Raw genomic sequence first — 72089 nt, forward strand, 5'->3', positions numbered from 1 at the left:
TTTTATCTCTTCCTCATGGAATATTTTGCTGCGAATGTTCTGTAATGCTGGCTTTCTTTTTGTAAATTCTTTTAGCTTTTGTTTATCATGGAATGATCTTATTTCATCGTCAAATTTGAAGGTAAGTTTTGCTGGGCATAAGATTCTTGGTTGGCATCCATTTTCTTTCAGAGCTTGAAAAATGTTGTTCCAGGCCCTTCTAGCTTTTAGGGTCTGGATTGAAAAATCTGCTGATATCCGTATTGGCTTCCCCCTGAATGTAATTTGGTTCTTTTCTCTCACAGCCTTTAAAATTCTGTCTTTATTTTGTATGTTAGGTATTTTCATTATAATGTGCCTTGGTGTGGGTCTGTTGTAATTTTGTGTATTTGGAGTCCTATAAGCCTCTTGGACTTGATTTTCCATTTCATTCTTCAGATTTGGGAAATTTTCTGATATTATTTCTTCAAATAGATTGTTCATTCCTTTGGTTTGTTTCTCTAAGCCTTCCTCAATCCCAATAATTCTCAAATTTGGCCTTTTCATGATATCCCATAGTTCTTGGAGATTCTGTTCATGATTTCTCACCATCTTCTCTGTTTGTTCAACTTTGTTTTCGAGGTTAAATATTTTGTCTTCAATATCTGAAGTTCTGTCTTCCAGCTGTTCTATCCTATTGGTTATGCTTTCTATGGAGTTCTTAATTTGGTTTATTGTTTCCTTCATTTCAAGGATTTCTGTTTGGTTTTTTTTCAATATCTCTAACTCTTTATTGAAATGATCTTTTGCTTCTTGAATTTGCTCTGTTAACTGTCGATTGGTGCGATCGTTCAATGCCTGCATTTGCTCTTTCATCTCATCGTTTGCTTCCCTAATCATTTTAATTATGTACATTCTGAACTCCCTTTCTGTCATTTCTTCTGCCATGCTGTCGTTGGATTTTATTGATGTAACATCTAGATTTGTTTGGGGCATTTTCTTCCCTTGATTTCTCATATTGTTCAGGAATCAGTGGATCATTAAGATATTGCAGATTTCCTCTATCAACTTATAATGTCCCTGAAGATTGCTAGTATATCCCCTCTTATCCTTCAGTAGCCTGAAGTCTTGGAGGAGGTTGATAATGCAGAGCTCCACGAAGAAGCTGCCTCTCTAGGGTGGTGACCCTCAGGTGGCGTATATTCCCTGCTAGTGGTCAGAGGTGTCTCCACTTGTTGACCAATGGTCATCCAACGGGGAAGTAGGCTGCGGGCTGAGGCAAGGCCTGTTTGGGCCTGTGTCTCTGACTTTACCGTCCCTATGGGAAAACCTCCCCCGGCCGGGAAGAGTCACTCGGTGGGGACGTCTCGCTAGTCAGTTGCCCTCCTAGAGGTTCCCCTCAATCTACAACTACCCCCTGGGCTGGGCTGTCTTCTTCTGCAATGATCCCAGGGGCCCGGACCTACGTCCTGGGCCTGGGAGCCTCACCCTTCGCAGGCGAGTCTCCTTAGGCTGCCTCTCCCAGAGAATCTGCCCGCCGCCCTGGAAACTTCGCTCCGCCCCTAGGCGTGTCTCTGTGCGGCTCTTCCAGCAAGAAGCCACCTAGCTCCTGGGACCCTGCTCTGCACCAATCGCCTGGCTATGCAGCCCCTCCCCTGAGCCACCACCTGGAGCCCCGTACAATAGCTCCGAGACACAGAGACCCGCCACACACCTCCTCCTCCGGACAGCCGCCCAGTTTCTGACGCAGTCACTAGGAATCCAAACAACTCACTTTGGGTCTCCTCCTCCCACCAACCACCCGTAGCCCTAGGCAGTCACTCCAAGTCCAAGTGACCCGCCCTGTTCCTCCTCCTCCTCCTTGGGGTAGCCCCCCGGGTGTTCAGGAGCGGTGGCTCCGAGACCAGGTGACTCACCACGCTCCTTCTCCAGGCAGGCCACCGGTGTTCCGGAGCGGTTGCTTTTAGTCCAATCAACTCACCACTCGCCTCCTCCTCTGGCAACCGCCTGTGGTTCTGATGCAGTCACTCCTAGACCAAGCGTCCCACAGTTCTCCTCCTCCAGGCAGGCCACCAGTGTTCTGGAGCAGCTGCTCCGAGTTCAAACAGCTCGTCACGCAGCTCCTCCTTCGGCAACCGCCCGCAGCTCTGATGCAGTCACTCCCAGGTCAAACAACAAGCCACGCTCCTCCTCCTCCTCCGGGCAACCTCCCGGCACTCAGGAGCGCTCGCTCTGAGTTCAAACAGTTCACCACGCAACTCCTCCTCTGGCAACCGCCTGTGGTTCTGATGCAGTCACTCCCAGACCAAGCATCCCGCCGTGCTCCTCCTCTTCCTCCGGGCAGTCCCCCGGCGCTCAGGAGCGCCCACTCTGAGTTCAAACAGCTCACCACGCAGCTCCTCCTCTGGCAACCGCCCGTGGCTCTGATGCAGTCACTCCTAGACCCAAGTGACCCGCCGGGCCTCTCCTCCTCCTCCAGGCAACCCCCCGGTGTTCGGAAGCGGTCACTCTGGGTCCAAACAGCTCGCCACGCAGCTCCTCCCCAGGCAGCCGCCCGGAGCCCCAGCGGCTGCTCGAGTCCAAGAGCTGTGCTCAGCCGCCTCCTCTACGATGATCCCAGTTGTCCGTGTTTACCGCTCCAGTGGGGGGAGGGGCGTCTCGCCGAGCAACTCCACTTCACAAATTCCCTGCGTTCCGGGGCTACTGCCCCATCCGGGACGCCTCCCCAACAGGAGAGACTCACCCGGCAGCTTTGAGTTGGTCCCAAGTCTCTCACTATCTCCTCTTTTGAATCTTGAGTCCTGGAGCAGCGTGAAATGCAGCCGCCCTCTAGTTCGCCATCTTGGCCCGCCGCAAAAGTACAATTTACATAAATAAAATCTGAAAGAAAATATCCCAAGAAATAGAAGCAGATGTTGCTTAAATTAATCATGCTGTAGAGTGAGCAAGTAAAATCAAGTGTCCAGGAACAACTACTACTCAAAAACAGGGCTGGCTAATGGAATGTGTGCTTGTGTATTTTTGTATTTTATGCAATTTATAAAATTTTAATTTCTAATAAGGTAAATGCTGATAGATATAGCCCACATTGTAGAAATCTCTTATAGTCCTTAATAATTTCTGAGACTGTAAAGGGATAGTGAGACCATAATGTTTAAATATCACTAATAAAGAACAAATATCAGTGAGATACTTCTTAGTAGAAGAAGTGACCAGGTTTGCCTCAGACTTAATTAGCAAAATCCAATGCCAAACTGCAATAAAGCAAGGTCCTGAGACAAGGAAAGTATGAACTAATAAAGTTACAGTCTGTCAAGTTACTGCTCAAATATAAAGACAACTCACAAGTAGCCCTCTGACAATGAAATCCAACCAGTCAGCCATGATTCAATAATAAAGAATTAAGCATTTAGGGGATTAGGTTGCAGAATATAATATTATAGTTTAAAATGCTAACAAAATAATAATAGAAGCATAAAAACTATGAAGTGGGAAGAGAAATAAAGGAATGGAAGCAAGTTTATCATTTTATTTTCCATAGCTGAAAGTTAATAGGTACCATTTGGATGTATGGTTTAGAAATGACTCTAAACCCTTAATGGTTTTTTATTCTGTCAATCAAAAAGAATCTTTTATGATTAATAGTTCTTATGGTAGTAAAAAACTACTTACCTGAGATAACTTTAATTTTGTTTCAATTTTTTCTTTGTAAAATTAGATATTTTTATTTTGAAATAGCATTTATAGATTAGAGTTTATGGAAAACTTCCTGTAATGATAGAATGAGGAGACTGGATGATTCCACTCCATAGAAAATTTTAAAAACACAAAACTGGGCAAAGTTGCTTTCTTTAAAAAAAAAATTTTTTTTCAAAACACTGGAAATTGACCAAAGGGAAACAATGATTGTGAAATGTTTACTGTTTAAATCCTGATATAGTATCAGGTAAGTACAGTGACAAATCTGTATCCTTCTTGTTTTAAGGCTGCCCCAGTGGTTCCTGAGCTTCCTTGGTGAAAAGTAACTTCATTGGCTTGGGAGTGTCAGTGCACACCAGTAGCTTTGCTGCCAAAGATATCAGTCTTGATTTGGAAAGAAATAGGGGAAAACCCAGAGACTTGCCATTGAAAAGTTGTAAACCCTGTTTGAAATGCATGGGGAAAGCCTGAAGCTTTGCTAGTATAAGGCTCTGGTTCTGGTTCAAGACTGAACATGAATCAAACAGAAATACAACAGGATTCCCAGGAAAGAGTCTTTCTACATACCTCACTAAATAACAAAGTCCATGGGAGAACAGACAGTACCCAGCAAGCTAAAATGAAGGAAGACTTAAAGACAGGCTAAAGCCTCAAATGTATACTTCAGCCCATAGATAGCTCAGTTGGCTGTGTGGAAGCCTTACAAGCTTCAAGTGTCTGAGCACAACCACTGCCCAAATTATTGACTGTACCGTGTTTTTAGACACAGGGAGAACCTAAAATCAAGCAAAAAGTGGTTAATCAATTAGTTCATGATTTAAAAAGGGACTCCATAGACATATAAGGAGCTATACACTATATTTAAGACAAATTCTGCAGTTTTAAGTTCAGGCAAGCTACTAAAACAACCCTCAAGAATTAAAACAGAATCCACAGTTGCTAAATACAGTACCTAAATGTTCAATTGTTTATCAAAAATTGACACACAAATCTGAGAAAACTTGAGTAATAAATAAGTTTTATACCCATTAAATGAAATAGGGACCTATGGGTTCAAACTTACATAGATAATGAAAAGTTTGATAAGGAATAGACCTTTACATTTTTTCAGTGTCTTTCTACAAGATATGTTTATTTCAAAGAGAAAAAAAGGAATAACTTTATAATGAAGAAGCCTGGAAGATATTCTCACCTTAATCAAGTGACCAGTGTAAACAGTTAAATGAAATGGTGTGTCACAGAAGAGGATACAGGGAGAAAAACACAACACTTCTGGAAATAATACAACTGAAGACACACAACATGGATCCAATCATAAGGAACTATCAAACTGAAATTCAGCAACTTCTTATAAAACATGTAATTCATCAAAAGTACCAACATCATAAAAATGAATGAAAGACCAACGATCCACTGGCAAGTGAGGAACAAATAGAAGCGAGAGACAGAAGCAATATTTGATCCTTTTGCTATAAAGAACATTACTGGAACATTTAGGAAACTGTAAATGAAATCTAAGAATCATATGGTACTACTGTACCGATATTTTCTAATTTAGATGGTTGTATTATGGTTAAGCAGGAGAATGTTGTTTGGGAAAAATACACCCAAAAGTCTTAGAAGTGATACAAATAAGGCCAGCTACTCCCTCTGCAGAATAGTTCAAGCAAACAAAATTCTTTGTAATATGAAGATGACTTCTCTAAACTTGAAGCTGTTTTGAAATTTTAAATAAGCAAAATCAGTAAGTTATACTCACTCTATGTCCCGACCCGCGGGACATCAACGCAGGATGGCAAACCTAAGAGAGAAGGAATGAAGGGACAAGAGACACAGGGAGTGACAGCAAGACAGGAATTCTGATCAAGCTGCAAATTTTTATTGTTCTCAAGGGTATTTATGCTGAGGGAATGAGGGGTATGATGAGACACAGGCTGGTTGACTGTGTTTTTCTTTTGGGCTCCTGATAAGGTAGGTGCAAGTTCACGCCGGCGGGAAGGTGAAATCCCGGAAGAGAAGCGGGGGTGGGCCATAGGCAAAACTATCAGCCGGGAGTGGGGAGGGGGCGTGCTCGGGAATCCGTCAGCCTTCAGCTGCAGGGTGCCTGAGTCGGCTGCAGGGTGTTTGTGCAGGGGAGGCAACCGCAAAATGCTCCCTGGGCTACTGCTTATCATAAAGGTCAGAACGTCCTCAGAATGAGAACTTCTTCTTGGTCCCTGACAACTCTACTTCTTCAACTCTTAACTATATACTCCTGTAATTGGAAGATTAATGGCCCATCAGGATATATACATCCCAATGCCCAGAACCTATATTTACTTTACAGAAAAAGGGACTTCAAGATGTGATTAGACTAAGAATATAGGGATAGGGCACAATCCTGGATTATCCAAGGGGGCTCAATGTTATCCAAGGGTCCTTACAAGTGAAAGTCAGAGGTAAGAGAGTCAGAGATTGGAGGACAGAAGCACAGGTCAGGGTGGTGACTGCCACAGGCAGGGAGCCAAGGATGTGTGCAGTATCCAGACGCCAGAAAAGGCAAGAAAACAAATTCACACCCCGACACACACATTTCCCACCTAAATATCCAGAAAGAGACATATCAAGCCAACGTCTTGGTTTTAGCCAAATGAGCTCATGTTTTACTTCTAAACTCTAGAACTGTAATATAATTTAATTAAGTAAATTTGTGGCAATTTGTCACAGCAACAATAGCAAACTCATACAATTCCTTCAGACACAAACACCAGGTACTTTTTAAAAAACGTTTTTGTTCTAATTAGTTGTACATGACAGTAGAATGCATTAATACATTTTGATAGATCATACAGAATACATACATACAGTGTAATTTCTCATTTTTCTGATTGTATATATTGTAGGATCATTGGTCATGCAGTCATAAATGTATATGAAGTAATAATATCTGTTTCACTCTACTATCCTTCCTACCCCTTACCCCTTCCCCTCTCTTCACTCCTCTCTACCTAATATAAAGTAACTCTATTCTTTCCTATCCCCCACCCCCTTATTGTGAATTAGCATCCGCATATCAGAGAAAACATTCGGCCTTTGGTTTTTTGGGTTTGGCTTATTTCATTTAGAATGATGTTCTCTAACTCCATCTGGGTACTTCTTCTAAAGCAAGTTTATGTCCTCAACCTGAGTAAGATTCCTTTACTTTTTGAAAAGGACTGCAGAATAGAAGCTTCAATCTTATGTAGCACATAAGGGATTTTTTTTTTTCCCCTAGCACAGGGAAAAGAATATTTTGTGGTGAAGTGCTGATTTGGGACTTTGAGAATGTGCTTGGGTAAGTAAAGTACATTGCAAATGAGACGCACACTGTGGAAATGACAAGTCTCTTGCAAGTTTCACTGGCAAGAAGAGAACAACTATTTCCCTTCATTAAAAAGAGAGACAGAGAGAGAGAGAGAGAGACAGAGAGAGAGACAGAGAGAGAGACAGAGAGAGAGACAGAGAGAGAGAGAGATATCAGAGAGATCAGTTCAGTAAGGACTGGGACAATTAGGGACAATTGGAAGGGACAATTAGGGGATGGGGATAGATCTGGTATCAAGGTCTGGAGGTATGGAGCAAACAGAACATTTCCTGGGTACTGTATGAATGAAATGCCAGAAGACACAAGCTAAAATCATCCATTGAAATCAGCTTTTTGCTGGGTCAGTAAATAACCCCAAAATTTCAGTTACTTAAACAACAAACATTTCTTACTTCCTGGTATATATTATGGCTCTGGTGGACCTTTGGGGGCTGTGAATGAATTATGGGTCTGTTCGAGCCATCCCAAGAAAGAGGTGTTGCTCTTCTGAGAACTCTCAGTGAAATCTCACCTAGAGACGGCTGGGTTCATGCTGCCACTATGCCTATTGGCACAGGCAGCCCTAGGTTCAAACTCTGCAGCCCAGAAGTAAAGGAGTAGGTGTAACCTGCTAAGCCCCAACCAAGTTGTCTTTGACATCTTCCTATTTTCCTCAGGAAGTCCTTCACTCTGAATTCCATTGGTGTTCCTACCCATTTAAATAAAGTGAGCAGCAGGCTCCATTTTGTTGTTAGGTCCAGCCTCCATTAGAGCTGGATCATGCCATCATGCCCCTGCTTTTCATTTATTTCCATGTCTTGTCTTTATTTCTTAAATTTCTCATACCTTTAATATTTCTAATCTGACTCACTGCCCTAGTTTGGGGAAACTGAGTAAACAACACACGGGTCACGTTAGCTAGCTGGGTTCCTGGTACCAACTGAGCTTGAACTCAGATCTGTACCATATATGTCTTCACTGAGACTCAGACTTTAGAAGTAAATGCTATCTAAGCATGCTCTTCTCAGAGAAAATGGGAAGAGTGGAAGGTGGTGGGGGCTTCTGTTAGAAAAAGGCAACCTGTCACTTCCACCCATATTGCTTTGGTTCATGGCAAGTTACATGGGTCAACCAAGTCAGCAGGAAGGAGAAAAGGATCAGGGAGAGGAGAGTGAATACTTGCTGAACAATATTCCAATTTATTATAATTCCATAACAGTAAGGAGGGGACTCCCAGTAGAACCAGTTAGCATAGAAAGTGGCAAAGAGGAGACTAGTACAACACAAAGATGGTAATCTTCATCAAAATTAGGAAGGACTTATTTTGTGTGGAAATGCAGTTAAAACAAGCTAACTCTGTAGCCCAGGTAAAAGTATGGTCTCAGGGTTTCTGGAAGACAGCAGTGTAGCAACACCACCCAGAGATGGGCTGGTGTCAGCCTATGTTTCAGTGAGATATTTAAAGGAGAAAAATTTGGGACAGTTGTGTAGTGGAACTGGATAGGGTCACCACCATGTTCACAGAGTGCCTTTGAAAATGAGAAAAAAAAAAAAATGTGCCCTTATTCTTTTGACAGACCTGTGTCAAGGCACGTGGTTTAATGAACCCTATCTATTCTGCTCCCTCTAGGAAAGTGCTCTAAATCTGCATAAATCTGTTATAATTCTAGTTGACTAAAAGAAGAGGGGAAGTCAAAGTTTGAGGACTTCATGCAGAAGTATATGCAGAAGTATATTCTCCAAGCTGTTCACATGAGTGGGAAAAGCTATCTATTTACATGGTTGTTTAAAGGAAGTATGAATATTCACTTGAAGTTGGATATGTATTAGGTTTTTTTCTGTTATCAAACTTCTGAAGGAAAAGTCAATATGCTCTATTTTAGATATTACCATTCACTCTAAAAAAGTAATTTATAATTTGACAATATTCAATTTAAATACTTGAAATAATTTACCAAAAAAATGGTATTTCAATAATGGAGAAACAAAGGTAACAATTTAAACTCAAGTTATCTGCACTATACCTGCACTACAACATATCGAGTACATATTTTCCCCAAATGGATAGTCAACGCAAATCCAATAATATACAAGATTCTTTCTCTATCTCATCTGATTTTTTAATTAGATGTCCTATGTCAAAACTGCATCCAGTCTTCATGACCTTATGTATTCAAATCCCTTCTACCCCACCAATGTTAACCTGAAGGTGAACCCCATAAATAATCTGTCCCTCTGATTCTTCGGTGTTTTAGTGATGTCTCTATTATAAATTTTTATTATGTTCGAACAAGTTTTGATTGGAAGACCCAAAGAAACCCTCCTTTCCGTCAGGCTCAGTTAAAAAAATTGCTTTTTATTTGAAATCATCCCCAACCCTTCCTAACCTTCTCTAGGTAGTTTATCAGTTCTTTCTTTTCTACTATTGGCAGAGGTATAATTCACTTACATATTTGAAAAACTGGAGTAGACTAACCATTTGCAAACTCATTGAGGACAGAAAATATTGATCTTTTTCATCCTGGCTTCCCAGCATATGATAAGAAATCCAAAACAGGGTTCCCAGTCTCTGTACTATGGCACTTTGGGCCAGACAATTACTCATCATGGGGGGTTGTCCTGTATGTTATAAGATATTTTGCAATATTTCTCCTCAGTCTTGACAAACAAAAATCTCTCCAAACATTGCCAAATGTATCCTGGTGGAGGGAGAGGCAAACTGCTCCCAAGAAGACACACAGACAGAAACCATAGCGTAAATTAAATATTTATTGCCTTGATGTCAGGAACTGTCAGGTGGTTTCCTCCACTTTACTTCTTCCAATATCACCTAGGATTAGAAGAAATTCAAGAAATACATTTATATAAATGAATAGTTCGAATACGTTGCAAATATTATTAAAATTTTCAATCTGAGCCATTAAATATGGAGTTTATAAGGATGGCATATTCATCCATTCCTGAGAGAGATGAGGTGGTATATTGGTTAATGGCACAGATTCTAGTATCAGACCAACTAGGTTTAAATCCAAGTATATGGGTTTATATCCAGCTCTCAACTTACTAGCTTAGTAAACTTTAACAAATCATTAACTGTGCCCATCAATGTCCCTGTCTTAAAATGAAGATAAAAATATTATCTACCTTGTCAAGACTGTGTGAAGTTAGGCTTTGTAAAGCTCTTGGAACAGTGTCTGACATTTCAATTGTTATTATGCACTTAACAGACTGAATACCTACTATACAGCAGAGATTTTAAACAGAATGAGTCAAAAACTATTACCCTAGGTAAATGTATGATTACACAAATGGTATGCCTCTACTTCATGTACAGAGAAACAAGATGTATCCCATTTGTTTACAATAAAAATAAATTTTTTAAAAAAGTGGCAAGAAACAAAAAGTTCAAACTATCAGAGTGTGAATTCTAAAAAGTAAAGAGGAGAGGAATTGAAAGCAATGCAATTAAGTTACAGAAGGATAAAGCAGCAGAGGTCCCATATGGAGAGAGGAATCTCTCTCAGGTAACAGCTAAAGGCAGTGTCTTCCAGGGAACAGTCCTGAAGCCAGGCCATGTTTAGTGAATTTAAGGTATAGCAATGAGCACAGTGAAAACTGCACACAATGTGTTGTGTTTTTAAGAGAAAAATGCAAAATCGTAAATTCTCTTCAAGGGGGAAAGAAAACTAAGCAAATGGCTACAAAAACACACCAAAAAGTTTAATACATGTTTGTTTGAGTGGTAAGACTATGGGTGATGCATTTTTTTCTTTCATACCAAATTTTCTAAATATGTATTACTATAGTATTTCTAAAAATTGTAAATAAAAATGAATTTCCATTACACAGCATTGCATGTAATTTTTCATCTGTAGCTGACATGTTAGCATTTTTATTTTACTTCAATATTTTAATACATGCTTAACACAGCTTACTCTTACAATTGTTCAAATCAACATTTTGATTACAGATTCTTCTCTACCTATATCCTGAATATGAATTGAATCTTTTCAACTGATGGTTCACAATATAGATGTTAGTCTCTAGAAATGTCTTCATGCCCAGGAAGGTTAAAGAAATTGTTTTCCATTTAACAAACTTCTCTTCAAACGAGTTGCTATGACAGTTCTTTTAACTACTCTTACAAAACAGATCTTTCTAATTTAAGGAAGAAATAAAGAATTTATGAAAATGAAATTACACATCCAGAAAGCAAATGATACTGATAATGTCTTCATTTATGTCCAAATATTTTCACTCCTAACTATATTTCTTAACTCCTACACCTCCACTATAACACAATTATAATTTAGCACTAATACTTCTATATTTTTGTCATTTTGATTAAGTTGCCCCCTTTCAATCTGACAAAAATACAAATTCACCACCTTTTGCAAGGGTTATGGGGAATGTTCTTAACCCAATATTTCTATTATGCTTTAAAATATGTAAAGTTTAACCATTTACTGAAAACTGGAAATATATATTGCTAAGGAAAAATTATTGGGGTTAGTTTTAACTGTTCACCCTCAGAAGACACTAAAACATAGGCATGTTCTTTCTGTAGTTTCCATTGCTTTTGTTCACTTAGGAAATGAAGTGTGTATCACAGAAACTCTTCTTATACATGTGTGAATTTTTTTTAAATATGTATAGGAAAAGAAAAATTAAAAGTGTATGCCAAGAGGAATTCAGAAAAATTTTGAATTTACTTCGGTTTACTCATCTGGAGTCAATAGGGCTAACTGTTGTGAGCATCATCACTATAGATCGGAGGAAACAGTGAGTGTGAATAATTGTGACATTTGTATGATATACTGCCACCATGCTCCTTCCATGACTTTATTTTCATGCTGTGGGTAAAGAGGAAGGTAGGACTATGTTTGCTGGGAATACAGAAAATAGTTGGAAGAATTGTTCTTTAATTGAACAAAAAATGTCAGCATATGCCATATTAAAAAAAAAAAAAAACACTATGTTTTACAAACCTAAATAGCTATGGGTATTTTTTGAAAATGAACACCAAAAATTATTTTAATAGATGCAGGTAAACTGAATTCTTCACAGTGTTACTTGCTTATTAGTTGGTTGGTTGGTGGTCTTGGGATTGAACCCAGGAATGCTTTCCCACTGAGCTACATCCACAGCTCTTCTTATTTTTTGAGACAAGGACTCACTAACAGGAGTCTCACTAAGTTGCTGAGGCTGGCATCAAATTTGCAATCTTTATGCCTTAAGCTCCCAAGTTTAGATGACAGGTGTATTCTACCATACCTAGCATGAATAATGTTACTTAACTGTAAATTTTACATAATGATTTGGTAAATGTTATGTTAAATATTATCAAGTATATTTATCTGAATTGTCCTATGCAAAATTTGAGGGGTTTTTTTATAACTCATCAAAAGACTATGGATTTAAAAATCTTAATCACCTACATCTTTATATTTCACTTTTAGTCAATACAGTGTTAGAATACTTTTAATCACAAATATTCTTAAGAGCAATTTCAAAATAGAGGAAAGTTTAAATTTTAAATTTAAATATTAAGAAAGCTATTTCCCTTCCTAAAAATAAAAGGTAACAAGAAAAATTACTTGTTCAGTTACTGGCTTACCTTCCTTCAGCTCTCCTGAACCACAAGTAGTACCCAAAGTTGCATCTTCGGAGTAATTGTTCAACTTTCTTCTACTTTTCATAATTAGCAATTAATTGATGATATCTGGTCACAAAAACATGCATGAATTCCAGCATTCATAAATTTCAATTCAATTCATTATCAAGTCAAAATGTTCCCTAGTATATCACATACTCCCTCAAGCTTCCTTTCAAACCTACTCTATTGACAGACATCGTTTTTTTTCTCTGGCATTTCTTCTGATCCTGCTTATCATGAATATGATTTTTAAAAGCCACTAACAAAGTAGAACAAAAATTATTTCATTTTGTACTTGATGTATTCATTTGCTAGGGCTGCCACAACAAAACACCAATCTGTGTGGATGGTTCAAACAGGAATTTATTTTTTCACAGTTCTGTAGCCTAGACATTCAGAATTAAGGTGCTGGTGGTGCTGTTTCCCCTGAGGGTCATAAGGGAATGACCTGTTCCGGGCCTTTCCTAACTTTGTAGATGCCTGTCATCTTGCTGCCTCCTCACATAAGTTGTCCCTCTGTGCACAAGCACCCCTGGAATTTTTCTGTATGTCCTTGATCCCCTCTTCTTAAGGCACAAATCAGATTGGATTAGGACCCACTATACTAGCCTTATTTTAAGGACAGTTCTTCAAAAGCCCTGTGTCCAAAAAAAGTCACATCCTGAGATACTAGGGTCAGGCATTCAAAGTATGAATTTTGAGGATATGAAATTCAGCAGATTGTTAACAAAATGAGGACTTGGGTTTAACAAATTAACAAAGTGAAGACAACTAACTTGGTCAGGGAATAAACATATCCAGTAAAGAATACTTTTCCTCCTCTCCCCAGAAGTTTCCATTCTAGTCATTCAATAATAGGTTTATGGTTTCAGAATTTCAGAGACAGGAAAGAGGAGCTATAGGAGTTCAAGTTAACTTTAAAATAAATATTATTCCTGCATCTGAGACAGTTTCATTCAGTTTTTAAAACTACATAAGAAATACTGTCTAGGCTTCCACTCTTACTAAGCCATAGAACCTATGTACCAGGGAAGAGAGCTAACAAATGACATTAAAAAGCAGAAACCATGTGTTTTAAGTATGCTAGATAGGCAACAGCTACTCAAGCAATAAAAATCACAACCATGGAAAACTTACTTAAAAGGGGAAAAACAGAAAAAAGGACAGGAGGAATTAGATTATAACTTGGAAGAGTCATTTGCAATTTTTATTAAATGCTGAGGGTTCCCACATCTTAAAAGTAATTGCTTAGTCATTAGAAGTTACCTCTCTTCATTTTCACTTCTCTGAATTTAAAAAATAATATAATTATCAGAACTCGAACACTGAAAAATGAAAACCATTTTGAGAGAATAAAAATTCCCTAGTACACATGCTTCTATTTATTCTTAAATTGATGAAGGAACAACTTACAAAAAGACATCTGAAGGAAATGAAAAATTTGCAACTTCCATATAAATACCCAATAATGGCTTCATAAGACTTGTAGATGTAAATAAAGTATTTCAAGTATGCAAGTACTATTTTTGACCAATAAATACATTACTAAACAGATATATGTCTCCCAGTTTCACATATTCGAACATTTTTAAGTGTTGGGGAAATTTCCATATTTAAAAGGATCTGTTGGAAATCTCTTTTACAAAGTGAAAAACCCTTTTATAATATGGATATTCACCAATAATTTATATTTTTATGTCATTTAAATGTGTGTGTGTGTGTGTGTGTGTGTGTGTGTGTATAAAAACAAGGTAAAACAAGATAATCATGTCCAGAACTACAAAGAAAAAAACTATATTCAATTTTGGTTCATATAGTTAATAAAATATGAATTTCTTGGTGTCTCAAGTTTAATTAATTAAGACTTTAAACCTTTGAATATGCATATTATTTCTGCCCCCTTTCCACATACACTTTTTATATGGAACTAATGATTAAAAGATATTTCTAAAATGTAAATAAGGTAAGTGAAAGAATAGAGGAATAAACTAGAAAAAATAAACTAGGAAAAAAGCCCATCCATAATTTAACATTGTCTTTCAAATAAAACTATTAAGAAAATATTTTGTACATTTTTTAACTTCATTAAATTCTGTACATTATATCTTATTTTCTCATTGACTTAAGAATCAGAAATTTTTCTGATTCTTAAATCATGTTAATATATGAAAATGTTTTGTCCTCTGGATATAATGAGAAAATACTTAAGAATTCTGAAAATTTATTAAATTGAAGTTAATAAAGTATCAATAATATTCAAAACATATTTAAAATCTTTACATTTCTAAGGTATAAAAACAATGAAAATACATTGTGTGAACTAATCATCTTTTGTCCAACTCATTTACCCATATGTTTTATCAATAACTTATGTTACTGGTGTGAGAATCCTTGTCCTAGAATACTTCCAATTCCCATGCCACTGGGAGTTCAATTTGGTGACTCAACTCACCTGACTGTCTTATATGAACTGGGCCCTACAAATGTAGAAAATCAAATATCTCTGGATTCAGGGGTCAGAGTTTACATGTGGTTACCCTTGCTGCTGAGCCTATTCCAGCTTTGTTCTTTGGGGTTCATTCTTTGTTCCTTAAGATCAAATACCACATAATTGTTAAAAGACATAAAGTACCACTTACATAGTAAAACCATTAAAAGAAGCATACTCCTCAGCTGTGAATCCATAAATATCTTGGCAAGATAGGTCAACATCTTGCTGAAGAAGAAGACTTACTATAGTTGTTGGTTCATCACAGAGAGCAATCATAAGAGCTGTTCTAGAGTAAGAGATGTACAAATTTAGTCTTCTTAGATTACCATTCCCATCCAGAATCTCCATTAGGAAAATTTAAGACAACAGTGTAAAAAGTAGGGCAGGTCTGTCAATAAAGGCTTGTCAATCACAGATAATAATATGGAATCTAAAGATAAGAATTCCTTGGAAATATACAACTCAAAGGTTTTTAGGCTCTGCTCCCTGGAAGGCTAATGTTTTCAAGATGTCTCAAAATTCCACAGAAGGGAGTATCTATGACCCTGGCTCTACTACCCCCTTTAAACTACAACATTTGGTCTTCTATGTAAGAGTCCAATATTACTAATAACAGTAACAACAACAATCTATCAGTCTGATCCAACTGGTGAATTTTACAGATAAAAAAATTGATTCTGAGAATCTAAGTAATTTGCAGAAAATGAAAATCATGTCATAATATGGGTATGTCCATGTGTGTATGATTCTTTTAAGTGGCTACAGTTATATGCAATATTATTTAGCTTTATTAATTATACCTTTGATTCTTATCTGCAGCATTCACATCTGCCCCTTTCTTCAGAAGAAATTTCACCATTTTTTCATTATTTTCAACAATGGCAAGTAGAAGTGGAGTATACCCATCCTGTAAAAGTTATTTCGAAATGATTATTTAGAACATTGTATGACTCACATGACTTTTAGATTTTGTCCAATTTAAAAAATAAGAGTGCTTATAAGAAACTTCTGAATATTCACTTCAAATTTTAAAAATATTTTGATACAGAACAAAATATGATTTCGAAGATCAAGAAAGTAAATTAGAGGGACTGGGGTTGTGGTTCCTTGGAGGAGCACTTGCCTCAAACATGTGAGGCTCTGGGTTTGATCCTCAGCACCACATAAAAATAAATAAAAATAAAAGATATTATAAATTATTTTTTTAAAAAAAGAAAGCACATTAGCATTGGACCAGTTAAAAACTGAATTTCTATTTTAGGCTTACTTTAAATTGTGGGCAAGAACAGCCTAGAGTAATTAAGTGATGACCACCTATCATTTAATTCACATTCTATAATGTCATAATTGGATTTCCTTAGGGCTTCACTTCAACCTCTAAGACTGATATTTATTCGGTGCTATCAGTTAGACAAAATATCAGTGAACTCAATTGCTAAGAGGCTTTTTAAAAAAAATATCCATCAGTTAATCAAAATAGCTCAACAGGTGAATTAGATTGCTTTTAGTATAGTGACTCTTATTATTCATGAGTATATGAATAAAATAGAAAAAATGGAGTAGCAGATTTTTATCAATACTCATTTATATGGTAATCAAATGGTTCTCATTTGACATGGACCTTCGAACAATTATGGTTAAATATGATATTACTTTTTGGTCAGGGTTTCAGTCTGCAATTAAATGGAGAAAGACTTTTTAAAAAAGAAAAATGTTATCAGTTTTTGATACTCCCCTTCTCCCCAATTTTCAGTTTGAAAAATTCATTCTCTATATACTGCATTCTCTATATACAGGCATTACTGTTATATGAATTATCTGAAATGAAAGTTCTCTTTAGTTGCTTTCTGAAATACAAGATTTTTTCTTTAATAGAAAACTACCTTATTTTTAGCTTCAAGATTCGCTTTGTGTTCAAGTAGTTTTCTGACTAATGAGACACTCTGACCACACACGGCATAATGCAGAGCAGTATTATAATGAAAATCCACCAGATTTGGGTCTGCACCATGGTTTAGAAGAATAGTAGCACAGTTCTCCTTTTGAAACTGTACTGCCTGTCAATGCAACAAGAATAGATGAATTAAGGATATGATATATTAAATTAATGTTTAATACTATGTTTTACAGCATGAAAATGGATAATAGTTAATTGGAAGAACTCAAGTATATCACAACTGAAAAGGAAAAAATTAGTACATACCTTAATCAGTGTATATTTGTTTTCACCATCCTGGACATTTATTTTGCATTTTTTCTTCGGTAGGAGAGATCTGACATTTGTATATTCACTAGCACAGGCCAGATGCAAAGGTGTTCTACATCAATATAATGAAACATGAAGTTAAATATACATCTCATGGGTAAAGTTAATTATTATACTCCCCCAAAAGCTAAATTTATGTTGGAGTATTTGCTTCATGTGCGTATTTACATTTATACAAAATTTACATTAATTATAATTGCTTTTTACTGAATTTAAAATACAGTGCAAATGCCTTGAACAGCAAACATCTAATGTTTCACTTGCAGTTAAACTTAATCCTAATGCATTTAGAATATTATATAGCCTGTGTCCCAAACAAGAGAACTTATATGTCATTTTTTTTTGCTTTACTTTAGTTTCTCAGAATCACTTCATAGGTGTTCAAACTGACCTGTTATTGACACAAAGGAACAGCAAAAATGAGACTCTCAAGGATTTAAAAATAAGATAATTTTCAAAAAGCTAAACTAACAAAACCCGGTATACCTGACTTACCATCTATGTGAGTAAACTAAAAATGTGTAAAAAATAACTTTCAACAATTTTGGAATGCTATATTCTAGTCCGGTATACTTCAATATAGTTACAAAGAAAAGATAACAATATCACTAAAATATAAAAAGTCAAATTCTAATCTATTATTCTCTAGATGAAAAAAAAACTATATAGGAAAAATATAAGTCAGTTTGAATAATAGAATGGAACCAGAATTATTCACACTCAATTAACATCTTTCATGGAAAAGACAATCTGAATTTAAGGAACACAAACTTCCCAGTCATAAGAAGGGAATACTTTGTTGTAAAACAAAAATGGTTTGTCAGACATCATGTCTAGATTAAATATTTCTTAAAAATACCTACCTTATTTTGCTGTGATTTCATTCTTACTAAGCAAATATCTGGGGACTAATTTGGTTTCTCAACAATCCAATATAAGAAAGCGCCAATTGATATTGTTGTTGTTGTTGTTAAGATTTATAATTTGGCTGAAGGATGAACTTCCATAAGAAATTGCAAACTTTTGGAGTCCTTGACCGAATATACAGGGCTAAATAACTTTGATCATACCTAAGACATGTCCTTGAAATAGCATAAAAACGTTTTCATCTTTCTTCTTCATTGGCTATTACATATATCTTAAGAATTGAGTCCCAAGGAATTTTGGGATTTCTATTAATCATTAAGCCTACTTCTATATAAACTCAGCTTTTTCATTTATCAAACACAACAACAGTAACATCAACAACAACAAAATACTGCTACACTGCCATCTCTAAAGAGAATGCAAAGGATATTTGGCTAATCCCCAATATGTCTTTTAAAAGTGGATGCTGCACCCCTGGAGGATAATTTCACTTTTCCAGTTGAAGTCTAAAACCCACTTTGACAATTAAACCCTGGATTTGCTCCAACAGACTTAGGAAATCAGCTACAAATTCAATCAAATAAAATAACCATGAAGGATTCAGCTTTCTAAGAAAGTATTGAGCAATGTATTCTGTGGTGTTTTAACACAAAATCTGGAAACAAGAATTAATCTATTTTGAGCAAATATAAAACACTATAATGTTTGTAATATCATTAAAATCTCCAGGACAGTCTTGTAAAGAGTTTTTACTTAGAATATATGGCATGTTTTTAAAGGAGTCATCCTGGTTTAAAGAACAAAATGTTTTAATAATATACAGATTTCACATTTGCATTCAATTTCATTTAAATTTTTAGATTTAACTATCCTTAAATTTCAGAGTGCACAATGGGGTATACAGGAAATAATGTCCTTGTTGTGGCTTCTTTTCCAACGGTTTACATATATAATGCATATGTATATACTTTGAGGCCTAGCTGAATGTTTTCCACCTAATATCAAAACAAAAAATATTCATTTTTTAAAACAGCTGAATGCAGAAGACATATTCATAGATATGAGAAATACTTTTAAAATCAATATTATTGCATTTGCTAAAAATCCTCAACTTCTATCAATATATAAGAGACCCAGGATAAGACTTTAGTTTATATTGTTACTTAACTCATAGAATTTATCTAACCAGGAATCTAAATCCCTGTGAAGACCAGTGCTGGTTTCTAAGATTTCCAGCTAGCTGGTGTAATCTTGTTTAATTCAGTCTCTCACTCTCTTATATACTGGTAGAAGAGTTGTCAGCATAGACTGCAATAGGTGCAGAATTTTCAAATCCCAAATATATTAAACACTTCCTATTCATTTTCAAACCTACTGTGCCCATTGTTCTGGAAATAAAAACATAAACTTCTGTCTACAGTACTAAGAGGGAAGTCATAGTAATAAAGGCCTATGTTAAAAAAGAAGAGATGGGTGTGGTGGCACATACCTGTAATCCAGCAACTAGGGCATCTGAGGCAAGAGAATCACAAATTCAAGGTCAGCCTCAGCAACTTAGCAAGACCCTAAGCAACTTATAGTGAGACTGTCTCAAAATAAAAAATAAAAAGAGCTGAAGATCTGAGGATGTAATTCAGTTGTAAAGTGTCCCTGGGTTCAATCCACAGTGAAGAAGAAAGAAGAAAGTAGGAGGAAGAAGAGGAGGAGGAGGAGGAGAAAGATCTCAAATAATAACCTAACTTTACACTTAAAAAAAAAAAAAAGTTAAAAAATGAAGAACAAAATAAGCCCAAAGTTACCAAAAGGAAAAAATAACAGTTTATAGCAGAAATAAATAAGCAGGAAACTTATTGAAAAAAAAAAAATCAGTGAAGCCAATGGTCTTTCATTAACAAAGTCAACAAACTCCTAGACCTAAAAAAAAAAAAGATAATAAAATCAGAAATGTAAGAAGAACTATTACGACTACAACTGATATGACAAATACTACAACTGATATAACAAATACAAATGACCATGAGATACTACTATGAACAATCATACCACAAAGGGATAACCTAAAAAAAAAAAAAAAGAATAAATTTCTAACAACATTCAGCCTATCAAGACCAATCATTAAGTAGTTAAAATTCTGTGAAAAGAGAGCCTACAGAGTGGGAGAAAACCTTTTCCACACACACTTCAGACAGAGCACTCATCTCCAAAGTGTATAAAGAACTTAAAAAACTTTACATCTAAAATGCAAAGAACCTAGTCAATAAATGAGCTAAGGAAATGGCAGACATTTTACAGAAGAAGATATACAGGTGATCAACAAATATATGAAAAAGTGCTCATCATCCCTAGTAATTAGAGAAATGCAAATTAAAACCGCCCTAAGATTTCATCTAACTCCAATTAGAATGGCTATTATCAAGAACTCAAGCAATAAGTGTTGACATGGATGTGGGGAAAAAGGGACACTCATACATTGCTGGTGGAGTTGCAGCCACCATGCAAAGCAGTATGGAGATCCCTCAGAAAGATTGGAATGGACTCACCATTTGACCTAGCTATCCCACTCCTCAGTTTATACCCAAAGGACTTAAAATCAACATACTATAGTGATGCAGCCACATCGATGTTCATAGCAGCTCAATTCACAATAGCTAGATTGTGGAACCAACCTAGATGCCCTTCAATTGACGAATGGATAAACTGTAGTATATATACACAATGGAATATTACTCAGTCATAAGGAAGAATAAAATTAAGACATTTGCTGGTAAATGGATGAAGTTGGAAAATACCATGCTAAGTGACATAGGCTAAACCCAAAAAACCAAAGGCTGAATGTTTTCTCTGATAAGTGCATGACAATATTTAACAAGGGGGGGTGATGGGAGGAAGAGAAGAATGAAGGAACTTTGGAAGGTGTAGAGTAAAATGGGGTGGAAGGGGGTGAAGAACAGAAAGAGAGTAGAATGAAACAGACAGTATTACCCTATGTATATGTATGATTACGTGAATGGTGTGAATCTACAATGTGTACAACCATAGAAATGAAAAGTTGTACCCCATTTGTGTATGATGAATCAAAATGCAGTCTGTAAAAATAAAAAATATTTTAGTAAAAAAAATTCTAAACAGACCTATAACTAGTATGGATATTGAATCAGTAATCATAAAACTTCCCAACAAAGAAAAGCCTAAAATCACAGCCCTCATTGGTGAACCATATCAAATATTTAAAAAAGAATTAACATCAATCTTATACTGAAGAGGAAGAAATACTTTCAAATTCATTTTTCAAGGCCAGCGTTATCCTAATTTTACAGCTAGACAAAGAAACTACAAAACTACAACACAGCATCCTTGATGAATATAGATGCTAAAATCCTCAACAAAATACCAGCAAAACAAATCCAGCAATGCATTAAAAGGATTTACACCCAAGATGCAAGGATACTTCAACATACAAAAAAGAAAAAGGAAAAAAAGAAAGATCAATTAATGTGATCAATCACATTAGCAGAATAAAAAAATAAAAATCATGAATTTCTCATTAAAGGCAGAAAGAACTTTTGAGAAAATCCAACATCCTTTTATGATAGCAACAACAAACAAGGAAAAGAGGGAAGTACCTAAATACAATAAAGGTTGTATATATAAAAGCCCAACTTAACAGTATTCAAAGTACTGAAAGAAAAGAAAAAACTGCTCATCAAGAATACTATAATGGCAAAACTCTTCTTCAAAACAAAACAACAGACCCTGAAAGTTTTCCCCAAGATCAGAACTAGGCAAATATGCTACTTTCACATAAGACTGGAAGTCTTAGTCAAAGGAAAGTGTCAAGAAAAGACAGAAAAAGCATCCCATTGAGACGGGGGCAAAGGACAGGTAGCAAGTTATCAAAGAAAAGGAAATGGGTAGATAGCATGTTCTCATCAATCTGTTGCTAACAGCCCTCCCCCTGCCCTGGGAGAAGGATCATACTTTCCAACACAAGCGTCACTCCCTGGACAGATCTCTCACTGCCTGTAGGCATAAGAATGGAAAACTAAAGTCTATAAAGGGGCAGGACACCCCCACTTCCTCAGGCACCTGCTCTGGACCCCCTCCTTTCCGAAGAAATCTCTCTCTCTCTCTCTCTCTCTCTCTCTCTCTCTCTCTCTCTCTCTCTCTCTCTCTCTCTCTCTGTTTCATTTCTTAAATAAAATTTACTTTCTGCTGTTGCCTCAGCATTTCTTGGGTATTTAATCTTCAACACCAGTGCAGCAAAGACCCGATCCTGATTTTCAAGACTCGTATCACCGTCAGAAAGGAAGAAAAACAGGATCTCTTTGCAATTGACATAATTTTATATAGAGAAATGCAGAGTTATCAAAAGGCAAAGAATTTCAGTAAAGTAGGATGAATTTGCTCTAGAGATCTGCTGTACAACACTGCATTATGATCAAAATAATATATTGCACACTTAAAAATCTGTTAGGAGGATAGATCAAATATTAAGTGTTCTTACCAAATAAATTCTGCTGCCCATCACAAAATTTGTAGATGGGTAATGATTACATTTTTATTGATCAAGTAGTTGAACTTCCTGTTTTGAAGCTCCCATTGCAGTCTGAGGTACAAGACAGATGCTATAAATTACTGTTTTTAGAGCTAAGCTTGGATATACATCTAAGTCTCTCTACTTGTCAAACCAAGCTCAATGGCAGCTCCGAGTCTGGAAATTCTGGAAGTTTCTTGAAAAATTGTAACTAAAATAAGGTCAATGGTGTAACTGAGAGTATTTAGTTAAATGTATTGTGTCAAGGACACTTTAAGCTATTATAACCTCTGTGGCAAGTTCCAAGGAAATGAATATGGATAACTTTGTCAATCTTATTCACCATTTTTATCCCAGAATTTAACACACTGCCTTGTTATTTTTACATAGTGGTTACATATATTTACCCTATATATTTGTCGAGTAAATTAACCCAAAACTAAGCAAATTAATGCTAAGGAATGTGCAACACAGAAAAAGCAAAAATCATCCTCTGTCCAATAAGTTTGAAAACAAGTTTCTTTTTAATGTACGCCAATTGTTGATGTTTCTATGTCTTGAAAATCTTAAAAAATACTGTTGTAGGTAGTTGCCTTTTCATTTTTCATAGTCTTTCATTAGTAAATGGAAGCGAATTTTATTCGATGAGTGAATGTTATATGGCGAGGGACAACCTATACCAGAGAGCAAAAACAACAAAACGGGACAAGGACAGAGTGAGTGCACCGAGGACGTTAATGCGGAGGAAGTTGTGGAGGAAATCAGGGAGGGCAGAAAGACTTTCAAACATGCAGGTAAGCACTCGCAAAAAATTAAATAAGAATCACGGCCTCTGCCCAAGATCACTTCTCCGCCCAGGTAAACTTGGAGTGACAACCAGAGTGAAACAACCCAGGCACGTATCATTTCTGGATGGAGGGCCCGGTACCCCCAGCACCCCCCGCCCCCACTACTGCCCTTCCCCAGGCTCTTCAGCTTTGCCCACCGGTCCACTTTGTCCCGCATGTTCACATCATGTTTCTTGAGCTGAAGGTACACCTTTAATTTCTCCAAATCCCCTTCTGAAGCAGCTTTGTGCAGTTTCTTTAAGTGCCTAGCTCGGGGAGTAAAGTCCTGGCCTTCGGGCAGGCATGAGGGGCGGCTAAAAGATTCATCCTTCCTCCTCCAGAAGCTGAAAAGCTTCCTCATGGACATGATGTCCTTCGTCAGATCAGGATGTCCCTAAGGCTCTTAACAGACCGCCCCTCTGCCGCTCCACCTGCTCCGGGAGCTCCAGCCAGACCCGAAGTGCAAGTGTGTGCAGACCTGGAGCTTCAGGCTGCAGCCTTGCGTTACCTGGTAACGCCCAGCGTGATTATGACCTGGTCCCAGAACCGGGTTTTCACCTCTGACCTTGGCCTTACTACCTGCTCTACCGTCTTCCTATTAGGTCATGAGCCCTTGGAGAAAACCCTGCTGTCTCACAAATAGCCCCTCTTCAAGGCTAGAGCAGATGGCTTGAACTCACAAGACTTACCTTCTTCCTCTTGCCCCCAACCCCCTCCCAGCCTCACAGACTGATTTGTCTTTACCAATAACTATAATCCCCGGATAATCTCAATTTCAAACACACTTTGTGAGCACATTCCAACTCACTTTCTCTAGTTTCAAAACTCCAAATCTTTTGAAAATTGAACTCACTGCATGTAAAATCCATTAATCCTACCCTCTTTCCCTGACCTTCTCCCTGTATCCTCATTTCCCGGCTCAACTAGGTTAAATTCAATGATCAATCATTGAAAGCACTCCTGCGCTTCATAAATTTGTCCCCATTTTTTCTGCCTTGGACTCTGAATGTGACTAAGGGAAGGAACACAGGCATGCTATCATCTTTCTTTTTCATAAAAATCATTTCAAGAGGTCTTTTCTTCCTGGCAGTTCTTAGATATTTCCCTGGTCCACCCACACTCCCAAACTCCCCTTCTGGACCACTGCATACCTTCTCTCTATTTAAACCTCCTCAGTTAATCACCTTGCTGCCTGAGACAGAGAAAGAAGAAGAGAAATTCTACAGGCTTCTAAGACATCTACCCATGGGTCACGCCAACACCTGAAACCTTCACCTCAATTTCTCTCCTTTATACAATTCCTTGGTAAAATTAGCTATAATCTTAAATCTCTGTCTACAATATGAAAATATAAAAGTATATGTCAAATATATATATGAATATTTATGTAAATATATATGATTTTGTGTATGAGTGGATTTGAATTTAATAATAGTATTAGGAGTAAGATTAGGATTAAGGCTAGGGTTAAGGTTAGGGTTAATAGAGGGCATATATATCAATATATAAATAAAAATATGAGAAGATATGTGATATTATATAGGAAATTCTATATCTATTTATATATAAATAGATATGATTTTATATACATACAAGTTTAGGGTTATGGGTATGGTTACAATTTTAGCATAGGGTATGAGTATTAATAAATATGTATATATGAATATATATATGAATATATAAATATATATTTCAAATATACATGCTCATTGATATAAGTATATATGGTTTTATGTATCAGTAGGTTTATGTATATTGTTAGGGGTACTGTTTGTATTTGGGTTAGGACTAGGTTTAGTGGTAAGGTTAGAGTTAGAGTTAGGGTTAGAAAATGATCATATGTATCCATATATCTAATATAAATGTGAATATACATAAATATATCTATGAACATATATAAATATATAGGTTTTCACAAATGGATATGTTTAGTGTTAGATGTATGCTTACATTTTGGTTTAAAAACAGGGCATGAATACATGCATGAATATATATAATAGATATGTGAATATGTAAAAGTACATGTCAAAATATATATAAATTTTTATATGAATATATATGATTTTATGTATAAGTAGGTTGTGTTTACTGGTAGTGTTAGGGGTAGGACTAGGTTTCAGGGTACAGTTAGGGGTAGGGCTAGAAATAGCACATATATCTCAATATACATGAATAAAAATATGGAGATATATGTGAAAATATAGAGGAAAACCTGTATAAATATGTACAGTTTCATAAGTTGATAAGTTTAGGATTAGGTGTATGCTTACATTTTGTTTAAAGAAGAGGGCATGAATTCATACATGAATATATATTAATATATATGAAGATATATGTGAATATGTTATAATGCATGTCAAAATATATGTGAATATTTATGGAAATATACCTGATTTTATATGTAAATAAGTGGTATTTAGTGGTAGTGTTAAGGGTAGGAATAGGTTTAGGAATAGGATTAGGGAAAGAACATGTATATCAATATATATGAATAAAAATAAGAAAATATGTGTGAAATTATATCAGAAAACATATAAATATATATGGTTTTACAAATGGATAGGTTTAGGGTTAGTTGTATTTTTGTATTTTGCTTTAAAAATACAGCATAAATTCATACATGAATATATATTAACATGTGAATATGTAAGTGAACATATAACAGTACATGTCAAAACATAGGTGAATATATAAACATGATTTTATGTATAAGTAGATTTGCATATAGTGTTAAGTGTAGGAATCAGATTAGGGGTAGGTTTGGGGTTTGGGTTAGGGAAAGTATATATATATATATACATAAAACAATATATATGATTAAAAAATGAATATACAAGTGAAATTGTATAGGAAAACTCTTATAAATATATATGCTTTACAGATGTACAAGATTAGAGTTAGAGTATGGTTACAGATTTGTATTAACATAGGGTATGGATGTATTAATAAACATATCTGTGTATTTATGAATATATATGTATGTGAATATATAAGTATGTTTCAAATACATATGAATATTGAACTTGTATATATGTAAAACCAGATGTATTTGTATAGGTTCTTCTATATAATTCCACATATATGTTCATATTTTTATTTATATATATTCATATATATTCTTCCCTAACCTTAAATGTCACATTTCCCCTAAACCTTGTCCTACACCTAACACTACCTCTAAATGTAAACCTACTTATGCATAAAATCACAAATATTTATTCATGTGTATTTTGACATGCTCTTTTGTATATTTGCATATATGTTAACTTATTTAACATATATTCACATATGAATTCATGCATTCTTTTTAAACCAAATTATTAGCATACACCTAATCCTGTAAAAATCCATTCGTGAAACCATATATATGTACATAGGTTTTCCTATATAATTGCACATGCATCTTCATATTTTATTCACATATATTGATATATATGTGTTTTCCCTAACCCTAACTCTAAACCTAGTCCTACCCCTAATATGACCCCAAACACAAAACTATTTATATACAAAATCATATTCATATATTCACATATATTTTGACATGTACCTTTATTTATTCACATATATATTCATAAATATACATATACTTTATGTATAAATTCATGCCATATATTTAAACAAAAATGTAAACATTCACTTAACACTAAACCTATCCATTTTTGCTACCATATGTATTTATTTAGGTTTTCCTCATATATATATACATATTTATATTCATATAAATTGATATGTATATTTTTGTCTTAACCCTGACCCTAATGCTACCTATCACTTTGTCCTACCCTTAACAATAGCACTAATCCTAAATTAGAACTAAAATGATATATACTTATATCAAAATTTATATATATTTAAAATATATAATTATAAATTGTCATATATAAATTCACTTATATATTCATACAGACACTTACATACTCATGAATATATGCATACTCTATTTTTTAAAAATATCCATACCTCTAAATCTAAATTTGTACATATGTAAAAAACATACATAGTTTTGTTTTCCTTTGCAATTTTACATATGTATTCATATTTTTATTCATATATATTGATATATGTTTTTTCAGTAAGCCTAATCCTAAACCTACCTCCAAACCTAGTCCTAACTCTAACACTACCACTAAATGCAATCTACTTATACATAAAGTTACATGTATATATTTATATGAATATCAATATATATTTTGACATGTTCTTATATATATTTGCATGCATATTTATTTGTTAACATATATTAATGTTTGTATTCATGCTCCATTTATAAACCACAATGCAACTAAGTCTATTTGAGAAACCATATACATTTATATAGTTTTTCTTTTTTTTTTTTTTTTTTTGGGTGCTGGGGATCAAACCCAGGGCCTTGTGCTTGCAAGGCAAGCACTCTACCGACTCAGCTATCTCTCCAGCCCCTAGTTTTTCATATACATAGATTTTCACATATATATTCATATTTCTATTCATATACATTTATATATATGTTCTTCTCCTGACCCCAACCCTAACACTACCCATCAACCTCATTCTAACCCTAACATTATCACTAAACATAAATATACTAATACAAAAAAACATATATAGGCGATCCAAGATGGTGGACTAGAGGGTGACTGCATCTCCAGTCGCTCCAGAACCCAGGATTCAAGAAGGGAAGGCATTGAGGTACTCGGACTAAAATAGAGCCACAGGTGAGTCTCGCCCACCAGGTAAAGCTCGGCCTGGGCGACAGGCCCAGATAGAGGTGACTTATCGGAGCAGCGGCCCTGCGCACTACGGCGGTGGGCCCCTACCACACCCCCAGCTTCTCCAGCTTCTCGGAGCAGGCCCCCCAGTGAGAGCCTTTCTGATCAGAACCAGCTCCAAGTCCCGGAGCCAGAGGCGTGCTCCGGCCCGCAAGCTTCTTCAGGGACCAGGACAGGGCAGCCAGGGACTTCCCCAAGCCGCCCAGCCCTCTGCGGCAGGAGGCGCCTTTCAAGGCTAGCTTCTCAGAGGAGACCGCCCAGTGAGAGCCTTTCTACACAGAGCCAGCCACAAGTCCCTGAGCCAACGGAGAGCTTCAACCCACAAGCAGCCTCTGGGATCAGAGCAGGGCAGTCAGAGATTTCTCCAGGTGGCCCTGCCCCCTCCGGCTGCAGGCACTTTCCACGGGGCGATCCAAGATGGCGGAATAGATGGTGACTGCATCTCCAGTCACTCCAGAAACCAGGATTCAAGAAGGGGAGGCATTGAGAGACAACGGATAGGGGCATCTTATCAGAGCAGGGCAGGGCAGCTAGAGTCTTCCCCAGGTAAGCTTGCACACTACGGAAGTGGGCTCCTCCCACACGGCCAGCTGTGCAGTGCAGGCCCTAGGTGAGAGCCTTTCCCCACAGAGCCAGCTCCAAGCCCTGGCACCAGTAGGGGACTACGGGTAGCATTTTTCGGAACCACTGCATTATCAATTTCCTCCAAGAATTCAGGCTACTGAAGGCTGGGAGGTGTTACACTGGAAATCAACAGGGACACTATAAGTCAATAGAGGAAATCTGCAATATCTCAGGGTCCCACTGACATCTGACCAATATGAGAAAACAAGGGAAGAAAATGTCCCAAACAAACCTAGATACTACATCAATAAAACCCAATGAGAGCACAGAAGAAGAAATGTCAGAAAGGGAGTTCAGAATGTACATAATTAAAATATCAGTGAAGCTAATGAGGAGATGAAAGAGCAAATGCAGGCATTAAATGATCACACCAATCAACAGTTAAAAGACCAAATACGGGAAGCAAGAGATCATTTCAATAAAGAGAGTACTGAAAAAAGAACAAAGATATCCTTGAAATGAAGGAAACATTAAACCAAGTTAAAAACTCCATAGAAAGCATAACCAATAGGATAGAACACCTGGAAGACAGAACCTCAGACATTGAAGACAAAATATTTAATCTTGAAAACAAAGTTGGTCAAACAGAGAAGATGGTAAGAAATCATGAACAGACTCTACAAGAATTATGGGATATCTTGAAAAGGCCAAATTTAAGAATTATTGGGATTGAGGAAGGCTTAGAGAAACAAACCAAAGGAATGAACAATCTATTCAATGAAATAATATCAGAAAATTTCCCAAATCTGAAGAACAAAATGGAAAACCAAGTATAAAAGGCTTATAGGACTCCAAATATACAAAATTACAACAGGCCCACACCAAGACACATTATTATGAAAATACCTCACATACAAAATAAAGACAGAATTTTAAAGGCCGCGAGAGAAAAGAATCAAATTACATTCAGGGGGAAACCAATAAGAATATCAGCAGATATTTCAATCCAGACCCTAAGCTAGAAGGGCCCGGAACAACATTTACCAAGCCCTGAAAGAAAACGGATGCCAACCAAGAATCTTATAGCCAGCAAAACTTACTTTCAGATTTGACAACGAAATGAGATCCTTCCATGATAAACAAAAGCTAAAGGAATTTACAAAAAGAAAGCCGACATTACAGAACATTCTCAGCAAAATATTCCATGAGGAAGAGATGAAAAACAATGATGCAAATCAGCAACAGGAGGAACTAGCCTAAAAGAATAGCGAAATAAAGGAGAAACCAAATCATGTCAAAAAACAAAAATGAGTCAAATGACTGGGAATACAAATCATATCACAATAATAACCCTGAATGTTAATGGCCTGAACTCATCAATCAAAAGACATAGACTGGCAGATTGGATTAAAAAGAAAAATCCAACAATATGCTGCCTGCAAGAGACTCATCTCATAGAAAGAGGTACCCATAGACTAAAGGTGAAAGGATGGGAAAAAATATACCATGCACATGAACACAGCAAAAAAGCTGGAGTATCCATCCTCATTTCAGATAATGTGGACTTCAAGCCAAAACTAGTCAGAAGGGATAAAGAAGGACATTACATGCTGCTTAAGGGAAGCATAAATCAGCAAGACATAACAATCATAAATATCTATGCCCCGAACATTGGTTCATCCACGTACGTCAAACAAATCCTCAATTCCAGAAATCAAATAGACCACAACACAATAATACTAGGTGATTTTAACACACCTCTCTCACCAATGGATAGATCTTCCAAACAAAAATTGAATAAAGAAACCATAGATCTCGATAACACAATCAACAATTTAGATTTAACCGAATTATATAGAATATACCATCCAAAAAAGAACGAAAACACTTTCTTCTCAGCAGCACATGGATCCTTCTCTAAAATAGACCATATTTTATGCCACAAAGGTACTGTTAGCAAATACAACAAGATAGAGATACTACCTTGTACTCTATCAGATCATAATGGATTGAAATTAGAAATAAATGACAGAATAAAAAACAGAAATTTCTCCAATACCTGGAGATTAAATAATACACTATTATATGATGAATGGATAACAGAAGACATCAGGAGGGAAATAAAAAAATTCTTAGAAGTAAACGAGAACAAAGACACATCATATCAAAATCTCTGGGACACTATGGAAGCAGTACTTAGAGGAAGATTTATTTCATGGGGTGCATCCAAAAAAAGAAGTAGAAATCAACAAATAAATGACTTAACACTACAGCTCAAAGCCCTAGAAAAAGAAGAGCAGACCAATACCAAAAGTAGTAGAAGACAGGAAATAGTTAAAATCAGAGCCAAAATCAATGAAATCGAAACAAAAGAAACAATTGGAAAAATTAACAAAATAAATAGTTGGTTCTTTGAAAAAATAAACAAAATTGATAAACCCTTAGCCACACTAACAAAGAGAAAGAGGGAGAAAACTCAAATTACTAAAATTCGGAATGAACAAGGAAACATCACAACAGACACGAGTGAAATACAAAACATAATTAGAAGCTATTTTGAAAATCTATACTCCAACAAAACAGAAAACCTCGAAGACATCAACAAATTTCTAGAGACATATGAATTACCTAAACTGAACGAGGAGGACATACATAACTTAAATAAATCAATTTCAAGCAATGAAATAGAAGAGGTCATCAAAAGCCTACCAACAAAGAAAAGTCTGGGACCAGATGGGTTCTCAGCCGAGTTCTACAAAATCTTTAAAGAAGAGCTCATTCCAATACTCCTCAAACTATTCCATGAAATAGAAGAGGAGGGAACCCTCCCAAACTCGTTCTATGAAGCCAATATCACCCTGATACCTAAACCAGACAGAGACACATCAAGGAAAGAAAATTTCAGACCAATATCCTTAATGAACATCGACGCAAAAATTCTCAACAAAATTTTAGCAAATCGCATACAAATATATATTAAAAAGATAGTGCACCACGATCAAGTGGGTTTTATCCCAGGGATGCAAGGTTGGTTCAACATTCGGAAATCAATAAATGTCATTCACCATATCAACAGACTTAAAGTTAAGAATCACATGATTATTTCAATAGATGCAGAAAAAGCATTCGATAAAATACAGCATCCCTTCATGCTCAAAACACTAGAAAAAATTGGGGTAGTGGGAACATTCCTTAACATTATAAAGGCCATCTACTCTAAGCCCATGGCCAATATCATTCTAAATGGTGAAAAACTGAAAGCATTCCCTCTAAAAACTGGAACAAGGCAGGGATGCCCTCTTTCACCGCTTCTATTCAACATCGTCCTTGATACTCTAGCCAGAGCAATTAGACAAACCAAAGAAATTAAAGGGATATGAATTGGAAAAGAAGAACTCAAACTATCCCTGTTCGCTGATGACATGATTATATATTTAGAGGAACCAGGAAATTCCACCAGAAAACTTTTAGAACTCATAAGTGAATTCAGTAAAGTAGCAGGTTACAGGATCAATGCTCATAAATCCAATGCATTTTTATACATAATTGATGAATCTTCAGAAAGAGAAATTAGGAAAACTACCCCATTCACAATAGCATCGAAAAAAATAAAATACTTGGGAGTCAATCTCACAAAAGAGGTGAAAGACCTCTACAATGAGAACTACAGAACACTAAAGAAAGAAATTAAAGAAAATCTTAGAGGATGGAAAGATCTCCCATGTTCCTGGATAGGCAGAATTAATATTGTCAAAATGGCCATACTACCTAAAGTGCTATACAGATTCAATGCAATTCCAATTAAAATCCCAATGATGTACCTTGCAGAAATAGAGCAAGCAATTATGAAATTCATCTGGAAGAATAAAAAACCTAGAATAGCTAAAGCAATCCTCAGTAGCAAGAGCGAAGCAGGGGGTATCGCAATACCAGATCTTCAACTCTAATACAAAGCAATAGTAACAAAAGCGGCATGGTATTGGTACCAAAATAGACAGGTAGATCAATGGTACACAATAGAGGACATGGACACAAACCCAAATAAATACAATTTTCTCATACAAGACAAAGGGACCAAAAATATGCAATGGAGAAAAGATAGCCTCTTCAACAAATGGTGTTGGGAAAACTGGAAATCCATATGCAACAGAATGAAATTAAACCCATATCTCTCACCCTACACAAAACTCAACTCAAAATAGATCAAGGACCTCCGAATCAGACAAGAGACCCTGCATCTTACAGAAGAAAAAGTAGGTCCAAACCTTCAACTTGTTGGCTTAGGATCAGACTTCCTTAACAGGACTCCCATAGCACAAGAAATAAAAGCAAGAATCAACAACTGGGATAGATTCAAACTAAAAAACTTTCTATCAGCAAAGGAAACTATCAGCAATGTGAAGAGAGCCTACAGAGTGGGAGAATATCTTTGCCACTCATACTTCAGATAGAGTGCTAATTTCCAGAATCTATAAAGAACTCAAAAAACTCTACACCAAGAATACAAATAATCCAATCAACAAATGGGCTAAGGAAATGAACAGACACTTCACAGAAGAAGATGTACAAGCAATCAACAGATATATGAAAAAATGTTCAAATCTCTAGTAATAAGGGAAATGCAAATCCAAACTACCCTAAGATTTCATCTCACCCCAATTAGAATGGCGATTATCAAGAACACAAGCAACAATAGGTTTGGCGAGGATGTGGGGAGAAAGGTACACTCATACATTGCTGGTGAGGTTGCAAATTAGTGCAGCCACTCTGGAAAGCAGTATGGAGATTCCTCAGAAAGCTTGAAATGGAACCACCATTTGACCCAGCTATCCCACTCCTTGGCCTATACCCAAAGGACTTAAAATCAGCATACTACAGAGATACAGCCACAACAATGTTCATTGCTCAATTCACCATTGCCAGATTGTGGAACCAACCTAGATGCCCTTCAGTTGATGAATGGATAAAGAAACTCTGGCATATATATATAATGGAATATTACTCTGCAATGAAGAATGATAAAATTATGGCATTTGCAGGCAAGTGGATGAAATTGGAGAATATCATGTTAAGTGAGATAAGCCAATCTCAAAAAAACTAAAGGACGAATGATCTCGCTGATAAGCGGATGAGGACATATAATGGGGGATAGTAGGGGTTAGTGTTAGGGTTAGGGTTAGGTTTAGGGTTAGGGATAAGGAGGGTGGTAAGAATGGAGGAAGGAAGGACTGTGTAGAGGGAAAAGAGGTGTGGGAGGGGTGGGAGGGAAGGGAAAACAATAATGAATCAAACATCATTGCCCTATGTAAATTTATGATTACACAAATGGTATGCCTTGACTCCATGTACAAATAGAGAAACAACATGTATCCCATTTGTATACAATAATAAAAAAAAAAAAGAATGGATAAACAAAAAGGGGTATATACATACAATGGAATATTACTAAGCCTTAAAAAGGATATCCAGTCATTTGCAATGATGTGTATGAACTTTTATGCTGTGAAATAAACCAGCACACAAAAGGATAAAAAAAAAACATATATACTTCTATCAATATTTATATATGTACTTAAATATATGTTTATAAATTGAATACATAAATATCATATATTTAAACAAACCCCAATGATACACCTAATCCTAAACCTGTTATTATGTGGTACCATATATATTTATATAGTTTTTTATGTACATTAACATATTTTAATTTTATATTTATAGCTATTGATATATACATCCTTTCCCTAACCATAATCTTTTTCTTTTTTTTTTTGCGGTACTGGGCATCAAACTCAGGGCCTTGTGCTTGCGAGGCAAGCACTCTACCAGCTGAGCTATCTCCCCAGCCCCCTAACCATAATCTTAAACATTGACCTCTACCTCATCCTAAACCTAACATTACCACTAAATTCAAACCTACTCATACATAAAATTGTATATATTTATATGAATATTCATAAGTATGTTGGTATATTTTTTATATTCATTTATACATCATACATATAAATATATATTCCAGTATATATTCACCCTCTTTTTTTAAACCTAAACATAACCATATTCCTAACCCTACACATACACATATATGGAACTATATATATTTATCTCTTCCTATATATTTTCACACATATTCATATTTATATTCATATGTATTGATATATACATTCATTCCATAACAATAAACTTAGTCCTTAAACTTGCCCTAACACCAACAAATAAACTGAATCACACTTATATATAAACCATATATACTTATATAAATATTCATATATATTTGAAATATATATTTATAAATTTACATATAATCATATTTATATACATATAATTTAATTTATATGTTCATTTTCTAACCCCAAACCTAATCTTAATGTTAATCTAATCCAAATCTTAAAACCACCAATAAGCCTCAACAAACTGTTACATAAACCCATATATTTATCTGAGTATTAATATATATTTTTACATATGTATTTATATTTTCACATGTATATTCATATATTCACATGTGTATTCATGTATGATCATATATATCCATACCCTATTTTTAAATGAAACATTATCTATATGTCTAATACCAAACCTCTCCATATATGAAACCATATAAATATATATATTTTCAAATATATCTTTACACATATATTTATATATTGATATACATGTTTATTCCCTAACGCTACCCCTAATTCTACCCCTAAGTATAGTTCTAACCCTTTTACTACCACTAATCTTAAAAATATTTATACATAAACCATATTTATATGAATATTCATGTATATACTGAAGTTTATATTTATATATTCACATATATTTATATATTTTCATATATATTTTTTCATACATATGAGATATATATATATATTTATATAATACCTTTATACACTATTTAAACAAACCATAATACGCCTAACCTAAACTTGTTCTTATGTGATAATATATGTCTATACATTTTCATATATATTTTCTTATATATATTCATATTTATTTGCCATGGCCTGTATGGTTACTAATTCAGATGCCAACAAGGGGCACATTGGGGGATTAAGATAAGCACACCACCATTTAGAGAGAAAGCTGGGATCAGGTGGGACATTGATCTCTGAGAAGTAGCAACCCAGAGCATGTTTATTGTATATAATAATAATTATATGAGGTCTCATAATCAAGAAGTTAAAGACCATAGAGGCATTGTTGTTTGTGCACTAGAAAGTTACGGGACTAGAAACATTTTTGTAGCTATTCCACTATTGCAATGCTAGGAGCTTTACGTGACACCCAGGAAGCCCATTGTCCCGTTTCTATTAAGCTGGCAGGTTTGGAGGTTACAGCACTGGTGAAAACATTGTAGTTATCTTGCTGTACTCAGAATCCTCTATCCGGGGGAGCTGGTGTCTGAGATCTAGGTCAGACTGACACAACTTCCATGGTTTGCACAAAGCCTCTGTGGACATGGTGTCACCATAGCAACTGGGCAATCTTGACCTGTACTTTGTGCACACGAAGTTTCCAGTGTTTGCAGGTGCACAACAGCCATGAGGCAATCAAAGACTCTGATTCACATTACCACACTCCACATTTATTATCGTATATCTTGTTATATATGTTCTTTCCCTAACCATAACTATATCTCTTTCCCAAAAACTAGTACTAAAATTTCCTGTAAAATCATTCTTATACATAACATTATATATATTTATATATTCATATGTATTTTGTCATTTGTGTTTATGTATTTACATATATATTAACATTTATTCATTAATACTTTTATGCTCTATATATAAGCTGAAAAGTACATACACCTAACTTAGATATATTCTGATATATAACCATAAATAATTATTTAGGTTTCATATGTATTTTTATATATATATACATATATTCATATATATTGATATATATGTTCACTCCCAACCCTAACCCTATCCATACTCATAATCCTAGTCCTTTTTTTTTCTTTTTTTGTGATACTGGCGATTGAACCCAGGGCCTTGTGCTTGCAAGGCAAGCACTCTACCAACTGAGTTATCTCCCCAGCCCCATAATCCTAGTCCTAATCCTAAATCTACCACTAAGCTTCAATCTACTTGTATATAAAGTCATATTTATTTATCTGAGTATTCATATATATTTTGTCATATATATTCATATTTTCATGTTTGTATTTACTCAAATATATTCATTTATATATTTATACCCTATACTTAATCCAAATCATAATCATACAACACTAAACCTCTCCATATATGCACTCATAATATATATAGATCTTCATATATATTTTTGCATATGTATTTATATGTATATAAATATATATTGATATATATGTTCATTCCCTAAACTTAACCCTACCCATACCTTTAATCCTAGCCTTATTTTTAATACTACCACTAAAACTAAACAACTTAGATAGCAAACATTATAATTTTAATTGAAAATTCATATATATTTTGACATATTTTCTATATTCACATATATATTCATATATATCTAAGTATTCATTAATACATTCATACCTATATTTTTAAAAATGTAACAATACACCTAACCCTAAACTTTTACATATGTGATGGCATATATATTTATGTAGGTTTTCATATGTATTTTCACATGTATATTTATATGTATCTACATATATCGATATATATGTACATTTCCTAAACCTAACCCTATCCTTATCCCCGAACCTAGGCCTAATCTTTTTTTATTTGTTCTCTTTAGAGGTACATGACAATAGAATCCATTTTGATATATTATACATTCATGAAATACAGTTTATTCTAATTAGGATCCCATTCTTATTGTACATGATGTGGAGTTTCACTGGTGTAGTATTCATATATTAATATAAGAAAGTTATGTCCCATTCATTCTACTGTCTTTCCTATTCTCATCACACCCTTTCCTTCATCCCTCTTTGTCTGATCCAGTGAACTTGGATTCTTCCTTCCCCAACCCTTATTGTATTTCAGCAGTCACGTATCAGAGAGAACATTTAGCCTTTGGTTTGGGGGACTGACTTATTTCACTTAGCATGACAGTATCTAGTTCCACCCATTTACTGAAAAATGCTGAATAATATTCTATTGTGTAAATATACTACAGTTTCTTTATCTATTCATCTATTGAAGGGCCTCTAGGTAGGTTCCACAGTTTAGCTATTGTGAGTTGAGCTGATATAAACATTGATGTGGCTGTATCACTGTAGTGTGCTCATTTTAAGTCGTTTGCACACAGACCAAGGAGTGTGATAGCTTGGTCAAATGGTGGTTTTATTCCACGTTTTCTGAGGAATTTCCATGCCACTTTCCATAATGGTTGCACCAATTTGCAGTCCCACCAGCAAAGTATGAGTGTACCTTTTCCCCCACATCCTTGCCAACATTTATTGTTGTTTGTATTCTTGATAATTGCCATTCTGACTGGAGTGAGATAAAATTTTAGAATAGTTTCGATGTCCATTTCTCTAATTGCTAGAGATGTTGAACATATTTTCATATACTTGTTGATCAATTGCAAATCTTTTGTGAAAAGTCTGTTCAGTTCCTTAGCTTATTTATTTGTTGGGTTATTTGTTTATTTGGTGTTGAGAGTTTTGAGTTCTTTTATAACCCAGTGATTAATGCTGTATCTGAGATGCAGGTGGCAAAGATTTTCTCCCATTTTGTTAGCTCTCTCTTCAAGTTCTTGATTGTTTCCTTTGCTGTGAAGATTTTTAATTTGATACTATCCAGTATTTAATCTGTATTTTGGTAGTATGACCATTTGACAATATTAATTCTGCTTATCAACATGATTACATGCCATGTTTTATCATGCCTTGATAATTCTTCACCAACATATAAAAGATTAATAATTTAAGATTTAGGCAGTCAATAGACTTATATCATCACATAGGATGGAAGTATTATTGTGCCTCTGTGTGAGGCAATTGGGATAAGATATAAAGTATAAAGGCATATTCCTTGCTCTTGAGGAAGTTGCTACAACAATGTATGAGAAAGATATGAAATATTAAAGGGAATTTCCTGGAAATTAATACTGGGCATTCAAAGCAGATCAGGGACTCAGGAGGTTGTATACAGTATAATAAGGAAGAAATCCCCAGGGATATCACCACTGCTACTGTAGCCAGTCAGAGTGGTCCTCTGTGTGAGTAAAGAGAAGGATAAGGGAATTAAAGGAACCCACCTTTTTAGGAGGCCTGTGGCGTGTTTGGGTATGGAAAGATCAGAGATCAAATACACTGCAGACTAATCTGAAAGGTTAGTCCTTCACACTATCCTTGTGCTGGAGAGTGACCACGTATTTCCTGACTGTTTGCAGATAGAGAAAGGAGCCATTTTATAGCCATGCCATAGGGGGCCAGCAGTTGTGGGGGATGCTTCCTGGCAAACACAAGCTGCGCCCAAACCCAAACCACATGACAAGGAGCATCCTTAAGTGACCAGGAGAGGGTCGGATACAGAGAGGGTTCTTCCCGTGACAGGAAAGAATGCTTCTACCACTGGGGTTTACATGGTTCTTAACTCACATTCTCATAAGGAAAAAGGCCATGTCCTGTCAATCTCCTAAAAAGATCACTAACTCGCCCTCGTTGAATCTTAAGGATACTCCTGCACCAAATCTTTGGTCCAGTCATATAGGGTTCTCCAATACCCTGGTGTCAGTCAAGTATTTGGATGTTTTCTGAGGAAAGGCAGTTACCCCAAGAAAATAGGTAAGCAGACAGAAAAGTCACAGAAACCCACCCTCTTTTGTGAATACACTGTTGTTGATATCTACTTATTTCTTTATTCGTGGACCATATAAAATAGTAGCTATAGACAATTAATATGGCAAGGTGTTATGGTTTAGATGTGGTATCCCCCCAAAGCTCACATGTGACACAACACAAGAAGGTTTGGAAGAGAAATGATTGGGGTTATATCCTTAATCTAAGCAGTGAATTAATCCCTGATGGGATTAACTGAGTGGTAACTGGAGGCAGGTGGGGTGTGGCTAGAGGCAGTGGTTCACTGGGGGTGGGGCTATGGGGTATATATTTTGTATTGGGAGAGTGAAGTCTCTCTCTGCTTCCTGATGGCCATGTGAGCTGCTTCCCTGCACCACACTCTTCCACAGTGTTGTTCCTGCCTCACCTAGAGACCTAAGGAATGGAGCCTGCTGTCTATGGATTGAGGCCTCTGAAACTGTGAGCCCTTAAATAAACTTTTCCTTCTAAAATAGTTCTAGTCAGATCTTTTTGTCACTGTAGGAAAAAAAATGATAAAAACATAAGGGATGTGTAAACTGTGGATAACTATTGGTGTAGGAGAAGAGGGAAACAATAGAATGTGCACAGTGTGAATTTAATACTGAAATATTGAAGCACTTATGCTTTGAAGCTAAAAGGGAATTGGGAAAAAGACTCATAGGGTGGTTGATGTATCTCTTTTTAAGTTTTTTCTCTATATCTCATGGTCAAAATGGAGAAAATCATACACGATCTGTCGAAACACTGCTATGGTTTGAGAGAATCTTGCTTCTAACCATCAGGTTAAAAATAAAGGTGTGAAATAAGTAAATAAAAATGGTGGTAGCATTGTTGCTGGTGGTGGCACCAGGGAATGAATAATGTCTAAAATCACCCATGATTTCAAATAAGAGTAAAGTATTCAAGCCTGTCTTTGGGTATTTATGTGAAGAAGTATAGAATAGAGTTGACACTATAGAAACCTTGCTTGCTTTCACCAAACTGTGATGCTTCTGCAATTTTTGAGTTTCTTTTTCATTACTGAATGAAAAACAATTAATTTTTAAGAAGCTAAGGTTAGAAACTGTAGGAAGGCAATTATGTTTCTGATTTATAAATAATATACCAGCAAAATTATGGGTGTTCCTATAGTTCAGCTTGTTAATGTATCTACATAAAGTAAGTTTGTAATGTAATGCCTTATATAGTATGATACATATATACATAGCATATAGTCTTTGTAGTGGTATAACATATTATAGCAATGTATATAATTTCACTAGGCAATTTTCAAGTGAATAGAAATCAAGGATTTATTTGAATTATTTGATTACTGAGTTAATATACATGTAGAATCTATTAAACTGAGTCATATTTTTTAGTTTGAACAAAGGAGAATTATTTTGTTTATTAGAATCTTTTTTAAAAGTTTACTTAAGTATTTTGCAAAATGATTCCCTTTGTGGTCACTGCATGTCATAATCAGGACAACTCCATGATACATGGTTTGCATGAAAGAATGCATTTTATTATGACAAATGTACAAAGTGCATGTTCAATAACAAGAGAAGATGTGCTTGCCTTCCAATAGTCACATTATTTCGGTGAAGACAAAGAAACTTTGCGAATATCCAGTAATGTATTTCCTTCTTAACAAAAGAGGGACTCTATGACCATCACCTCCTAAGAAGACAAATTTTAAGTAGTGGGGTAATCAGACTACCAGGTAAACAAGCAGTCAGAGTTGCAGTCCTAACTGTGAAGAATATTTGCTTAGGAATGACAGTTGCCTACCTATAACAATTCTGGGATCCATGAGCAGTTAGTCTCAGGATCAGCTTCTCCTTCCAGGAGAAGGAAAGCCCTAAATACTCCAGAAGTGCTGAGATTGGCTGCCAGTTCTCCCATCCAGTTGGGATCATTCTAAAACAGTCCTGCTCTTCAGATTATACCTAAAAACCAAAAGTATTTGAGATATTTTTTAAAGTATTTGAGATATTTTTTTCTGACAAATATGTTTCTAATTAATTAGTATGATCTTTCTGAACTTTCTGTATGTTTTGATACAGAATCTGTTGAAAGGAACCAAGAACATTGGCAGTTGCGTTAACCTTGTTATAAATCTTCAGTTCTCTGTAAAAATGTGCCCGTTTCACTTAAAATGAACAACAACAAAAAAAAATGTATTATAAAATTTTTTCTAGACAATCAGAATGATTCAAATAGCATTGACTAAGGGGGTGGCCATTATTAAATATATCTTTAGTGTGTCAAACTAAGATTAATTATGGTTTCAGGGAAAAAAATAAGCATTTTGATAACTGTTCTGATGATGCAGAAAAAGTGAAAAGCTAAAATGAGAGAGACACAGTGAAAAAAGTACATAAAAAAAGAGCACGTTGAAATAACTTCAGCCTTTGTCTTATAGAAAGATGCAAAAGAAAGGGTTCCACTTCAAAGAAAAATAGTTGCAAAAAAAGTCAGCATATTGACTTTCCTATCTGACACACACGGAGGTTGCAAGTCACAACCCTATCCTAACCAAAGAAACTGAACGAATTGAAAATCAACAACTCTTCCTACATACTTTAGAAAAGTGAGTCGTAGTGCAAGCCACTGTCAACAAAATTGGAGAGAGAAGATAGGCAGATAACTGAAGTAGAAAGCCAGGAGCAGAATGCTGCAAGGAACCAGGACTGAAAACTTCCACTGGATCCAGCATTCAGTCAGTTACTGAACTGCAATTGATGAACTGCTGGAGGCTTAGTGTGAACAATTGTGGGAGTAAGATACTCCATGGTGTTGCTTCAAGGAGTTGCTTCACATTTTGTGATTTACCTCCCGGAGCTCTACCAGGTTCTCACAGTGAGTATCAGTGAAGAATCTGCTACTGCTTTTAGCAAGAGGAGAGGGAAAATTACCATTTTGATAAATGCAGAGCCTTCAGCAGTCTACTCTTAATAAGGCTCTCCCTCTTAATAAGACTTATCCCTCAAAGATAAGTCTTTGAGACTTATCAAAGCCTCACCCGTCTGGAAGAAGTTAAAGAAAGACTCAGCTTCAGTCCATTGGAGCCATCTCATCCCACCTAAGGCAATGGGAAAGTCGACAGACACTTCCCAATTTCACAATCCAGGGGAGCAGGCTCACTAAAAGACAGGCCTAATCATAGACTATAGCATGCTTTACTCAATATATTGTGTTGAGTTTCCAATAAAATCATTGCAAGAAAAACTGAAGGTCAAAAACAAACAAACAACAACAACAAAATTAAAGCATCAAAATCAGACTGAAATATGTCCAGGCTATTGGAATTATCAGACTCTAAATTTAAAACATCTATGATTCAAATACTATGGAATCTAAAGGAACAAAGTAGACAGTATGCAAAAAATGATGGATAATGTAAGCAGAGACAAATGATCAACCTAATTTAAAAATGGGCCAAAGACCTTAACAGCTACCCCATCAAAAAAAGACACGAAGATCACAAGTATGAATATGAAAATAAGCTCCATATCATGTCATTAATGAGAAACTGCTATTAAGATGACTAAAATTCAGAACACTGAGCAGACCAAATGTTGACAAAGGTGAAGAGCAACAGGAATTCTCACTCACTGCTGGTGGAAGTGCAAAGTGGGACAGCTGCACTGGAAGACAGCTTGCTGATTTATTATAAAACTAAACATTCTCTTATCACATGACAGAGTAGTTGAGCACCTTAGTGATTTTACCAAAATGGGTTGAAAACTCACTTCCACCAAAAAGCTCTTACAGAGATATTTATAAAAGTCCTATTCATAATTCTCATATCTGGAAACAACCAAAATGTCCTTCAGTAAGTAAATAGATGAATAAAGTGTTGTTTATTCATTTCAGTCAATGGATATTTTTAGTTCTAGAACAAAGCGAGCTATCAAGTTGTACAAAGGCATGAAGGACGTCTAAAAGTACATTATTCTATAATCCCAGTGACCAGGGAGACTGAGGCAACCTTGGCAATTTAGCAAGACCCTGTCTCAAAATAAAAAATAAAAATGGGTGAGGTGTAGCTCAGTAGTAGTCAACCCTTGGGTTCTTAAAAATAATCATATTACTAAATAAAAGAAGCCAACCTGAAAAGGCTAGATAATTCCAACCCCCCCCACACACACACAAACACACGTGTGCACTATATGTGTATGTGAATATATAATCTCTGACTCTAATTGTTATGCTTTGAATATGAGGTGTCCCCTGAAGACTCATGATTAGATTTTGAGAGCTGTGGCCTAATCAGTGAATTAATCCATCTTATGGATTAATAATTTGAAAGAATGAATGTACTGGGTGGTAACTGTAGGCAGGTAGGGTGTGGCTGGAGCAGGTTGGCCACTGGCATTGTGCCCTTGGCACATTTATTTAATGAGCTGGCTCCTTCTTCTTATATAAATGAAGTGTAAAAGAATGAAAACATGTTTTATAGTACCTTAGCATGTGTATATTTTCCTATCCTTTACACATAAACTATATCTTTGTATTTAAATTGAGTTTCATGTAGATAGCATATGTAGTTGATCCCCATTATCTGTGGCATTTGAAACTATGGAATCAACCTCTTAGGGACTGAAAATATTCCAAAAATTTAAAATGCTTCTTAATTGAAGTAGACATTTTTCCCTATCATTATTTCCTTAACAATACAATATAACGACCGCATGTCATTTACATTGCATCATAATTAGAATTAAAACATAACTACACTATACGTAATCAAAATGAGGAAGAGCATAGATTATATGCAAATGCTATGCCATTTCACATCAGGAGTCTGAGTATCTACTGAGTTTGGGCTCCAAAGCGGGTGGGAGTTTTGAAACCAATTCTTTAGGGACAATGAGGGAAAACTGCATGCAATTAAATGAAGCTTTCTTGTCCTGGTAAGACAATTTCTGAAAGTTATTTGTGCTATATAGACCATTTACATCATATACGATTATTGATATTATTGAGATTAAATCTATCTTTTGAAAATTATTTTTCATTTGTTTCATTGGTATAGTTTGAATTTTAAATGTGCCTCAAAGGTTCATGTAATAAAGACTTGGTCACCAGCCTGTGTCATGACTGGGAGTCAGTGAAACATTTAGGAAATGAGGTATAGTGGAAGAAAGTAGGTTGGATGGGCACGGGAATATTGGTTCCCTAATCTTCCTTGCTGTCATGAGGTAAGCAGCTCTGCGTTTGTTCTTGCTTGCCATAGGTTCAAAGCAACGGGGTCATGTGACCTTGGACTGAATTCTCTGAAACCATGGACCAAAATAAATCTTTCCTTTTTTTGTTTATCTAACGTATTTTCCCACAGAGACGGAAAGCTAAGACATCTATCATGAGTTCATCATTTTTTGTCCTTCTTTAAAATATGTCAAATATTGTTACAGTTCCCTTTTACACTCATTGTTTGCTTATAACTTAAGCAAAATCGTAGCAAAAGTAGACTCTGTAGGTCTACTGTACACACCTTTAGTATCCATCAATCTACTTCAAATAATGGTGTACCACTTCATACAGAGTACAAGACGCTTCCAAAAATAAACTTCCATTTGTCATCTGCTTCAGTTTATGCTCCTCTAAATATTTCATAGACTCATTATTATATTTATTGCATTTAAAATTGCAATGACCATTTATTACAGTTGATAATTTCAGAAAACTCTTTCTTATAGGTACATCTACTTACTATTTTTGGAGGTGATTGTTTCTTTGTGTAGATCCAGTTTGTTATTTAATCATGTAATTTTAATTCTACCTGAGGACTTTGTCAACAATTCTTATAATTCCTTCAGTTCTTATAACTCTGCTCTTGATGAATAATTCCAGATTTTGTATTTATGAAAGTCCTCTTTAAGCTTTTGTTTCTGAAAGTATTTCTGCTGAGTATAAAGTTCCCAGTTTTGTTGATTTGACAGGAAATTTATTATTATCCATGTATCTTTTCTCTAACTCCTTTAAAATCTTCTTTTCATTCTTGCTTTTAAATAATTTTATTGTAGTGTACCTTGAAATTTAGAAATTCACTTATATTGGGAATTAATTTAAAAATTATGGACACGTGGGTTTCCAGTTTTCAAAGAATTTGAAAATTTTGAGTCAATATTTCAAATACTCTCTATTCCTTCCTCCCTTCATGTTCTCCAATGGCTTGTACATTAGTCTGATTGATATTGCTCCACAGATCACTGATGCCCTGTTCTCTTGCTTCCTGCCTTCCTCTTTTTCATCTTTTTTTCCTGAATTTCAATTTGTATAACTTTTATATCTGCACGTCTCTGTTCAATGCCTTATTTACGCCCTAGACACTAACCTGCTATTATTCACACTTGGTTGCATCTTCCATGTCTGACCTTTTATCTGTCACCTCTGGATTTTGATGGGGTGTTTTTCATATCCTCCCTGTTTACCCTTAACATGCTCACACTTTCCTTTACCTTCTTAAACATATGGCATGAATGCTTTTGCGATCTATGTAGATGTAATTTCTGAGCCAGTCTCTATTATTCAATTTTCTTTTCATTATGAGTTAAATTTTCCTACTTTCATTGTTATTTTCCTCAAATGTGAATGTCATCTTTTTGAGTACTTGATATTTTTATATTTCTTTAAATAGTATGGAACTTTGTTCTGCGTTGCAGTTGACTTTAGAAATGATATAATCATCTTGGATCTGGTTTTTGTTCTTTCTTAGCATCAGAGCAACCTTCAGTTCATCACTAAATTTGCCACCTTTCTAGGCAAGTTTCTCTCTGAGCACTCAGAAGTCTTCCTGTTCTGCAAGGTTTTGCTACCCAGCTAAGCTGGTGGGAGCACAGGTAATTCCTGCCCTCTCTGAGTGCAAGGATTCTTCTGTCTGCTGCTTTCCTATTGTTCTTCCCAAGCAGCTCAGTTTTCTCTTAGGCTGTGCTGATTAGAACTCAGAAGGAAACCTAGAGACCTGGAACATTCACTCTGTGCTGCTCTGTCTTCTGTGTAGGTTTCTCCCTCCAGAACTTTTCTCCAAATTCCAGCTGGTCTTTACCTCTCCACATGCATAATTTTGTCTCCTTGATTAAAAAGACTTCAAGGCTCTATTTTGATTTTCCCCCCCTGATCTATGAACTGGAAATTCACCAGGCAATAGAGAGAGTAAATGTATGGTTCATGGTATTTGTTCACTAGTTTTCTGGTGTCTTCCCTTTCTCTGACTCCTTTTAATATCTGAAAGCCATTGTCAAACTGATTTTGTTCTGATTTCTTTGTTTTGATTGAACAAAGGGATAAATCCAGTCTTTTTACTTCATAGTGACCAGAAACAGAAGACTTGATTTAATGATGACTATTTTTAATAGGTAACACTTTCTATACAGGTAACTTGAATCTACCGATAAAATTCAAACTCTGCATTGTACTCTTTCTAGGTAAGAACTGTCACCCTATATGAAAAATAAGCTAGTGCAGGTTTTTAATTTAGTCTGTCTTAATTCTCCTGCTCCCTTTTTCATGTCCCATTCATAAGCAGTAAAATATAGACTTATAAAACAGAGCAGTTAACTGAATTGACTATAATCCCTTTCCCTAACACTAGTTGTATTTTATAATACTGCTACCCTTTTGGACTAATTCAGCTAACATCTTTCACTGTTGACAAAGTCACAATGATATGAGTAGTGCAGTTATGCTCTGTTTGTTTGAAAAGTTGGGAGGGTAAAATTCATTCCTAGAAGTTGGGGTTCTAATTGAATCAACACTTCAGTGCTATTTGTTCTTTATAGCCTAGTCTTAATAGACAGTGCTTAAAGTATTTATTGTGTATAATCAACACTTTATTGACTAGCATCTTTATCATTTTGGTGTTCCTTACAGTTGTTCAGTTGGCATAGTACACTAAGCCTAGAGTAGGTCAACACAGATTTTATCCACATTAATCTATGCCCGTGTACTTCTGATCATAAAATAGCCCCTATTTGTTTATTCTTTAGAGACAACATATTTTATAAGAATCAAGTTCAGTCAACTATGAACAAAACAGAGCAAAATAAACAAACAAACAAAAGAAAGGGACTGACCTGTCCCTCTTAATCTGGGGGCACTACAATATAGAGCACTTGCTTCATTGGCCTGGAGATTACAGCAGCACTTACTTTGTTTTAGGAGTACTGTGATGTGAGAAGTCATTGCTTTAAAGGAAATATGCTGAATGAAGTTGACCTTAATTGAAGCAAAAAAGATAATCACAAGTCTCTAAATCCCTCTGACCTCAGCTCTATCTCTGCTGAGTTACCCATTTTTACTTATATTCTTAAATTCAGACATTTATCTAATTCCACTTCCTCTCATTTATTATTATTATTTTCATTTGCAATTTCATTGATCAAGCCATGGTAATGAAAACAAGAGTTCTTAAAGTATCTATATCATAATTGGCATATAAATCTTCCTAGAGATTAGTCATTTCTTTATGACCCACATTTTTCATAATGGTAGAATTTTGATATTTTTAAGTTTTTGTACATGAGATAGACATACATTCAGATTTTATTTGCAAACTGTATCTCATCATGCATAATGGTATTACTCTGTCTTATTGTCAAATATGCTGTTATTAAGATAGAAAGTCAGCTAATGGTATTTCAGAGTGCTGCATATTACTGAGTGCCTGACAAATGGATATCCACTAAAACCTTTACTCCTTGCCTAATTCTAGTGCTAAATTATTCACAGACAATATCAAAAGTTTTTCATGTGAGATGTAACTAATCTAGGTATCGTTTGATAGACAAGAATTTAGTAGACATGCTAATTCTCTTAGCAGATCAATGATCCAGACAATTTCATTTTGGATGACCTTTATGACAACTCTGTAATGACCCTCTATTGAGATATAAGGGATTTTACAAGAAGATATTGAAAGAAATCTTATTTTCTTTTGAGGAAAAGCAAATTCAGTTTTAAGAATTGTAAGAATTTGACAGCACTATGAAATTAATTAATATTTAACAGCATTTATTTGCAATCAAGAACAATGATGAGTAGGATTTTTATCAGTAAATTGGTCTAGGTCAATATATAACTAATTATCATAATTACTACAACTGAATAATGAATGTTAGCATAAAATACCAGTTTATTTAAAGTACCATCATAAGGTTTTATTTCTTCTGGAAAATTTTAGATCCACAAACATAGCATTGGAGTCCTCTATACACCATGGGGGGAAATTCCAAGACTCCAAAGAAAGCATCACAAGTCTGAGTAGATTATGACATTATTCAAAAGATAAAAAATTTAGGAAAAAGTGTAGGTTGAAAGTAAAGGGAGAGAGAATATGAATAAAACTTAAGCAGAGCAATGCTTTATTTATGTGAACATTGCACATCTAAGTAGAAATTTTCAAAATGCAATTAGACACGTGGACCCAAACACAAGGGAAAAAAAGAAACCTTCATACTGTCATGGAATCTGAAAAAAAGAAAATAAGTATGCATGGTTATATCCATGATATATTATAAAGTGCTAAAAGAGCATATAGAAGGAGGAATTGTTTTAGCCTGACAGGTTAAGGAAGAGCTACCTGAGTTAAACAAACAAATTTAAAAAACCATAAACAATGATGAAAACAAACAAAACAAAAATGAAAACAAAAACAAACATTAAACTATGAATTAATAAGTTACTGAATATTCACCAACGGAAGGAAAAAAGTGTAATCATTGGAACAAGCCATATGAAAGCCTGAAACAAGGAGAGGGTTAGCATAGTAGAGGAAGCGAAGTCTCTGCTCATGTCTGGCCTAGAGAGTCATCAACATTGGTAGCTGAGTCCTTTGATAAGAACAAGCTCTACAAGGGACTCATCTAATATAGAAGTGAAGAGGTTGAAAGAATAATAATGGCATAAATTATTAAGTATAAATAAAAGGCAAAATATGTTACAATATAGAATACAAATGTAAGCTTCTGCAGGTTGTTAGGATACTGTTGGAAGAGGTCCAACACAGCACAGTGGGGAAGAGATGGAGACAAATTCTGGGAGAGGGGCACTCCTACCCTCCTGGACTGCACCCTAGCATGAGGCAAGAGGCATGTTCTGTCCTTGTAAGTCTAGTTAGAGGGTAGGGATGTAGCTCTGTGTCATACTGCTTGCCAGCAAGTTCAGTGCCCTGAGTTTGATCCTTAGCAACAAAGAACTATGTCTAGTTACCATCTGGGACATTATAGTAATTAAAATGGTAATTTTGCATAAGATGGAGGTCAAGTACATGTGCCAGTCTTTCATAAATCAAATCTTTAACAACAGCAAAAAGTGTGTTCGGGGTGAGGATCCCTTCAGCTGGATTCTGACATTTTCATAATTACCCATTATAGAGCACTTTATTAAACTTTAAAGTGATTTCATAAAATTTAAATAGCAATAAAGTATGTATACCATCATTGCTTTTCTAGAGAACATATTTTAAATATCAAATATTAGTATATTGCATAAAGGTATTGAGAGGAAAAAACATCATGTATTTACTTCTGAACTAAAAATACATTTGCCAAAGTCAACATATTTTTACTAGACTTTAATTTCTAGAGCAGTCTTAGGATCCAGCAAATGCAGCAGAACATATATATACCCTTTACCCTCACACATGCATAACCTGTCCTATTATCTCCCCACCAAGATGGTTCTCTTTGTTAGAGTGATGGAACCTACATCACACATCGGTGTCACCCAAAGACCAAAATTTACAGTAGGGTTCACTATTGGGTCTTGGGCATTCTCTGGGTTTTGACAAATGAATGATGATAACCTACCCACTCTTACAGTGTTATAGAGAATAGGTTCTAGTCTCATCCTCTGTACTCCAGCTATTCATCCCCTCTCCACCAGCCCCTTGTACCTACTGATCTTTTCATTGCCTCCAGAGTTTGTTTTTTCTTTTGTGGATGTGTGTGATCACTGGGATCACAGATAAAAGTTTATCTGCTTTAATCATACTAATCCATAAAAGTTGAGATTTTTAAGAGGAATTTTTCACTTACAAAAGGATTAATAAAGAATTTCTTTAAAAAGAGTTTTCAGAAATAATATGTATATATATATATATATATATATATATATTATATATTTTTTTTTTCTCTTGAACCACAGACCAAAAGAGTACATCTTATTCACATCTAGGTCTTAAGTCTTATCAGGAATTGTTCAACTAAATGTTAGTTGTAATGACAAAGATAATAAAATTGTCATGCAGAAAAAAAATTTAAAAATCTGCTGGACATGGCAGCATATACCTGTAATCCCAGAGACTCAGGAGGCTGAGGCAGGAGGATCATGAGTTCAAAGTCAGCCTCAGCAACTTAGCAAGGGCTAAGGAGCATAGCGAGACCCTGTCTCAAAATAAAACATAAAAAGGGCTGGGATGTGGCTCAGTGGTTTAATGCCCCTGGGTTCAATCCCCAGAACAAAAAATAAATAAATAAAAATAAATAAAAAAAATATATATATATATAGCCCTTATACAGTCACTCATTCCATAAATACTAAACTTCTATATTAGCTAGGCTTTCCGTAAGTTGCTGAGTATATGACCATTAACAAAATAGTTTTCTCGTGCTTATGGAATTCACACTCGTGTGGGATATGCCTAACAAATATTAAGATCTGTACACACAAATTAAAATATGTCATAAGTGTTTTGAAGACCGTGTGTAAAGCACTATTGGATTTAAGAAAATAATACGATTTTGGTTTCACTCTTAACATAACTTTCTTTGAGCATCATTTAGTCTTAAATTTTTATGATTAAAAATGATTATGCTAAAAGATGTAGAGAACATTCCTCAAGCTTATCTGACAGCAGTCACTGACACCATGGTCTAAGTAAGCCAAACAGTCTGGACAGAGAAACTGAGGTAATGGTAACTCGCCATGGAATGAAGGTCTCTGCAGCTGCTGAGGCTGAGCTAAGAGCTGAGGGGAGGCCTCGTTTTGTCAAGCATCCCACAAGCTGTGATGTGAGCTCACCCGTCCTGCCTTGCCATATGCTGTGTGCAGGAACTTACTGTCCCCCCAGTCCTTTGTCTCAGACCTGTTGCTGAGCAGAATTGCTTAGGCATGCTTGGTTTGTTTACACTACCTGGACCCTCGACGTATAGTTCACCTATAGGCTGACTCTGTTATGCTTTAACAAGCTTGTTAACCTGATTGGATAATGTGCCTATATATGCCCTGTACAACCCTAAATAAAATTAGATCCGTGCCTTCAAACTCGATCTCCAATGTCTGACTGGGTGCACTGGGCTAGGCAGACATCATATGTCCTCACCCTCAGCGGACCCCTGTCTCCAAACATTTACAAAAAGATGCGGGAGTCAAGATATTGGTAATTAAAAAATGTGTCATAGACAAGAATGTGGTGTTACAAAGTATAAACTATGTAAGTATCTCTCAAGTTTATATGGAACCATTTATTCTTCTATATTCTAGAACATCTTCATGATGTTGCTTGATGTACTAAAACCACAGGACACCAGTGGTAACACGAGGTCCACCCAACTCTCAGCCCATCAGGTTTGTTATTCTGCAGATCCAGCAAGTAGAACTTTGATGGTACTGAAGCACCTTTGGGGAGTCTGGTTGGGGGCCGCAACTGGGAGAAAGATACTGTACGGAGTTTTGACTTCTCCAGAATGCTTTGGAATCACACGGTGTGGAATCTTTTTATATTGGCTTCTTTCATTTAGTGTTGTGCACCTAAGATCCCTCCATGATTTTAATCACTTGAGAATGCATTTCTTTTTAACACTGAATAGATACCATTTTCTGAATGTACTACAGCTTATGCATTCACCTACTGAAGGACCTTTTGGTTGCTTCCAAGTTTTGGCAATTATGAATAAAGCTGCTGTAAACATCATTGTGCAGGTTTTGGGGTGATATAAGATTTCACCTCTTCCAGATAAATACCAAGGAGTACGATTGCAGGATCCTATAGTAAGATGTGTTTAATTTTGTTAAGAAGGTGCTAAACTGACAAATGGGAATTCATTGCATTCCCACCAGCAGTCTATGGGTGTTCTGGGTTTGGGTCATTCTAATTGGTATGCATAATCTCAGTATTATTTTAATAAACAAACATTTTATATACATATGTCAATATGTAAATATGTGCTTTACTAATGAATATCAGAAAAAAACACTGGAATAGAGAGGTTCTTCATTTCTTGAACAAAGTGACTCATTTATCTTAAAAAAGTGAACTTTTCCCTATTATTCTAGCAATTTTCTATAAACCAAATCAAAATGTTGAGATACTTAAAAATAGAATTATTTATGATGCTATTCTATTATACTTTTGTGATTATAGTAAGAAAAGTTTTGATAAAAAGTAAACAGAGACACATATTTCTACTAATTATATGTTGTTTGACTGGTGGTAAACAGATGAATGAGTAGGATAGAATAGAAAGTCTAAGACACACTCAAATATATTAAGAATTAGTACCTGATTATTGTGACAATTAAATTAGTAAGGAAAGGATAAATTATTCAGTAATGTGGGCCCAGATCCCCCAGTCTTGAGTAGTGAGCCACACTTTGCATTGTAAGAGTCAGCTATTTTAGTTCACAGTGAAGTGCTCTGCCATTGTTCCCAAAGCATTCCCCCAATTCGCTCAGGACTTTATGTGGAACCTAAATCATTGCCCATACTTTTATGCTGAGTTCTCTTTTGAGACCCTTTTTGTTCTTGACAGTACATCAGGGCTGGGAATGGGGTAAGGCAAGTAGGACACAGGGTGGACATCTAAGAAGTGTTAATAAAGACAGTTTAAGTCATCTGATTTAAGTAATATAGTAGTCCCTCCTTATCCATGGTTTTGCCTTCTGCAATTTCAGTTACCTGAAGGCAACCACAGTCTGAAAATACTAAATTTATCAGATTGACTATTATGGTATTGCAATGCTCATGCCCAGATAACTTTTATTTTATTTAAAAACAACCCCAAAGTGGAAGAGTTGTGATGCTGGCATTTTGGATATGCAAAAGAGAAGCTATAAAATGTTTACTTAAAATGAAAAGATGAAATTGAATTTCTTCATTTGTTTTCCTAGAGAGTCAGGAGTTTTGGACAGACTCCTGAGTATCTCCAAGGTTGTCAGGAAACCTATCAGTTTTAGATTTAACCTCCTGCCTCTTTCTTTGCACCATACTGGTGCAAGACTCTGTAGGCGCTCACCTGGCAATGGTCACAGTGAAGTAGCTCCTCTCCCTACTTAACAACTGGCCTTATGCTGTTATGCCACCTGCAATTCCCCTCAGTGCTTGACAAGGATTCCGCTGAGTAATAAAGGTGTTTGCAAAGTCTCATCTTATTGGGAATTCGGTTGCGGACTTTCCTTCCTTGCTTGCTTAATATGTGTAGATTTACTATTAATATTTTATGTGTTTTCCCTGAAAACAGGGGTCTTAACAGAACCAGGATTAAAATATAAAAACCAGACTTCTAATAGAACAGTGATTTCAGATTTAGTCATTTGTAATGAAACTTTGAGTAACCAAGAATGCTATGGGAAAATACAAAAATAGATTCTAGCTGCCGATCCCCTGTTGACTACTCTCAGATGACCTGAAGTATGTAGGGAAGTAACTCCAACCCCATCAGGAGTGATTAACAGGAACAGAAGAAATAAAGAAAATAGAGTTCCTACAGTTGAAACACCTTATGACAATGCTTATTTAATTAATGGAAAGCCATGACATCCTTACAGAGGGATGCCTCTTAAGCCCCTGGATTTAGACCTTCCTTTATCTCCCACGAGATATTTAGATGTAAAATCAGGACATGTTATAATCTGGTTTGAAAGTATACATACAAGAGTGCAAGATATTCCATTTCTTAAAGATTAGGATTTACTAAATGCTGTAAATATTATAGGCCACCTATCTCCCGGAGACAAAGTTCCTCAATGTTAAGTTCACACAGTAGAAGATGATGTCATATTCTTGTTAGCTTAAACTGTCTAGCACTTATTAACCACAGCAGTAGCCACACAACTGACATTTACTCAACCCTGCTGAACTTGCTTTAACCTTTATGATTAGTAATAGGACAATTTTAGTTAGTAATAGGACAATTAGTAATAGGACAATTTTAATATGTCCTATTGTTTAGTTATAGGTTATCACAAGTAAGCAATTACTAAAAATAATTAGAATACTTCATTGCCTGGTCTAGTAATGATTATACAAGATATTTTTGTTATTTTTCCTTGTGATATTTTTCTGTTCTGAAAAAACAAGTGTAACTGCCTACCTTTTAATGTATAAAAAGCTGGCTGGGAAAAATAAAATTTAGAACTTAGCATCCATTCCTTGAGTTTGTGTTGCTTTGGTCTCCACCTCACCAACACCTACTCCATCACCTGTGACCACTACGACCCCTGCTAGGGCTGGACTCCGACATTATGCCACCTTCAAAGTTTAGCTAATTAGGAAAATATGGGACTTGTGCCATTTTCACAAACACACTATGATATAAACTTGAGATAAACCCCTAAAATTCTCTCCTATTTCTAGATTAAGCATCCATGTCCGTTGCTCTGGTACCTCAACCTCCATGGCTTTAAAAGGCTGTACATGTCTGTAGGATTTGCTCTGGGTCTCCTGGCTATGGCAGATTTAGCTGGGGCTGCTACTGTTTCTTTCCATCAAAGATAGTGATTCTCTGGTTTCTGCTAAAATGTGTGTAGCACACTAAAGGCATTAGGAACTTCCTATTTCTCTAAATAATGAACTTAAGCTTTTTTTTTTTTATCTTATCTTCAAAGTCAAGCATGTTGTTAACCTCATTAAATAAAAAGACTAATAAAGTCAAACATCCTTATAGAAGGTGCTTTGAAGAAAGCAGGGCCATACAAGATCCATTCCTCCCAGTAGAATGTCAGAGAAAAACTGGAATTCCTTGCAGAAGAGCTGCATTTGGGAATTACTGATACTTCTTTAATTCACTTGTGAAACCTCTGTGACTATTTCCTAATAAAGTGTCTTCATTGGTAAAAAAAAAAAAAAGAAAGTATTAATTGCAATTTTATTATTAGTCATTGACTTCTTACTCTGCCTAATTTATAAATTAAACTTTATCATGTTTAGGAAAATGCAGTATGTATGGGGTTCAAGTGCCATCACTGGTTTCAGGCATCCACTGGGTTTTCTGGAACATATCCCAAGCAGATAAGGGGAATTACTATTTTCCAATTGTGGGCTTAGATAGGAATTTTAGCTCGTAATTTCTTAACATTTCTTAACCCATGACCACTTATCATCATTAAATATATCTTTTCAAACCACATGCAACTCTAGAAATTCTGAATATCAATTCTTTCCTCAAGTGGAGAGACAAGTATTTCAGATTTATTTATTTATTTATTTATCTTTCTATTTATTTATTTATTGCACCTCTTTCTCAAGTAATCTACAGCTGTCAGGCTATAGATTAAGCATATTCACCTAACCACATGACTTAATTTACAGCTGCAAGCTAAACTCTATTGTAGTTGATCTCAACTATATCTAAACCCAAACCTGTGTTCTTTGGTTTAGATTATGTAGTAAAGATGAACATGATTGTTATTTGGTCTAGTTTGACACTCATTATCCTTAATATTTTCCCTGAATATTCCCAAACCAAGTTTAATAAGCCAATGATTACTTCTCATCCATATAAGAAACTTGGAGCTATTTGAAATCTGTTAAATTATATAACAATTTTAAAATACAAATTACATCATATACTTTATTTCTTACTATATTAGATGAAAAATAGAGTCATGTCAGACCAGAAAGTAGAATTTTACTGAAGGATAATAATCAAAACTCTTCCCAAAGCATCAAAGTGTAGGGTTTTCCTCAAAGGTCAGTTTTTCCTTTTAGTGTTTTTAAAAATTGTTTTATTGCTGTTTAACATGCTATCTCCTATTCCCATGCATCATACATCAACTTTTTAAAATTACAATGCTTGCAGAAAGAAATGATCATTCTTTGTGACCTTCAAAAATGTTTTTAAAAATATAACAACAGAAATGTATCTATAGTATTGAGATTTAGAAATGTTGGTAAAAACTAACCCTGTCATAGGTAGGCAGTAAGAGAGGACAGGAATTAGAAAGCAACCAGAAAGAACAACTAGAAGAATATATATATGTTTATCCTAATCAATAAGAGGCAAATTCATTTTAAAAAGGTATGACAATTATAGAGGATGATAAGAGTGTAATCAGAATATAAAAGGAAGAGTGGGCTTAAATGAGAGCATGGGCTTTCTCTTTACTATAAAGTATGAAAAATTAATTTATCTGATAATTAAGGAAATCAATAGAAAATATTACACTTTCGAAATATAGCCAAATTTTATGAAGAAAAAGATGTATTTTGTGACAGAAAACTTAATTACCACACTTTTTAAACAAAATGCTTAATAACTACTAATCTAGCAAAACCTGTCTTCACGGAAAATGTGAAGTAAAAATGGTTCTTAGTTTTATTAGATTTATTACAAATTAAAATTTGTCCTTAGTCTTGATTTCCCCATAGCTCAATATTCTTGTGATTCTAACTTACTGATATCCTCTGGTAAATTCTTGCTATCTGCTTCAAATCTTTTTTCAGAATTTCATAAAGTGAAAAAACTACTATGTGATATAACTAACCAAATGGAATTTGAAAAGAAGTTACAGAATTTAACTTGCTAGAGACTAACATTGCTCCTTAACATATATTACACGGCATTTAAAAGACAAGAGGTTACTAGTAGCCAATAAGTATGCAGCAGTTGGACTACTCACTTCTGATAATCATATTTCAAATATCAAATACTGTATACTATTTTGATGACTTTTATATGCCCTCCTGCATGAGTGTATCAAATGTCTTTAAAATAGCTGAACTAAACATTTCAAGTAATATAGGTGCACCAATAACTCACATGGTTATGAAATAATGAATATTTTATTATTATTACCTTTTTGCTTTCCATGTATATGTCCAGGCTGGTCAATGTAGAACAGTTTATTTCTCTGATAAAAAATTAACTATATTTTTAACTACTCTGCCATTACAACTCTCTGCTTTACACAATAGGTTGGAGAACAATCACCACTTGTACTACTTGTATTGTATTACAGTACTTGTATTACAGTGGTGTTTCTGTTCTGATGTCTTCCATTGAAATCACACTGCCACATTGCACCGTCCACTATGAAATTAATTCTCTTGGGGCATGGTTCTCCCCATCAATAAACAGGTTCAGATTCATTCATATTTCTATTTGAAAGTCATTTGGAACATGATTTTATATTCAAAATAGGAGCTGTATGTTTTATGAAACCCATATTCTTTTTTATAGACTTTTTCCCATTTTTAATTGGTGCATTATAGTTGTACATATGGTGGGATTTGTTGTCACATATCTGTACCTGCACTCAATACAACAATATAACTTGGTCAGTATCATTCTCCAGCATGTCCCTTTTCCCTTTCCTTCCACTCCTCCCTCGCCCTCATCCCCTTCCTCTCCTCTACTGATCTCCCTTCAATTTATTTGAGATCTCCCTCTCTTTTTTTCCTTTTCCCTCTCTAGCTTCTGTATATGAGAAAAAACATATGACCTTGACCTTCTGAGTTTGCTTACTTCACTTAATGTAGTGCAAATTCCATCCATTTTTCTACAAATGACAATTTTATTTTTCCTTATAACTGAAAAAAACTCCATCATGTATATACACACTTTCTTTATCCATTCATCCAATGATGGACACCTAGACTGGCTCCATAGTTTGACTATTGTGAATTGTGCAGCTATAAACATGGGATGCATGTATCATTATATATGACTTTAATTCTTTAGGATAAATACCAAAGAGTGATATAGCTGGGTCATATGGTAGTTCTATTCCTAGTCTTTTGAGAAATCTCCACACTGATTTTCATAGTAGTTGTACTAATTTACAATCCCACCAACAGTATAAAAGTGTTCCTTTCTCTCCACATCCTCTCTAGTGTTTATTATTGTCAAATATATATTATTTTCTCCTTAGTATTAACAATAGATTCATATTTGTAGTGGGTTCTTGTCCTTAGATGGAATATAAGACATACAGAAACCAATCATGTCAGAGGTCAAGAATGAAGATTCATCTCAACACCAACTCTGCATGAATGTTTGAGTGGCTTTTATAATTATTTATGTGGAATAAATTCTGTGTTCATTTCTTTTCAAGGTTCTTCTGAGAAATTGTCTCATTTCGGAATAACAATTTTTACATTTTTTATCTCAACTATTACCTTCAGATTATATTCAATACCTTATTTCTTAGTCATCTTGTTTCATAGCCCTCTCAGGCTATTCTTGAAATGCAAAATTCTGTTCCTGATAAAGCAAGAGGAATGAAGAATGTAGAACCACTTAAAACAGGTAAATTTTGCATTGCACACTTAACAGAATGAAGAAGTATACTTCAGGATTCTATCATGTTCACAGGCTTCTTATTACTGAAGCCATTGTGCTGCATGTAAATTCACTGAAGAGAGACATAACTAATCCATATTATGTGGTTTGTATTTTCTTTTTAAGAAAATACATACAAACTTAAAAAAAAAAAAAAAAACTACTTAGAAAACAATGTAACTAAGAGATTTCTACTTTTATGTCTTCAGATACCCCAAGGGGGTTGTTCTCAATTTGAAAACCCTACATTTCATATAGATTCACAGAATCTCTTAAAGTTTTTTCTAATATTTTTAAAAATGTACTGGAATTAGAACATTTATGCAAACTCCATTTGCAAACATGGGAACAGTGTTTGCCCTTGATGATTTCAATTTACTTTAGTTACGCTGATGATCTCATGCTGACGAAATGCTCTGCTTAGCAGGCTGGGGAGGAGGATAAGGGAGTGTATGGTATCTGTGATTACTAAATGTGGAGAAAATAGCATTCCATATGCCTGCTTACTATATGCAGTCTTAAAACACTGATGAAGTTAATAGATATAAAATGGCAAAAGGAAACTTTAATGATGAAAAGACCTTTAAACTTTCATTTCTACCTTTTTATTTTTTTGGTCTTAACCCATATTCTATTGCTATAACAAAATACCCAAGACTGGGTAATATATTTTTTAAAAAGAGGTTTATTTAACGCAAAGTTTTTGAAGCTAAATATCCAAGATCTGATAATTTATCTGTTTTCTTCTTGTGAGGACCTCATGGTGACTGGCATCACAATGGCAGTAGTACATGCATAACGGAACACATGGTGAGATGTGTTGGAAGACAGAGAAATTCAGAAGCCATGCTCATTATTTTTTATAGCAACCCACTCTAGCGGGAACTAACTGAGGTTCTATGAAAACTACATAAATCCTTTCCAAAGGTACACCCCCTTGGCCCAGTGATCTTGCAGTAGGCTCCCTCTTTTAAAGTTTCCTTTGCCTTTGCTTTCAATATAGTCACACTGGTATCAAACTTACAGCAGATGAACATTCAGAGGATATACTCAAGTCATATCTAAACCATAGCAGCCTTCTTCTTTTATTCATCTTAAAATTTAAATTTGACAATTTGGTTAATATGTATTTTTTTGGTTTTATATTTTCTTTCTGTATTATGGCACTTTGCATACTTTGAATCTAGTATAAACATAAACTTATCCTTTTCTTCATTTACATGTTTTATTTTTTGGCCTTTATGCTTCTACCCAGCACTATATGTACCATAAACACAGTCTTTTTGTCCACATTGTAATCTTAAACTCAGCAGTTTTCCCATAGTTCTTTGCTACTTGTGTTCCTTAGCCTCAAAGCTAGTTTACCTTTTACATTTTCTGTAAAGTCTTTATTTGTCCAGGCAAAATGTGTGAAAATATGATTTGGCATACATCAAGTATTGCACCATAATTGTACTTGTACATACATACATCCTTCCCATTAAGAATTACAATATACATGTCTGGGAATTGGACACCCACATATCAATTTCTAAACAGTTCACCATTCTCAGGCACGCACTTGCCATGTTGTCCCCCTGGTCAGCACGTTTGAGGGCTGACAATGTCCTCAGGCCATATCCCAGGAAGAAGTGTGAACAATGTCAGTCACAGTCCAACATTGCCCATGGTGATCTCCTCACTGGGAAAGACAGTAGCAAAATGGACCTGCCTAACCCTGCTTCTTCAAGGTGGGGAAATCTTTGGTCAAACAAAAACTTCAAACAACCCAATGTCCTTTGTAATTCTATTGAAAATGTAAAGCATCCTGATCCCCCCTCCAAACCCCCTACTCAGGTAGACTCACTTGTCACCAGGATTTCTTTTTCCTCTCCGAATTTTTTTTTTTTTTTTTTCCTGATCTGGGTGGCTGTCCACCAAATTCTCCTCTGATCCCCAGAAATTGAGACATTCTTTGAGTCGGCTTTCTCACTGCTGTGACTAAATGACCCAACAAGCACAACTGTAGAGGAGGAAGAGTTTATTTGAGGTCTCATGGTTCTAGAGGTCTCAATTCATAGAAGGTTGACTTCATACCTCAGGGCTCGAGGTGAGGCAGCACATCATGGTGGGAGAGTGTGGCAGAGGGAAGTTAGCTCAGATGATGATCTGGAAGCAGAAAGAGTCTCCACCCTGCAGATACAAAATATATACCCCAAAGCCACCCCCCAATTCCCATCTCCTCCAGCCATACCCTACCGACTTTCAGTTACCACTTGGTTAATCCCTATTAAGGGATTAATTCACTGATTGGGTTAAGACTCTTATAACCCAATCATTTCTCCTCTGAACATTCTTGCATTATCTCACAGGTAAGTTTTTGGGGAGCAGCACAGCTAAACCACAACAGATGTATTTGGCAGTTTCCTGTTTCTGACTCCATTTCATAGACTTTGAACTGAGGTCAGCACAAAACCTCAGAGCACAATCTGAAAAAGGGAGGAATTAGAAATTAAAATTTAGAACACTAGAGAATGCATTTTTTAGCTAGTAGGGCCAAGGAAAAGGTGATAGCTTTTTTCTTTTGAATAATTTTTTAAAAAGAAGAATCATTGAATGAATATTTGTTGTAGACTTTTATGTAATTTTTCACCTTATTTTGTAATTTTTTGCATTCATATCATACACAAAGTGCTTTCTCACCACATTTCAACCTCAGAGTAGTTCCATGAGATAGAGAATGTTTACCTTTCTGTTTATTGGCAAGGAAATCCAGCATCTTATGTCTAATTATGTAGACCCCAGTGCTTCAGCAGAATACAAACTATTACTGCTAAGTTGTTTGATTAGGGGTTACACCAGTTGAGGTATAGAGTAAAATCAATTGAAAGGAAGCACCATTTTCAGTTTCCTATAGTTAAAGACCTGGCTAAGGACAGGATTTTCATAAGCTTGGATTGTCCCCAAAATGTTTCCATGTAAGAATATTTCACTCATCACTGGAATATCCAATGAAGTTCAGGGTGATCAGAGCATAACAAAACAAGCCCTAGATGAGTTGAGAGTTCTGGAAAATAAGAAAAACTGCAATCAGTATTTAAATGCTTGGCTGGGCTAAAGTTATGAGACAAGTGGAACATTTGCAGCAGAGGAAAAAATAAAACAAGTAACTTTTAGTTAGGACTAGCAGAGGAAAGTTGAAATTAATCAAGCATATAACCTTGGGTAATCTGAGCCTTGAAGTCCTCAATGGCAGTAGATAAGAGTATCCTCTGGCATTTAATAATGCCAGTGTGGGGTGAAATTCAATATTCAATAGACTTTTCATTTAATATTCAATTAGGATGTGTGTGCAATTGGCAATCTATAAATCATTTTTCTGGCTTAATGATAAAAATGGTATCTGCTTCTGGAAGTAAGGCTTCACAGTGTCCTGTTTACTCTTCAGAAGAACTTGTTGGCAGTAGTCATAGTGTACTGTTTAGTAGTTCCTCTCATTCATTAACAGAGGATGACAACACATTTAAAAGAAAGAATAACAGAGGCTTCAGATAGATCTTTTTCTGTTTGTACTACTGTATTTATAGGTCATCTTAAAATCAAGTCTTTTTATGTCACTCTAGACTTGGAGGTAGCAGTACTTTAGCAAGATCACTAACCCACATCGGGAGCTAGGATTCAGAGCTATTTCCACTAGGGCAAGTCATTTAGATTTTGTCATTCTCACTTTCCTTAGCTAACCTCTAACAGTCCTCAAATCTAAAACCTATTATGTTAATGTTTTACATTCATCAAACATACTCGCCAGTTACTTTGTTATCAATGTTAGAGAGCTTCTGTAGTCATACAGCTTTACCTGTCATGTTTTTTGATTACATTACAGAGTTTTTATTAACTCATTCTGCTTGGTTCAAAATCTGGGAGGATATTTTGAAAAAAGTATATGTAAGGATGTACATTTTTCCTCTTGCCTTAGGCTCCATATGGTTTGGACTAGCAAAGAGGTATGCATCTGGAACAGGGAATAAGGGAGAAAACTTAGTCTGTATAATTACAGAAGACAGAACAAGGACTAATATTTGGAACACATGGAGAGATGTAGTGTAAACTTAATATAAAAAGATTTTACTCGTGAATATTTCTGACAACAGAAGTATTAAAAATGAAAAGTAATGTTGTAAATTGGTGTTCTCTCTAGCATTAGAGAACAGCCCAAATTAGGTTTAATGACTAACAACCAGAGATTTATAAGGAATGTAGGAGTTGGATATGATTGCTTCTGAGATGCTTGCTTCTACATTAGCACTACCACAGGAATCCCTGTTGTACTCCCATCTCCATTCTTCCACTCTTCCTAATACCACCCCATTGTTATTTAGAGTAACAGGATATCACCATTAAAAGAAAAATAAAATCTGTCACTTTCCAAGTCTTTCTTGCAGTTAGGCATGGCCATATGACAGAGTTTGGCCAATGGCATTCAAGATTGTCTGCTGGTTATAGTTAGAAAAGCATTTGCTTCTCCCATATAGTAATGTCCCTTTCCTATTATCTTCCTCTCCCTCTCTTTTTTTTTTTTTTTTTTTTTTTTTCCTCTCTCTCTCCCTATCTCTCCTACTTTCTTTTCTTCTTTTTCTTTTTCTTTTCATTTTTTGAGAGTCTCACTATGTTATCCAGGCTATCTTGAACTCTGGGTTTCAAGAGATTCTCCCAACTAATTGAGACTACAGGCCTACAGGCACACACTATCACACCAGGCTTACATTCTTTTTAATTAGAAAGAAAATATAAGGCATGAGGTACCACAGAAAAATTATAAGGATAAACGAATGGCCAAGTAGAAAATAAGGGCCTGGGAACTTGAAAAATAATCTTCAAGCAGCTGCACCAGGCCTGATCTATCTTCCTCAGGATGTTTTGTTCTAAGATGAACATAGGCACATGCTTATGCTCTCTCTTGCTCTATCTTCATAGTCCAACCTCCTGGGATATGGCTCAGTTGGTAGAGTGCTTGCTTCACAAGCACAAGGCCCTGGGATCAATCCCCAGCACTGCAAAAAAAAAAAAAAAAGGAGCCACTATGTTCAAATTAATATGCATATTTTCCTAGTGCTGAAACCTACCCTAAATAAGTGTCAGATTTCTTCATAGGCACTATCTGTGAGACAAGCAAAGAAACTGCCAATAAGTGTGTTTCAATACAACTACAGAATCCCTAATGTATGAATGATGCAGTCAGGATTGTTAAGCTATCCTTAATTAATATATCTTTTATGCTTTAGGAGTCTGGTATTGGTATTACAAATCCATAAGCAGAATATTACACATGATCAATTTAGGATCCAGGGAGATTGATTTATGCTATGCAGATTCACAAAGCATTCATTTACGAAATTTGTGTTAGAAAATAATTGTGAACTAAGGCCAAATCCTTAGTTAAACATAGGAAAATTCAATACATGAAATAACATTTGAAAGTTGCCTAATGGAAATAGAAACAGACAAAAGATGTCCTTAAAAATGAAAAAAAGTTATTATTAATTGTATACATGAGATGTTCAATAATTATTTTTTTATGTTTCTTGAGTAGAATTTTAAGAACAGTTTAATTTTATAACTCGAGGGCAAACATAGACTTACATTTTTATTTCTAAAATAAAAAGATATAAATATTGAAAATTATGAAGGTTTAAAAGTTTTAACTATAAGCACATTTCTGAATTAATGAATAAATTTTATTGTTTTATGCAAAATATATTAATATTTAGTTCAAAATAAATCTATTATTGAGACTCTTGGTTGCATATTTACAGAATATATCACAAAGTATTTTATGCAAAGGAAGTTTTTTGTTCCATGTAATTGAAAGTCTTACAAGTCAGATCTTCAGGCATGGATGGATCCAGGAGCTCTTGCCCAGAGATCTACTCATTGATTAGCTTTCATTTGTTGGCATTACTCAGACAACTCTCTCTACATGTTACTCGGCAATTTCAGGCTTGCAAATGCCTAGTTTAAGATTCTCTCCTCTTCTGTAATATAAAGGCAATTCAGTTAGGTGATCTTTACCTTTCTTTCAGCTCAAAATTCTATGATGTATAAAATAACTCACAATAACTAATAAGAGTATATAAACTATCTCCTAATTCAATAGTGATTATTTATAACTGAGTACTATATATTACAAATTCTTTAAAGTCTTGTTCCTGTAGTTATTTTAAACTTACCCTCTGCATTTTAATAGCTTCTCTTTTAGTGAAATAAGTAAATACACTATTTGCCCAGGTATCACACATTCCAAGTCAATTGATACCAAATTATTGAGATTTCAATGTAACTTAGATACTAATACTAGTATCATGTGAGAAATGCAGAGTGTTAAAAGAAAGCTTTACCCATCAATTACCAAGCAAAATTCCAGGCTTGGAAACTTCCTTTTTATTAGAAAATGCAACAGGAGAAAAACGCATTTTAACAATTGCAGATCTCAGTTTGTTCCATTAAAATGTTCGTTGTCTGGGGAACAGATTCTGTTACAGAAATAAAAAGGTGTAAATTCAAACACTTGAGGAATAAACTACTGGAAAGTACATTCAATTTGTATTCTAAGGAATGACAAAATGTAAGTTAATATAACATGGCAGTTTATCCTTGTTATATAAAAATGCATTCATGATTTGAAAATTAAATTATCCTGAGATTGTTAGTCATGCTCTCTTAAATAATGTAAACATAAATGAAAACATTAAAGTCATTCCAACTTGACAGGGACCTCTACTTTATAATCTGGGTAGAGTTCCAACTTAATGGTAATAAATACTCTAGACCCTAAACATGTCATATGAATATTTCTGGAAAGCTAAAATTAAAGCTTTCTCAACGATGTTTTTTGGGCTGAGGAACCAGTTAGAGCTGCAACAAATTCTGTCTCTAGAGAGCTGCATAGCAGTTACTTAGAATTCAGTTCATGGCTCATGATTCTATTATTACATCCAATGGCTGTAACAAAGTGAATATAATGTGCTCACCCCATGGCCACTACACTTCTTTTTTTACACTGATTCAACATGATTTTTAGATTATTTATTTTGGCAGTAAGAAAGACATGTGGAAAGGCATTAAGATGCATAGACTCACTTAAACCTATTGATTCAATTTTTATTATCTGTTGGCACTTAAGGAAGGCATTTCCAGATCATTGCTTTGGGTATGGCAGGTCTTTAGTTTCTTCTTTTTTTTTATTTTTTATTTTTTTTTTTATCATTATTGTATACAAATGGGATACATGTTGTTTCTCTATTTGTACATGGAGTCAAGGCATACCATTTGTGTAATCATACGTTTACATAGGGCAATGATGTTTGATTCATTATTATTTTTCCCTTCCCCCCACCCCTCCCACCCCTCTTTTCCCTCTATACAGTCCTTCTTTCCTTCATTCTTACCACACTCCTTATCCCTAACCCTAAACCTAACCCTAAACCTAATGCTAACCCCCGCACCCCCCATTATATGTCCTCATCCGCTTATCAGCGAGATCATTCATCCTTTAGTTTTTTGAGATTGGCTTATCTCACTTAGCATGATATTCTCCAATTTCATCCATTTAATTTTATCATTCTTCATTGCGGAGTAATATTCCATTGTATATATATGCCACAGTTTCTTTATCCATTCATCAACTGAAGGGCATCTAGGTTGGTTCCATAATCTGGCTATGGTGAATTGAGTAGCAATGAACATTGATGTGGCTGTATCTCTGTAGTATGCTGATTTTAAGTCCTTTGGGTATAGACCAAGGAGTGGGATAGCTGGGTCAAATGGTGGTTCCATTCCAAGCTTTCTGAGGAATCTCCATACTGCTTTCCAGAGTGGCTGCACTAATTTGCAGCCCCACCAGCAATGTTTGAGTGTACCTTTTTCCCCACATCCTCGCCAACTCCTATTGTTGCTTGTGTTCTTGATAATCACCATTCTAATTGGGGTGAGATGGAATCTTAGGGTAGTTTTGATTTGCATTTCTCTTATTACTAGAGATGTTGAACGTTTTTTCATGTATCTGTTGATTGCTTGTACATCTTCTTCTGTGAAGTGCCTGTTCATATCCTTAGGTGTCTGGTCTGATTCCGAGGTCCTTGATCCATTTTGAGTTGAGTTTTGTGTAGGGTGAGAGATAGGGGTTTAATTTCATTCTGTTGCATATGGTTTTCCAGTTTTCCCAGCACCATTTGTTGAAGAGGCTATCTTTTCTCCATTGCATATTTTTGGACCCTTTGTCTAGTATGAGAAAATTGTATTTATTTGGATTTATGTCCAAGTCCTCTATTCTGTACCATTGATCTACCTGTCTATTTTGGTACCAATACCATGCCATTTTTGTTACTATTGCTTTGTAGTAGAGTTGAAGATCTGGTATTGCGATACCCCCTGCTTCGCTCTTGCTACTGAGGATTGCTTTAGCTATTCTAGGTTTTTTATTCTTCCAGATGAATTTCATAATTGCTTGCTCTATTTCTGCAAGGTACATCACTTGGATTTTAATTGGAATTGCATTGAATCTGTATAGCACTTTAGGTAGTATGGCCATTTTGACAATATTAATTCTGCCTATCCAGGAACATGGGAGATCTTTCCATCTTCTAAGGTTTTCTTTAATTTCTTTCTTTAGTGTTCTGTAGTTCTCATTGTAAAGGTCTTTCACCTCTTTTGTGAGATTGATTCCCAAGTATTTTATTTTTTTCGATGCTATTGTGAATGGGATAGTTTTCCTAATTTCTCTTTCTGAAGATTCATCACTTATGTATAAAAATGCATTGGATTTATGAGCATTGATCTTGTAACCTGCTACTTTACTGAATTCACTTATGAGTTCTAAAAGTTTTCTGGTGGAATTTCCTGGTTCCTCTAAATATATAATCATGTCATCAGCGAACAGGGATAGTTTGAGTTCTTCTTTTCCAATTCATATCCCTTTAATTTCTTTGGTTTGTCTAATTGCTCTGGCTAGAGTCTCAAGGACGATGTTGAATAGAAGTGGTTAAAGAGGGCATCCCTGCCTTGTTCCAGTATTTAGAGGGAATGCTTTCATTTTTTCACCATTTAGAATGATATTGGTCATGGGCTTAGCGTAGATGGCCTTTATAATGTTAAGGAATGTTGCCACTACCCCAATTTTTTCTAGTGTTTTGAGCATGAAGGGATGCTGTATTTTATCAAATGTTTTTTCTGCATCTATTGAAATAATCATGTGATTCTTAACTTTAAGTCTGTTGATATGGTGAATGACATTTATTGATTTCCGAATGTTGAACCAACCTTGCATCCCTGGGATAAAACCCACTTGATCATGGTGCACTATCTTTTTAATATATATTTGTATGCGGTTTGCTAAAATTTTGTTGAGAATTTTTGCGTAGATGTTCATTAAGGATATTGGTCTGAAATTTTCTTTCCTCGATGTGTCTCTGCTGGATTAGGTATCAGGGTGATATTGGCTTCATAGAATGAGTTTGGAAGGGTTCCCTCCTCTTCTATTTCATGGAATAGTTTGAGGAGTATTGGAATGAGCTCTTCTTTAAAGGTTTTGTAGAACTCGGCTGAGAACCCATCTGGTCCCAGACTTTTCTTTGCTGGTATGCTTTTGATGACCTCTTCTATTTCATTGCTTGAAATTGGTTTATTTAAGTTGTGTATGTCCTCCTCGTTCAGTTTAGGTAATTCATATGTCTCTAGAAATTTGTTGATGTCTTCGAGGTTTTCTGTTTTGTTGGAGTATAGATTTTCAAAATAGCTTCTAATTATGTTTTGTATTTCAGTCGTGTCTGTTGTGATGTTTCCTTGTTCATTCCGAATTTTAGTGATTTGAGTTTTCTCCCTCTTTCTCTATGTTAGTGTGGCTAAGGATTTATCAGTTTTGTTTATTTTTTCAAAGAACCAACTGTTTATTTTGTTAATTTTTCCAATTGTTTCTTTTGTTTCAATTTCGTTGATTTCGGCTCTGATTTTAACTATTTCCTGTCTTCTACTACTTTTGGTATTGGTCTGCTCTTCTTTTTCTAGGGCTTTGAGCTGTAGTGTTAAGTCGTTTATTTGTTGATTTCTACTTCTTTTGTTGAATGCGCCCCATGAAATAAATCTTCCTCTAAGTACTGCTTTCATAGTGTCCCTGAGATTTTGATATGATGTGTCTTTGTTCTCATTTACTTCTAAGAATTTTTTTATTTCCCTCCTGATGTCTTCTGTTATCCATTCATCATATAATAGTGTATTATTTAATCTCCAGGTATTGGAGAAATTTCTGTTTTTTATTCTGTCATTTATTTCTAATTTCAATCCATTATGATCTGATAGAGTACAAGGTAGTATCTCTATCTTCTTGTATTTGCTAACAGTACCTTTGTGGCATAAAATATGGTCTATTTTAGAGAGGGATCCATGTGCTGCTGAGAAGAAAGTGTTTTCGTTCTTTATTGGATGGTATATTCTATATATGTCCATTAAGTCTAAATTGTTGATTGTGTTATTGAGATCTATGGTTTCTTTATTCAATTTTTGTTTGGACTATCTATCCAGTGGTGAGAGAGGTGTGTTAAAATCGCCTAGTATTATTGTGTTGTGGTCTATTTGATTTCTGGAATTGAGAAGGATTTGTTTGACGTACATGGATGAGCCAATGTTTGGGGCATAGATATTTATGATTGTTATATTTTGCTGATTTATGCTTCCCTTAAACAGCATGTAATGTCCTCCTTTATCCCTTCTGACTAGTTTTGGCTTGAAGTCCACATTATCTGAAATGAGGATGGATACTCCAGCTTTTTTGCTGTGTTCATGTGCATGGTATGTTTTTTCCCATCCTTTCACCTTTAGTCTATGGGTATCTCTTTCTATGAGATGAGTCTCTTGCAGGCAGCATATTGTTGGATTCTTCTCTTTAATCCAATCTGCCAGTCTATGTCTTTTGATTGATGAGTTCAGGCCATTAACATTCAGGGTTATTATTGTGATATGATTTGTATTCCCAGTCATTTGACTCATATTTGTTTTTTGACATGATTTGGTTTCTCCTTTATTTGGCTATTCCTTTAGGCTAGCGCCTCCTGATGCTGATTTGCATTGTTGTTTTTCATCTCTTCCTCACGGAATATTTTGCTGAGAATGTTCTGTATTGCTGGCTTTCTTTTTGTAAATTCCTTTAGCTTTTGTTTATCATGGAAGGATCTTATTTCATCGTCAAATTTGAAGGTAAGTTTTGCTGGGTATAAGATTCTTGGTTGGCATCCGTTTTCTTTCAGGGCTTGGTAAATATTGTTCCAGGCCCTTCTAGCTTTTAGGGTCTGGATTGAAAAATCTGCTGATATTCTTATTGGTTTCCCTCTGAATGTAATTTGATTCTTTTCTCTTGCGGCCTTTAAAATTCTGTCTTTATTTTGTATGTGAGGTATTTTCACAATAATGTGCCTTGGTGTGGGTCTGTTGTAATTTTGTGTATTTGGAGTTCTATAGGCCTCTTGTACTTGGTTTTCCATTTCGTTCTTCAGATTTGGGAAATTTTCTGATATTATTTCATTGAATAGATTGTTCATTCCTTTGGTTTGTTTCTCTAAGCCTTCCTCAATCCCAATAATTCTTAAATTTGGCCTTTTCATGATATCCCATAATTCTTGTAGATTCTGTTCATGATTTCTTACCATCTTCTCTGTTTGGCCAACTTTGTTTTCAAGATTAAATAATTTGTCTTCAATGTCTGAGGTTCTGTCTTCCAGGTGTTCTATTCTATTGGTTATGCTTTCTATGGAGTTTTTAGCTTGGTTTATTGTTTCCTTCATTTCAAGTATTTCAGTTTGTTTGTTTTTTTTTTTCAATATCTCTAACTCTTTATTGAAATGATCTCTTGCTTCCCGTATTTGATCTTTTAACTGTTGATTGGTGCGATCATTTAATGCCTGCGTTTGCTCTTTCATCTCCTCCTTCAATGCCTGCATTTGCTCTTTCATCTCCTCATTTGCTTCTCTGATTGTTTTAATTATGTACATTCTGAACTCCCTTTCTGACATTTCTTCTGCTGTGCTGTCATTGGGTTTTATTGATGTAGTATCTAGGTTTGTTTAGGACATTTTCTTCCCTTGTTTTCTCATATTGGTCAGATGTCAGTGGGAATCTGAGATATTGCAGATTTCCTCTATTGGCTTATAGTGTCCCAGTAGATTTCCAGTGTATCATCTCCCAGCCTTCAGTAGCCTGAAGTCTTGGAGGAACTTGATAATGCAGTGCTTCCAAAGAAAGCTGCCCCTAGCCCCCTACTGGTTCCAGGGCTTGGAGCTGGCTTTTTGCAGAAAGGCTCTCACTGGGGGCCTGCACCGTGCAGCTGGCCATGTGGGGGGAGCCCACCGCCGGAGTGTGGAAGGCTACCTGGGGAAGACTCTAGCTGCCCTGCCCTGCTCTGATAAGCCACCCCTATCTGTGCCTGCCGCCCAGGCCAAGTTTCGCCCAGTGGGGGAGACTCACCCCGTGACTCTATTTTTGTCCAAGTCTCTCAATGCCTCCCCTTCTTGAGTCCTGGCTTCTGGAGCGACTAGAGTTGCAGTCACCCTCTAGGCCGCCATCTTGGATCGCCCCGTGGAAAGAGCCTGCGGCCAGAGTGGGCAGAGCCGCCTGCAGAAGTCTCTGGCTGCCCTGCCCTGATCCCAGAGGCTGCTTGCGGATCGAAGCTCTCTGTTGGCTCGGGGACTTGTGGCTGGCCCCATGTAGAAAGGCTCTCACTGGGCGGTTTACTCCGAGAAGCTAGCCTTGAAAGGCGCCTCCCACCGCAGGGGTCCAGGCTGCTTGGGGAGGTCTCTGGCTGCCCTGTCCTGGTCCCTGAAGCCATTTGTGGGCCGGAGCATGCCCCGCTGGCTCCGGGACTTGGAGCTTGTTCTGATCAGAAAGAGGTC

At 35.6% G+C, this 72089-nt stretch overlaps 1 protein-coding gene across 1 annotated transcript; it reads right to left on the reverse strand.

Moving 5' to 3' along the window:
- Nucleotides 1–9771: 9771 nt before the first annotated feature.
- Nucleotides 9772–23981, reverse strand: Ankrd7 (ankyrin repeat domain 7). Its single transcript, XM_047562112.1, is given in 7 exon segments — nucleotides 9772–9809; nucleotides 15275–15320; nucleotides 15322–15412; nucleotides 15927–16033; nucleotides 17010–17183; nucleotides 17330–17444; nucleotides 23779–23981. Coding segments are annotated over 7 exon segments (774 nt in total).
- Nucleotides 23982–72089: the final 48108 nt, after the last annotated feature.

The sequence above is a fragment of the Sciurus carolinensis genome, chromosome 8 (genome assembly GCF_902686445.1).
Source record: "Sciurus carolinensis chromosome 8, mSciCar1.2, whole genome shotgun sequence".
In the NCBI taxonomy this organism is placed as follows: domain Eukaryota; kingdom Metazoa; phylum Chordata; class Mammalia; order Rodentia; family Sciuridae; genus Sciurus; species Sciurus carolinensis.